Below are 72089 nucleotides of genomic sequence, written 5' to 3'. Positions count from 1 at the left end.
TTACATACGCCATGCAAAGTATGAACAGATTTTAACATTGTGATATAAAGACGTTACTTACAGACCATTATTTTACATTTGAAAGTTTCTTAATTAGGGCATTGGGACTCATTTAATTGAACTTCTAAACAATTTAATCACATATCACACTCCTTGTCGGGGATGCTCACTCCTCCATGGCACCTGATCCCACCTCTGATGTCTTGAAGGTTCGTGTTTGCTCTGCTCCTGTTTTGTATTGTTTTATGGGCTTTGATATTGAGTACTGTTCCTAATCTACACATCTTTCATTTTAACTAGTGCATGATTAACAGAAAATGCATTGCGTCACAAACGAATCTTATAAAATAAACATTAATATTCGTTTATCCCTTACGCTTCTCTTCGGCGTGAGAACTCCGACACTTATATTTATTTCTTCCTGAACTTTTCATTTCGAGCGACTGTGTTTCCCTCTCTCAAAAATGTAAACTCTTTTTGCTTCAATATTCAAGTGGTCAAGTTTAGTTGGACGCAAGAATGATTTTAAGACCATCATTAAGCAGTTAAACCAAATGAACAAAAAGTTTGAAGATATGGGTTTATTTTATTACATTAATCCAATCGAGATCGGGGGTTCAAGAGATTTAATGTATAACGGGAAATATTTCATTCCCATCCCATCAAAAGATGAGTTGAAGCTCTCCAGGGAAACTCTTGACTTGATATATCCGGTTACAGATTTTCTAGTTTCCGCTAACTTTATTATGTGATGTAGAGAAAAAAAGTCAGGGTAAAGAGTGGAATAGTCCGTAGGTCGGTTGCTATGGGTTTAACTTTTAGTGGAAGTCACGAGTGGTGCGTGCTGGAAGGTACAGTGAGGGGATTAAGTTTTAGTTGTTCAACAGGAAACACATGTTGAATTGTTCTAGTTATGTCTGATGATTCTCTTTTATATACTCAGTGATGTTCGAAAGTTCTACTTAATCAATTTGCTACCTATGTTTCCAAAGCAATATATTAACATTTGCTACATTGTCTAGAAGCCCAAAGGGAAAATTATTTGAACACCAATTTTGTTTATACTCACGCATAGAAATAGAAATATAAAAAAATATAAAAAGAGAAAAAAAATATATACACGTTTGCGAAAGTGGCGTCACAATGAGGCCACAGAGACATTAGAAAAATGCAATAACATAGGGCAGTGAGAAATTCAAATATTGAGGTTTTTTATGCTTTAAGACATGGAAAATGTAAATATAAGGAATGTTGTTAAGTTTTGTGTGAATTTTGGTGTGTGAATCACACAGACTTTGTTACGTAGGCATATTTTTCATGAAGCGCGCTATAAAAAACATTCCTTAAATAGATATTACACCTTTTGTGATGTATTATACGGATAAGTACGTGTTTGTTCTGCACCTGTTTTGTATTGTTTTAAAGACTTTTGAGCTTGAATACTGTTTGTTTTATCCATATATTTCATTACTTAATTTGGAATGGGCATCTTTCCAAACCTATCAAAATTTAATTGTTTAGCAAAATGTTCTGCCAAAACATTTTTATAGAAATCAATTTTTTTCGTGATCAAGGAATACTTGCCAATGTATCTGTATTGAGCTAAACTAAAATGTAACAAATTTCTTATAACCAACACACACACATAAACTAATGAAAAAATATATATTTTATAGTTTTACAGAATTTGTCAAATTATATTCTCGACGTGTGATATGCTGTATCTAGTATTAAAAACTTAAGGACATGACAAAATTAGAATCATATGCTTAAAAACCTTAATTTCATATCTTATACAATTTCAAAGTATATAAGTAGATGTAAACAAGACCTACCAGGACGAAAATCTCATCATCCTACTAAAGAAAATTTGCAAAGGATTCCAACTTCAGCATTTGCTCTTTACTTTGAATTTATATTTAAATTTATTATTATAGAAATACATGTGTAGCACAACAGTATGAAAACAAGTAAAACTAACCTTATTTAGGGTTAAACTTGAATAGCACTTAACCTTTATAATATAATACTTGCATATTTCACGTTTCCTTTTCATATTTTTTTTCATTTGGTTCTTCTCTTTATTAATGTTTTGCTTAAAAATGGGTTTATCTTAGTTTTTTCTGAACATTTCCTCACAAAATTTTCTTGTCCTTTTCGAGCTCTTCAGTCCTAGGGTTGGCCCCTTGGTGAGAGGTTGTTTCCTTTCCATTGGTTAGTTTCCGAGTCCCTCGCCAGGATTTATTTTTAGTTATATAATACTTGAGTAGACCTTACACTATATTTAGACATTCAAAACTTTCTAAATATCGCTATATATAGTGCCATCTTTTTAATTCCGTCCAACACAAACCATGGAAATCAAGCAACCAGATTTTCTTTCATTGCGGAATATCAAACGCTCACAATCAGTGTTTGTCAATGTGGCAGCTAGAAATAATGAAAACGAAACCAACTCTGTATCGCCAATGTTTCCTTTACATGACCGTAAAATACATAGCCCTGCATCACTATGTGAGTTAGGGCATTGTGAAAGAACCCATCCCTCTTTGGAACTGCTCCGAGAAAAAAGTGTGATTTACGAGGACAGCTCAGAACTATCGAGACAAAAAAAACTAAAGTTTTCATGTCGCCATTATACATTTCTTTTTCTGATTGCGCTTGGTATCCTTGTGACAAGTATCACCGTCTCTTACTTTTTTGCAACCCTGTATAAACCTTGTCATTCTGAGAGTCGGATTTCAGCCAGGAGAAACCCTGTGACAGAAAGTGCTGCCTCCGTAGTGTCTTCGAATCCGGGAAAACTGGAATTAGAAACAAAGCCAGTACCAGAGATAGAAATGGCTTTTGATTCAACATGCTCTAACGACGATAGTGAAATTTTGAAATGGCGACATGTTGAAAACGCCATAGGATTTATTGAGGGACTAGAATATGACAAGGGATATTTTATCCTTCCTCGGGCAGGTATGTACAAAATACATATGGCTCTAAGTATAGATGTCAGCTATATAACACTTAATAACTCGGACACTCTCGTGCTGTATATCTGCGTCTCAAGAAAAAGAGGTAAAGTTGATCCTATCAGGTGTGTTAAATCACGTGTGTCCCACAACTGGGCGGGACAAATTGTGATCGGGATCCCCAGGATGTTTTTCGACAAGAAGGAAATCTTGGTGACCACTATTACCTCGAACCGGAAGGATTTAAAAAACGTAAAACAAGTCATTAAATCTGACCCTACTGAGAGCCATCTTCATATTTATCACGTGTAAACGTCACGCGATCATCTCTAATTTTCTCTGAAAACCTGAACTCAGTTTTATTTGATATACTGAACAAGATTTGTTATTGTTTTTAATACTTATATTTTTATGTTTTTCTACAATGCTTTTTTGACCTTTTTTGGTCTTTTGGGTTGTTTATTTTTGTATTTATGTTATTTTTTTTTACTCGTTTTATGCACCTACATAATTTGTTGTGTTTAGATATTATGAATTTTGAAATATTTATTTCTAAATAAGTTTACATATTGGTTTTGTTTGAGTATTATTTGGCTGAATTTTTGTGTTCATAGTCATATCAGGGTATTTATTTATATTATACATTATGTATGCGATTATTTGTATTGTGGTTTTACATTACATGTCATATTTTTATTACACATGATTTGATTGGATTCAAACATTCAGTATTGCATGTGAATATTGTTAGGATTAAGATTTGAATACGGAATAGTAAAATAAATAGAATGAATTGCGCATTTCCCATTGACAATTACATGAATACATGTAGCAAGGCTTCTGGCTGGGATACTAATATACGAACATGTGGAGAAATGGATATATACATTTGATTCAAGCAAACTACAAATGAAATGTAAAGTTTTCAAATAATTTGAAATTTTTGGGGTTAAAAAAGTTGAATTTCTTCTTTTTTTAATAAGAGATATTTTTGTTTTAAATGTTTGGATTTTTTCTCTAAACGGGTAAAACCACCTATGTTGTAGAAATTAAATTTTCTCTTGTTTTCTAATAAATATTTAATGATTGTTTTTATTCCAAGTACTAGTTTTGCTTGCTTCCATGTGCAATAATTGACTTTTTATAAAAATCATTGATTGTCATCAATCCTAAAAGATCAAAGTACAGAAAAATTTTATTTCTGTAGTGGAACTGAAACAATTTTAATAAATGGGTTTTCCATAAAATTTCTTCTATTGTCACCAGTTTACCAAAGGTATCTACCAAAATAAGTGGGTTTCTGAACTTTGAATTACTCTTGAAACTTTGTATTTCTGCTTTTTATAAAAATATTCGTAAACATCAAAATTTCAGTTATTTTATTTTTTAACCAGTAGCAGCGACAGTTTTTTAAAGGAAATTTTTCCTGATAACCAGAATCTTTAAAATAATGTCTTTAAACATTTATATGTACCTATAATTAAAACGTGATTCCATAGAAATGAAGATGTTTGGAATGAGGAGTTTTTTTAGTCAAACATTTTTATATAGATTTGTTTTGTCTTTTTATTACATTTTAGTTTAAGTCTAACATTTTAAATAAAAGATAAAACTTTAAATAAAAAAAATCTAAAGCTTCCGTCCCTATTTCTTATATAACTTATTTTAAATCTGAATGTACTTGTAAGGTGCTTGAAACATGACCAGATATCATTTGAATCATATGTCTGTTGTAAGATGCGAAGCTATACATTATTTAAATGAAACTTTTTTCATTAGACACTTTTTTCTTTTAACCATGGTCGCCCGCGTGGCGCAGTGGTTAGAGGGTCTGCTCTAGAGTTGCGAAATAAGGAGTTGATCCTTCCGTTGCGGATTCAAACCCCACTGTCGGACGTAGAGACCGGTCCTTCGGATAAAACTATATAAGCTGAGGCCTCGTGTCGAAGTAGGTGTTGGCACGAAACATTCCCTCAATGTTCGATGACCCAGACTGCCGAGTATAGGATAAAATTTTGTAGCTCTCCACCGGCAAGTGGTGGCGTCTCTATATGAGTGAAAATTTCTAGAGAAGAATGTTAAACAATATACAATCAATCAATCTTTAAGCCATGTGATGTCTTCTTTTCATATTATTTTTTCGTGTTTTTATTTCAACAATATATTCTTTTCAATTTACAACTGGTAGCAATCTTTTAGCCATTAACCACCAGTTTAACTTATTTTTTTAGGTGTCTTCATATGGCAAAGAAAAAATTCACATTATTTTGTGATTTTTGTATATTTTTATATGGAGCATGTCTTTATTTCATGATAGGAGTTATTTATTACTAGTATAATTCTTTAATTAAATTAAGAAATTTATGGGGTTGTTAAAACCAAGTTTTCTAGGGACTAGTATGATTATTACGCAATTTGTTATTTTGATTTTGTTGCATATGCTAGAAGAAGTGGTACAAAAAACCATCTGTAGTACTTCTAGTGAAAGAACATTTTCCTTTCTCAACAAAAATTATTTACCTCAACAAATCAATATGAATCTAAGTTTATTTACATTCCAGGATGCAATCGATTTAATCTTAATTGTTTGAATGAATACTTAAAAATAAAATCAAGAAATAAAGACGCCATATTAAACATGTCTTCCTTGTTTTAATTTTCTATTCAATTTGATCATGCCAGATGTTAGAGTAATATATGCTATTTGATATTGACAAGTAAAAAAAAAATGACGATCTGTTTTATATGTCAATGTTCTACTGAAAATATACGATATAAGGGCAACCCAAAATCTAAATAATATGATGATTTAAAGACGCAGCTTTAACATTCTCCATTTACCAAGTTATGTATACGTAGGTTACACATGACATGAAGAAAAAGTTTGAGGATTCTATGGTATTGAAAATACTTTATTTCACTTACTATATTTACCAAACTAAATATATCCATGAAATGTGACCATCTAATTAAGTTAAAAATCATAAACAGCTATTAATTTTTACCACACAAAAGCTATTTTTGATGACAACATTGGTTTACCTTGAATTATTTATTGATATACGTTTATTGATCAGATGCAATCCATTTACTTTAAGCAGACTTTACGTGTGTCAACAAGTAGCAAAGTTTAATGATAGAAAGTGTCAAGCAATACGTTTTTAATTTCATTACTCAGTCTTTTTACGTAGAAAATATGTTCTTGGTTCTCAACAAAGTTGAAACTCTATAATTGGTGAAAACTGTATATTGTTAGACAACTATAACAACTATAGTTTAAACCCCATTCACTTTACCCACTGTAGAGGAAAATTGTTGTTCTATGTTAATTCCTCTGTGTCATACTTGCAGTTGTCATAATCTTAGATGTAGATTTACTGTTACTCAATCTCACGTCTTAGAGTAACACACCGTCATAATGTTATACGTAATATTTAAGCTTAAGTCCAAATATTCAGTCAATATTGAAAACAGAGAAAAATCTAAATCGGACGATCGATTAAAAGATAACTAATACTTCTTTCTATCTTTTAACATCAGTACATTGTATTTTGATGGAAATTAATGATCGCATTTCAGATTTAGATACTGTCATTATCTTAAGGGAACTTGTATAGACTTTTGAGCTTGAATACTCGTACATTGTATTTCATGTAAAACTTATTTTAATTTTTTGAACACAGCTTTTACTGAAATATTATTTCCTCTTCCATTAATATATCAACATATACGTTTTAAAACACAAACAAAACGACGGGATTATAAACTCTTACGCAACAGGTGTTGTTTTAGTCAAAATTCATGACACACGGCTCAATACTCTTAAAAAGATTCAAACTTTTTTGTTTCCCTGAACTTAAAATAGACAGACGACACATCTGTTTTGTCAAACATAAAAAATTAATTATAATCCATCCATATAGAAAGATATAGATCAGCAGAAAGACACATTTCTTTAATTTTATATTTATACTATTTTATTCATCCCTCGACGCTATATATTATAAACACCTTTTTTAAGGACAGGATAGATTTGTTTTCTGTGTTGTGTCCGTCTTTTCTATCTATGAGATCATTATTTATTGACATAGCCCAGAAGGTTTGATATTTTGTTTTGTGAGGGTGTCAAAGTAGCTTAAGACTAATGTACTTTCAAACATATTTTTAGGTTTTTGTTTGATAGTGATAAAACAGAATATCAAAATTAATTCAAGTACTAAAGTAGCATTGAGGCATTTCTAATACCATTTTATAATTTTATTTTCCAGCAATGAGTGTAAAATAAAGAATTATTTTTCCTTCCAAAATTCCTGTTGATAAATCTTTTAAATTTTTTGATTTAAAAGTAACATTAAACGTAAACTTTAAAACATTAAACGTAAAAGTAAACTTTTCTTAGTTATAAACAAAATATCTCATATTATGCCGTGATATGCTTTTTTCTAAATATATTTTCATCTTATCAGGTAGAGAAAAGTTATGTTTATTTTACATGCCAGTAATATATTTAAGTTCATTTTTTCAGAATTATATGTAATTTCTTTTATCTATTGAATTTGCTTTTTATCTTAAAATGTATTGAGTGTCTAAAAATTTCCAGGACCATAGTTGGCTTCAATATATCCGGTCCAGGGTTAAGTATACCTTATCTCTGTTTATATAAAAAAAAATCAAAAACACACATTTTGACTTACCGTATATACTCGCCTATAAGTCCTATAAGTCGGTTGTATTTTTTGACGTTTTTTGGTGGGATTTTCCATGTTTATATAAAAAAATATTTTAATGAATTACAAAAACACACATTTTGACTTAAAATTATTAAAATATAAATACAAATAAAATAGTCAACATATCCAGACATTTAATAATCGGAAATGCATATGAAATACATTTCATACCTCTCTAATCATATAAGTCAATAGACTTTCAAAATTGAACTAACTCTATATACGGTACGTATCAAATAAAATAGTCACGGAAATAAGGAACTGTCATATCCTCAATCATAAGTCAAGGACTTTCAATGATAACTCTCTAAATCTTATTGACGTGTATTATTCACGTAAGTATATAATTAAACATATCTACTTCAATTCAATTTTCCAAATATAATTCATCATCTTCATTTTAAGCCTTTAAGCGGAAAAAAATTAATTTAATCATGAGTAGGAAACTGAAAAGTGGGATATTTTGGACCGTGAAAAAGATTTTGAGAAGATAAATAGTTCGTTTGGAAGTTTTCTAGACTCTCTCAGCGTTAGAAAAGAAATCAATCACTGAATATAAAACAATCGTGCTAAGAACATTATTGGATCAGGTGCCCGAAATGTCACACTTCGTGCGTCCTATGTAGTAATCAGGCATATAGAGATAAATTAAGATTAAATTGTACGGATTATTAAGGTAGGTCGAGGGTTTGCTTTTGTCATCAATTTTGGTACACAATTTTGAGGATTAGAGGGGTTGTTTTGTGCACATTTGATTATGACGTCAGTTACGTCACAAAGGCAACGTCACGTTGTTTCCCGTTTAATTCTCTGCAAATGACTTCAAGTCTGTACCAATTTAAAAGTAGATTTAACACAAAGTGCATGCTTTTGTACGTAAACCTCGTACATGTTTTATAATTAAATTTCATTCTGAATTCTGGTGTGATTATATGTAATGTCTTAGGACTAAATACATACAATTATACCAAATGAAAGCAATAAATTAAATTTGAAGTGTAACTAAACTGCTAAACGTTAATCAGAATAAATCAGTGTAAAAGTTATGGCTTCCAGAAAGAAAGTTATCATGAATAAAAAAATTGCTTAGCGAGAAACTTGAGGGATTGTTTGTGCGCACATTATTTGAAACTCAGGAGAACTTGACTTCAAATCAAAGTCGGGGCGAAGATATGCGTATATTTTTCAGGATGGAAATTTATCATCATTACTAAAAACGAGTTCTATTTAATTACAAGTATTTTCCTGTTTTTTTTTTTAAATTATCATTATTAATATTGGTTGGTGGTTATGTATTTAAATCTCGTGCACTCGCCTTGTTTTGCTTGCTAATAAATTGTGAAATGCATTTAAAAATCAAATTTATTCAAACAACTGGATTTTTTAAAGACTTACAAAACACTGTTAACAGTTTAAAAGTATAATTTTTTCTATATATTTTTTATGACAAAAGCACAACATGTAAAAGCTAAATGCAAGTGTTTTACATTTTGCGTATTGAAATTTAATTCAGAAAATTCGAAATTAAAATTTAAAATTAGAGCCATATACTATAGCTTGCGACTAATATAGAAAGAACATAATTGCAGGTAACCCCCCCCCCCCGCCCCGCTCACTTATTTCCTCATTATAGGGATTTTTTTCCTACCGTTGTCAAATAAAGTGTGCCATCAAATTTTTGTTTTATGCCTGAAATCCTATTGACCATGCATTTCCTAAAAATACAGGTACTAATATTTTTTCACTCGCGGTGAATATTGTCGCTGCATTTTATTTAATGTCGCTGCACGAGGATTATTTATACCGTTCATTCTGACTTTGTGATCAGAATATGAATTTCACAATACTAGTGAAAATAAGTTGCTGGTCATCCTAATATGTCTCCGCAATAAATTAAATGATGAATAAAATCAAATTTTGTATCGATATCACCTTTTCATTCTGGCATATTCCATAGTTCAATATATTTATACTCGTACTGTAAACGTGACTACGTTCAACAAACGACGTTGTAGATATTAATAACGCCATAAACGCCAAATTTTAGCATTTTAAAAGAAAACTTTGAAATTATTTAGCAAAAAATCTAGCGAGAAGACATACTGATTTTTTTATATTAATGGTTTTGATTTTACCTCATCTTGACATTTTTAAATTCCAGAATAATTCGTCTACGTCTTTAAAAAGTTATCCAACCTTTTTAAAAGAAATTATTTTCACAAAATTGGCTTAAAAACGTCATTTTCCCATATATTCCAATGGTAAAAGCGTCAAAAAGGATTAAAAACTATACCGCGTTTACAGTACTATAACATTAAAACTACTTAGGCAAATTTGATAAAAATTGCAGATGATACGCTTTGAATTATAAGGAACATTTTATCAAATTTTCAGGATATGTTTTCTCGTAAGAATTTTAATGCAGTAAACCCGCGACCTACCTTAAGTGGCATGAAACATACAAGTAAAAGTACGACCATAAAATATCCTATATGTAGCACAAAATCAGTCAATGTAACGACCGAAGAATTTGCCAAAAACTTGCTTCCAAGTGGCATCGACTTATATGCCAGTAACTTGCCTTGGTTTTCATACTCAGATCATGCGCTTGCGTATGAAAAAAAATTGGGAGATATAGGCGCCATACCCAAGTGATGTTGTAAAACTGCTACATAAACAAGGGAAGAAGATGAAAATATGATGCATTTTTTATTATATATAGGAAAAAGATTCTAAAAATACTTCAAACACTTGGAAACTGTTATTGTTTTAAATTCAATTGTATATTTTAATCGACACACTGAGTCAATTTCATGCTTATTATTAGGCGATTATCTACACACTGAATTGTCCACTTATTATTTCCTTATTTCCGTTCATTATAGGAAGCATATGGTAGGTGTGACCGGTCGACAGGGGGTGCTCACTCCTCAATGGCACCTGATCCCACCTCTGATGTTTAAGAGAACTGATTTTTCCTCTCCTCCTTAAATGTTTTGTTTGATGGACTTCTGAGTTTTAATTTTTAGCTATCTTTATTTATATCATGATTGAAAATTTCGTTGTTTATTAGTCAATATTGTTACGAGGGCTCTTCAATAAATAATGTCCTGAACTGTATGACATACAATACAATTATCATATGACATTAAGTTTGATTTTCTCTCATTATTTAATCTTTAATGAATTTATAACAGTTTATGTAACCACAAGTCATCACATAGTTTCATCGTGAGAAGCTGGGAAACAAGGGCTATTCGAGACACTGCATTATAAATGAATTGTAAAGAAGAAGTAAACTAGAGTGAAAATAAAAGCTTCATTAAAGCTGCTGTAAAACTTGTTAAAAATCCCAAAGAAATATTCACTGAAATGTGTGACATTTACATAAACCAATGCCTGTTTTATAGACAAATGAGCAGATGGAATTCAATGATTAGAAAATTATAAAATGGGCATCAAATATGGGTACCGTCCTTGCCAACAAAAATTATTACAACTTAGGTACGGTTTGCCAAATTTCAACAAATAATATTTGATGATGTATGATTGACTTTAAAACACATAGCAAATTCAATAGACATCATTTCGGGGGTAGTTTACACTGTTTTCAAGAAACGTTTTAAGGTAAAAATGCTTAGTACTCAAAGGTCACCCTATATTCTGAAAAATGAGTGAAAACGACAGCGTGCACGAATGTTTTAACAATTATTTTAAAATATCTGTTATTGTAGTTATCCACGATTGTTTGATGTTCAGACAGATAATGGAACATGAATCTATTGCTTAAAAACCTCAAAACAAAATTTACCATAAGATGTACTTGATAAAAACAGCGAAGGTCTGACAATAGCAAAGAATTGCAAGAGCACAAAGACAGATTTATTTTCTTAAATATTAGTGTTATTGTTGTTCAAATTCGTATTCGGATGGACAGTTTAATTTCTGGAGGAGGCTACAAAGCAAATTTTTTGTAAAAAAAAAAATCGACACGTTAATTAGAGGAAAGACCCAGAATCAGGAATCCACTACATTGAATTTCTTCATTACAGCGTTCAAATCCGCACGCCCTGAAGAATGAAGGGGTTTTTGGGATAAACAGAAAGTTAATGTTTTTTCACATTAAGAATTTTCTCCAGATCTTTGACCTTTTGACTTGATTCTATTTCCAAACTTGAAAAAAAAAACACCTTTCAGAAGGAAGAAACAAGTCCAGAAAATCATTGGATCTGCCATTTTCCAGTATACTAAGGGTCATACCCAAAAGTGAGTTCTAAAAACAATACAAAATTGGATAAACAATGTTACGGACATGTGTTTTAATTAAAAGAGATTAATAAGTTAATTCAGGAAGATTCGATCATTGAAAAGCATCTTTTGCTTCTTTCCGAGCACCGAAGACATTATTTATTGAACAGCCCTGGTAAATATGTGGTTGTTAAGTTGGAGGCAACAATAAGAATTTTTCCCCTGACTTTAAAATGTGTTTAAATAAGTTTGCATCATAGAAATATAAAGCAGAACAATTAGTGTAGACGGTAATTTGCATAAATATTTTAGAAGGAGTCGATCTCTTAAAACTACATACACGTAGATATGTCAGAAAGTTTACCTCATTCAATATATTTTATCTGAAAGCAATTATTCTCAGATAAAGTTTATATAGAGATTTTTACTGAATGTTACATTTAACTGGTCAGTACACAGGGTGTGATATATCAACAAGGGGTGCTTATTCCTCCTAGTCCCCTTACGTCATTTCCGGAAATTCGTGTTTTATGCCATATGCATAGATTTTTATATTTTATGGATTACTAATTGTTATTTTTATTGTTTACAATCCTGATTCTAAAAACCAAATAACCATCTAACAAAAAGGGAAGGTGCTGCAGAAATGTCTAGATCTGTACTTTTTCTTTTGGGATAAGTACAAAAAAATCTTAATGCGAGAAGTCATCAAATAGGCAATAATTTTCTCAATTCTCTGCAAGTTGAAATAAAGGATAAAGTATTGCTATATCTTCAACACTTGAGTTTTCAACAAATATTTAATACATCTACATGGGTAAGGCATTTCGAAATTTATCGCAGAATATACATGCACTTGAATATGGAGATGCTTTATTAAAAAATAGGCTACTATATGAATATAACCTAAAGGGTGTGTGTTAATCATAACTGCGTAGCATTGGAAAGTCTCTTGTGTTACCTACGTTTTGATTGACCTTTCAAACGAGCTTCATAAAACGTAGGAAAGGTACCTGCATCGATCACAATGGATCAATATCGGCGATATTTTCGTATTTCTATTGGAAAATGAAATAAGACTCTACACCACGATATCTCGGGTGGAATTATTCTCAAAATATATAAATGGATGCTGTACAGAATATACATCAAACAAGAAGCATGACGGCACAGCAGGGCTGGCGGGGTACTCAACGACGTTCATCAGACAATACTGCTATCACCTCCAGTATCACACACCTATCATAGTGAACATGGATAAATATAACATAAATATACCATGTAAGTATATGACACTGATTATCTGTTACAAAATATAGTGTGCTTATATTACGAGTGTATATAGGTCAAATCAGTTACGGTCAATTATCCATGGCAAAATTTTAAAGGATTAATATCTGCGAGAAAAAAATACTTATTTAATAGAACTGATGAAACACTTATAAAATTTTAGATGTTAAAAATAATTTTGCAAATCAAAATACACTCCTTGAAAATAAGATTCTACGAATGAAACATGTGGAGACAACAGCGCATTGATGAAAAAGTTTTCTGTCCAATTTTTTCTTTGATACATCGATCAAAGGAAAAAAAAATTACAATCATTTCTTATCATTGAATTTTTGATTTTAAATTAATAAAATGAAACTTTCTTTCACTTTTCTATTAAATTTACGCATCAAAAACAGTGCGCACGAATTCATCACAACAACGTTAACGTTGCTGAAATTCAAAAGGGCTCAAACGAAGAAACGTTCTCAAATATTATCGTGTCATTACCAACATTCTCTGAAATAATTTATCAAAAAAACTTACCTGTTGTGTTATCCCAATGGGTATATTTTCCACGGTAAGTTATCTAAGTTCGTAAATGTCAGGGGAAGCTACTCAAATATTCTAACAATTCTAACGTTAGGTCACAGGAATTTTGGATTTCATTTGCACATCTTTTCAACTGAATTTCAAACCGAACATATAAATAAGTATCACAACCTGTCAATGCTGTAAAGCCTGAAAGAGTCTGCTTCCGACTGTTTAAGATAAAAAAGAATTCCGTCCTCATTCAGGCAGCGTCGTTTTTCTCGACCATTCGTTTCCCAAGATTGAACAGATTTGGCCTAACGGTTTTCCCCGCTTTTAGCATAAAAAAAAAAACCCATTTCTTCAGAATTCTGTTGTTCATACCAGATATCTCAAAGCCGAACATTTAACAAAAGTATGTCGATTTCTTTCCTTCTTTCCCAAAACTGTATTGTTGTTATGTAGACGATTTGATTTGTTTAGCAAAGGGGGATAATTCAAAACGAAACGAAAGTAGAAAATAAGTCAGGAACGTAACGGACAGGTTTCGAAATTCAGGAAAATATTTATTTATTTGATTAAAGGTATTTAATTATTCCTTCAAAAAGTAATCTGGAAGGGGGAATATACATGTAAAGACTGCCAAAGTAGTTATCATCATCAGTCATTACTAACTTGTTTCATGATAAAAAAAAATACTTGAAAAAAATTGTTGAGTTACTCATGAAAACTTTTGAAAGGGAAAACGTGCAAAAAAAACGCTGTTTGTTGACAAGCAACCATATCTCCCCCGAATAAACCTACCGCGATAATTGTATCCAACACTTTGATCTGTCAGAAAGTGTGTTGTTTCTCTGTACTCAAAGTTGTTGCACCTACTTCAAAGATGTAAACTTAATTTCTTTATCTTTTTGATTCTTCTGAAATAAAAGAATTAACATTACTATCGTCAATACCCCTTACTTATTCAGTAATATAACTTCATCACCGGCATGGAGTTTATATACTATAGTATCTCAGCTGATTCGATACACAGGAGCCTGCTCTACGTATGAACAATTTTTAAAACGAGGTAAACTATTGACCTGTCGGCAGGGGATGCTCACTCCTCCATGACACCTGATCCCATCTCTGTTGTTTGGGAGGTCCTTATTTGTTCTCCTCCTAAATTTCATTTTTGATACATTCCTTGATGGTATCAATACATTTAAATAAAGGCGGGTCATTTTAAGGAATTTCCTTGAAAGTGGAGCTCAAGACATTTTCTCTTCATACCTCCACCCCAGCCTAATTTTAACGATGATGGTATTAATAAATTAACGATTATAATATACTAGAACATAAAATATCAATTTACAGGAAAAACAACACCATGAATGTTTTTTTTTTACCTTTATAGGTTAATATTTCCATTTCCAATTATTTTCCCTATGATAAACACTACAAAAGTGAATCTTGTTAATTTCATTATAATACCTGTGGTATGTATATTTCTACTACTACTGAAAGGGCAATTGTCAACCTGCATGAATATCACTGCCGTAGAAATACACTAAAAAAAATAGATGTTTTGTTTAATTGTTTACTAAGTAATTTGATATGATATATCTTTTTAACAAACAAAATAAATAATGAATTATCTTCGGCTCGAAAGCAAGTCACTAGTGCAACGCTGTCCACTATCACCGAGGCCTCGCGGGAGACCGAGAACTCCACTTCCTGGTAAACAGCCACGTGGAGAAATTGACATTGCCACATGGATCTGGACGTACTCCATCATCTGATACAGACATCGTCCCTTAGTCATTACCACCTAACTTCTTACGCAACTCAACTTCTTCTGTTATTTTAACATCCATACAAATCGGCTTCCTGACCATGCTGACCAACTCCCGTTTCATCAACTGCAATATGGCGGCGGAAAAGTGACATAGTGCCTATATATGTTCGTGCTTCCGACAACCTAAATCTAGGTCACATATATAATTAAAGTTAACAAGATTACTTTGATTATAATTTAAAATTCTTTTGTTGTTTATCAGTCCAGTCCAAAAAAATTCGTAATATTACAAAAAACGTAAGATTAAAAAGCATAATATTACAAGTTATCGTAATATAAAACTTATATTACAATTTTTCGTAATGTAGTTTTTTAATATAGCAGATATAAGAGACTATATTACGAGTTTTCGTAATCAAAGACAAATTCAAGCATTGCAAGAAATTGAGTGGCGGGTATCAAAGTATGACGTTTACTACGAGATGTCACGGGCGATAACTTGTACGACTCTTACTGAGATTTGAATTCTGCATGTATTTCAAAAGAATTGCACGAACAGTTGAATTATGAGACGAGGGTGTGATTTTTAGGGTAGACTTCGGAAGAAAAGTAGGGAGTTCGGGTGATATAGACCAATGCGACATGCTTAAGCGAATATTGAAATTTACTGGAAAATTGGTCTTATCCTTGGGAAAATTCCTATAAAAGAATAAAAAAAAGAAATTGTCCACTCACCCATCGCTGGCGGTACTTTCTTCTTGAATTTCCATGCTTTCTGATAGTAATTGACCAAACTGACCGCGTGCTATCAGTAGCCGTGAAATCTGATATATTACTGACGTCATACTTTGCTACCCACCACTCAATTTCTTGCAATACTTGAATTTGTCTTGGATTACGAAAACTCGTAATATAGTCTCTTACAATCTGCTATATTACGTGTATTCGTAATTTAACTACATTACGAAAAATTGTAATATAAGTTTTAGATTACGATAACTTGTAATATTACGAATTTTCGTATTGGACTGGACTGTTTATTTTATAAATGTTGATATTTGACGACGGTAACTAAATAATCAATAAATTTGTTTCGTGTTTTTTGGGACTATTTTTTTATAGTAAAATTTGACGTCATGGGGCCTTGTGCATTTCAAATCTACTCAATTAGACGGTATTTTGATTTATTCTAAGATGGTTATTTCAAGTAAAAATGGAAATATAAGGAATCACTGTCTAGTTTTGAGAGTATGCCAGGGACATACCCTCAAGACTAGACAGTGATTCCTTAAATATGACTTGCCTATGTCACAATTACTCACGTCAAAAATGTATAAATCCGCTTATCACTACATTTAAAATAAGTATAATATTATATGTGTTTTTAGGGAAATATTGCCTTGATTTTTAACTTAATGATGGGAAATCAAACTATAAGTAATGAATTCAATAGCTTCCCAAGTTATACTGGTATAATCTTGGTTGGAGCACTTTATGCTTTAAAAACCGCTTCGCCTTAGCTATTCCTGAGTTGCAAAATTATACTACCTGTCTATAATTGTATTTCACTTTTTTGGAAAGCCAAATATACCGCCTCTCAATTGACGTAAAGATTTGGTAGATAACTCCTACGACTATTTCCATACTCTTTAGATGGTGATAAATGTTTATTTTAACTCAGATTTGCCTCCGCATTTCTCTTATTCAGAGCATTCATTTCCTGAGATGTTTGTAACATATAGAAATCTTTACATATCTAAAGCTGGAAACACTTAAAAAAGGAAACCTTTATTTAGAAGTGTAAACTTTGTGTTAATCTTATTTAATAGACATTTGTTTTAGATACCTATGCAAATCAAATAATGGACAAAGAACTGTCAGACGTTCTCTCGTTAAGAAATATCAAACGATCACAATCAGTGATCGTGTCAACAGCAAAGGATAAAGACAACAAAATGGTCAACCTTAAAAATCGGAAACATTCCGTCGGCAACTCATGTGAACTGGTATCGGACCATGATAAAAACCTTTCACCGTTTGAGCCATACCAAAAAGAACAAGCTTTCTTCGAGCATGAAGCAGATTACTTTGGAAAAAGAAAAGTGCAGATTTCTTGTCGCCAAACAATATCCCTATTTATTTTTGTCCTAGGCGTTCTGGGAACAAGTATTTTGATTTCATTCATTTGTTCGATAATGTTTAATAAATCTGATATCTCTGAGCGGAATATTTTCTCTAGTAATATCGGCAAGGCAAATTCTGCACCTCTGTTTTCTAAAGAACAGAACAAAACAGACAGAAATTTTACCTTTCTAGAGATAGATATGTCTTTTGATGAAAAGCGTTCAGATGATGACAGTGAAATTTTAAAATGGCGACATAATAGCAAAGTGTTGGAGGTAAAAGAGAGACTGAAGTACGAGAAAGGCAAGTTCACAATTTTGTTCCCAGGAACCTACGGAATACTCTTAAATCTTGGCATTGACGTTAGGTACATTACTCTAAGCCAATCGAACACCCTTGGGCTTTACATTTGTATATCGAGAGTCAGGAATAAAATCGATCCTATTCGCTGTGTAAAATCACGTGTGTCCTATAAATGGGCGGGCCAAATTGTGATCGAGATCCCAAAGATGTTTTTCCATGAGAAAGATGTGCTCGTAGCTACTCTCACCTCGGATAAAGATATAAAAGACGTGAAACAGGTAATCAGATCTGATTCAACCGAAAGCTTCCTGCAGATCTACCACGTGTAGGTTTGTTGTGTGGAATAGTGAAAATAAGCTCTGATGAAATAACAGAAGGGGAACACGGCCGTTCTCCGTTGACAGATGATGATGACGATGATGATGATGATGATGATGATGGTTAGCATTAACTTTAGGTTACATTTAAACGAATGTCAATTTTCATAAATAGGTTGTCGTGCATTGAAGCTTTCACTTGGCATTTTATTCTAAGAACACAATAAATACAGATGGAAGACATATGCTGTTATTATTGGTTGTGAATAATTTGTCTTCATATCTTAAAAATCAATTTTTGAAGTATTTACCATTGCTATTGTATATCATTATTGTACCAAAGAAACATTTCTTTAAGGACCTTAATAATTTTTGTGCTTTTCCGAAACACAATAAATCAATTTTGTCGTGGATATTTCACTGTATGTGACTTTTTTTGTTTTCTTAAACAAATGCTGTTAGTTACTACGTTTCTTATTTGATATCTTTTTTTCAATTATATATACAGTATCTATATACATTAGATCTTCTTAAATACCAAATACATGTATTATTAAAATGATTATTTTCTTTATCTTCACATTCTTTACAAAGACGTCATATTTCAGAATTATGATTCTTATTCATATCTTGGCAAATCATTTTATAGGTATTTGGTCGTTATATATATCATTAAAGCATTATTTTACTTAGATTAGCATAACTTTCATTCAGTATTTCTTTAAAAATTACGATTAGATAAAATGTCTGCAATTTTCCTCCGCTTTGCTTTGTTATTTTGTGATATATATAAATAAGATTGGACATTGCTTATGATGTAGAAAATCTTTTATTTTTATAACATAAAAACGATTTTTCTTAGCAAGAAAAAATGCACAAAATTGTCAGGTAAATTTGGTTAAGAATTATCAGCTATCTATATAGCTTGTCATCGAAAGATAAATAGGATTTATAATTTTGTCGCCTAGTTTGCGGGACTCTCCGATCAAATAGAATCAGGGATATTCAAATAAAGTATCAAACACTGTGGATGAATTCGAGAAAAAAAAAGATTTTGGCAATTTGCCATTTGATCTTTTTGATCTTTTATATTTCAGACTGAGATTGTGGATTTATATTTATGTATCTATCTAAGGGAATGTATTTTTGCTAATCCTTAATTATCAAGTGCTCTATTTTTATTCCATGCATTAACTGACAACACGTCGTGATGTAAGAACTATCTATCCCCTCCAGAATTTCTTCCTTATTTGATGTTAATCCAGCATCATTTTCCCTCGGACTAACCCGTGAGGGATTTATAGTGCTGTATGAGCAACCTTCATACTTTTATTTTATGTTTCTCTCAAGGGTATTTTCCAAATAAGGAATATTCAGTTTACATAATTCATTCATAGATTCATGGCGGATATGACCGGCCATTAGGGATGCTTTCTCAACCTAGGCACCTGGTTTTACCTCGGTAATTTCTGAGGGTCCGGTTTTTATGCCTTGATTACAGATTTGTATTTTTTTAAAATTTTATACTGTATGCTATACTTAATTTTTTTTAATATTTTCGATCAATTTATTGATGCTCATTTCTTTACTCCACCTTTGAAACCAAAATAGCAATACTCAGTTTTCGGTTATCAGGTATTTCATTTTCTTGTTTCTTATTTTTAAAACTTTTTCCCCAGTACCCCAGGAAGACCTTACGTTGTATTAATCATATAGGGAATGAAAATTCCCAGAGTAAAGTAAAAAGGGTTTTTTCTTGATTTACACACTGTTTCTCTCTCCACCCACGAGAAAAAGATTATGTTCCTATTCACCTTGATTCCTATTAATAAAAAAAATAGAGCTTTACTTATTGATAGCATAATTTTTGTCGTTCATCCTTGCACCGTGCAATCAAAAAAAAAAACAAAAAAAACAAACAAATCTTTCTAAATTAATATTAGAGGATAGTGTATTCATGCTTTACAAAAAGATGAACAAAGGGCCTTAATTGTTAAGAAAGATTAAAAAATGGTTTTATTTTTACTTTTCTGCAGTAAAAGATTTACTCCTAAATATTCTAATATCAAAAGATTTTTATTTTTTCGATCATCCTTGCAATATCTGGGGTCATAAGTTAACACGTTGGCGTTGGAGCTCTGGTAAATTTCATTCAATATTTGTGGGCTTACTGTACGACATCTTTCGGGAAAAAGCAAATTCTGTTTGTTTTCCTTATCTCTAAACTAATCATACTAAGCCATTTTATGAAAACAACTTGTAACACGTGAATCTGACGTGTCAACTGAATCTTTTCTCACGGTTTCTGTTATCATTATCTAAGTATTTATGATAGCTTAATTTTGATTGGTGCTTCTCAACGAGAGGAGCATGTCCTAAAATATCAAACGAACTTCTTTGCCAGGTATTCAACAGCAGAGTGTTGCCTCAGGACCTCTTGCGATGATTTGATTTTTTTCATGTGTTGCCAAAAATTTAATCTTACTTCATACAGAGGAATTGTAATTTTCACACAAATGTCCCCCAAAGGTCTTAAGAAGTGGAATTTATATCTTTCATTGAAAAATAATTAAATTTATTAATGAAAAGTGAATTAATCGAAATTCTATTTTATGGGTATTGTTATTCATGAATTATTCATATTTACAAATTCATGGCAAGAATTTGAAATGAAAAAATTGACATCTTCATAATGTTTGGTTCATTGCAAGAATAAGCTACAACTTTAATTTGTTTTTTAGTAATTTTTTTTCTCTTTTTTGAAATTATTCATATACCCTAACCCTCTATTGGGAGATAAAATAAGGAAAAGGATATTCTCTCCTTGGTTTAAAAAATACATACGGAAATTCGCCGTCCATTTCAAATTCCATAGATTGATTTGAAGGATTATATCAATATTTTTAAAGTATGTCTAAAGTGATAATATGTATATAAAACACGCTAGTCTAAGTTAAGATTAACTGCGCAAATTCGTAGCATATTTTTCTGCAAATACAAACTATTGTTGGCTCATATTTTCGCTAAATACTTTTCACTAATTGTAAGACCATCGTTATAGATTAACGATCATTTTACAATTTCAATACACAGGTTAGTGTGACCAGTCAACAGGGAATTTTTACTCCCCCATGACATCCAATCCCTTTCTACTTTTTGTTTTTATTTCTGCATTGCTAGAAAAATGATGAGGTCGATTACTATTCCAACAACCTTTTCACTTCAGTATACGACAATGAAACCTATCATGCATGAGAAAAAAAGTGATAGAATTTCTTTTTTTTTTTTTTTTCTTTCTTTTTTTTTTTTTTTTTTTTTTTTTTTGTTTTCATCATTTCAATAATAACAATATAAATCATAATATCAATAAAATTGAAAATTTCAGAGGTTTTATAAATCCATACCTAATTTTTTCCTCCTTCAGTTTCTGAATCAGATATAGATGTAACAAGTGTTTTCCAAAAAGACACGTTCATGTTTCCTACAAGATCGTCATTGATTTGACTTTTCGCCACCCACGCCTTTCTAGGGATAGAAACACGACGCTTGTGATAACGATCAGATAGTTGCGAAGCGCTGTCTTCATGAAATATCATTAAGTCAAATGCTGACTGACGTTTTTTTTTTTAAACTAATTGGCAGGCCATTATATATACACTGAATCATCGACATATTGTTCCGTTATTTCTTAATTATGACAAGGAGTACACGGCGATGTGACCGGTCTGCAAGAGATTTTTACTCCTCCATGACACCTGATCCCACCTCTGATGTTTTGGAGGTCCGTGTTGTTCTACTCCAATTTTGTGTTACTTAATGGACTTTGGAGCTTGAATACTGTTCGTTTTATCCATATTTTTTGTACATGAAAAATAGGATTATTCAATAAAAATTTCATGAAATATAAATGTTTTATCACAATTTTATGACCAAAACAAACCATATTATTTAAGTGAATTATTTGTGTTCTTTTCTTTTTGTTTTGTGCATGTAGACAAAAGCCAGGATCACATTAGGACCACAGACAGTAATCCAATTACATAATTATATTTAACATCCTTTCTGTTAATTTGTTATTTTAAAAAACCTAAAAAAAAAAAAAAATGAGAACATTTTAGTGGAAAAATTTTAATGCTGGAAATCAAAAATTATACATGTTTCTTTTGTGCATGGATCTTCTTGCTTTGTATTAGCGAATAAGATAACTTTTATCTTGTGTCATGATTTCATACATTGCATCAGTTGTGAATACTATTTCGGTAAATCAAGAGATACATCTATCGATTTTAACAGAAAAATACTCTATATGTTTTAAATAAAGAAGATGTACACTTAGAATGTTATCGACATTCACTTCAACCACTCTGTGCTTCCCGGATGTTATCGATGAAATTTTATTTATCCACAGAAAAGTGCCCGAAGTAAATACTTGACACGAGGACATGTTTTACTCACGTTTCTTGCTATAGGTCTCAATTTTTGTTCCCAATAATACACTATAATTGTCTTCATTTTATTCATTATGTTATGTAACAGGTGTTGCACTTTGTCAAATGAGTAAATAATTTAACACGTCAATCATAATTTTATTTTTGATTATAGAGAGAGAGAGAGAGAGAGAGAGAGAGTCATCAATATTAGGAGCTATAAGGATATTTAAAGAAAAAGTTGATGTAGCATAGAAACAAGACTGTGAAGTCTTAATTGAAAAGGACAGCCTTTTTTTTATACCAACTTGTTTTTAAGTACCAGGTATCTTGCAGAATTTAATCTTTTGTCTGAGAATGTGAAGGTAGCGAATAGTGATCAATCCCAAAATTCTTAAAATAACAAACATTAAAGAAACAGTTTACGTAAGAATTAATTTAACTTTTTACTAATCACTTTAGCGTCAAGATTATAATTGCAGTAAACAAAAGTGTCAAAATATGAATACGAGAAATCACAGTTAGTTTTGACAGCAATAAATTCAGTAAATCAAAATGAAAAAAATATTACTGCAGCATATAATTCTTTGTCACAAAATTCCTTTTATTTTCAAAACAAAGGTATTATCTAGTCTTTTATATCATCTCAGTTTACCCACTTGAAAATAAAAAGGTCATTACCCTTTTCCTGGACATTAAGAATAAAAAAAAAAATACTGTTCCAATCATGCGATCCCTACTTGTATTTCAAAAGATTTAATGTTTTTCTTTTTGCAAAAAAGATACAAACATTAATAAATATATTTACCAAATTGACAAAGATAATTCAACTAAAACGAATATTTGCTAATTCGAACTTTCTCCACTTTCCTTAATTTTTTAGGATATATTAGTTATATTCATATGCTTCCTATATTTAAATTATTCTCATTTTCACATATAGTAAAGATTTTACATAAAGGTACAAAATGATACAAAAACAAAAAGTTTTCATCGTTTACTAAGAGAAAAATTACTTTTTACGGATTTTTGTAACTCAAAATGAATTAAAAGCCAACATCCTTCTAATTTGTCTGAACAATCTTAATTTTTTGATATATTTTGAAACTTTAATTAGTCGCTTATTATTAATTTAACTTACATTTGAAAATTTCATCAAGTCTTTGATTGCATAAAAATTATAACTAAATTTAATGTTCTATGATAAGTTGGAGAGGCAGAAAAGAAGATATTTTCATACGACACCATTCCGCCAAAAATATAGTCCCTGCTAGTTTTTAAGCGCAGTTTAACATTTATTTAAGTTGTACAATTGTGAAGAGGATAGAAAAATATGATCTTTTAAATCTCTTAAGCCTAAATATATAAGACATATAAGCAAATATACTTTGAATATCTCATCTAGTCAGAAACGAGAGGAGAATCCTACCTTAAAGCAAATCAAACAACGATATATAGTAAATCTGAGTGTAACTATAGTAAATCAAAGTTTCCTCTTATTTCATAATAATATTTTTGATAGGGAATACACCTTGCGAGTAGGAGAAATAAATACCTCCTTGATTCACCAACGATCGGCTCAAATGTCTTTGGGTAGTGAGCATCCCATTTTGAAAAGATCAAACAGGATGTAAGCTAATCCTCTTGCACTAGAAATGTGGTAACCCTTAGACAAATAAATTAAAATGAAATATGGAGAAAAATAACATTAAACAATACAAATAAGAATCAAATCAAACACGGGCTTCAAAAACATCAGAGGTAGATCAGGTGCGATGGAGGAGTAAGTAGCCCCTTCCCACCAGTCATATACGCCGTGTGCTCCTTCATTTGATAGAAAAACGGGAAAATCTTGTGTGAAAATAATGCCCTAAAGAAGATTTTACATAAATTACATATTAAATGTGGCGTAAGATTTTATTACTTTTACAATTGATAAATTTTAGATATTAAAATGTAAAAGTCAGCATACGCTCTTCAATAAAACGTAGGTCGCTAATGCATTTTACGTCAGGCATTTTTAAATTAATTATATGACGATAAAGAACAGTATTCAAGTTCAAAAGTCCATCAGAAGTCTTTTTAACAATGAAAATACGGACCCATAAAACATCATAGGTGGTATAAGTTGCCATGAAGAAGTGAGCATTCCCTGCTTACCTGTCACACCTGCCTTGTGCTCCTTATTATATATAATTGGGAAATAAAGAGAAAAATACTCAACAAGTCAGTGCTTAGATAAAAATGTTTTAATTGTTGTTGAATTCGTTAAGTGCTGATTTTCAAGAGAAATGTTGATAGCCGTTAACTGCAAATTGTAATGGATTTTTGATTAAAAATTGATAAAACACAAAGCTTACTCTTGTTTTTCCGATTGAGATATACCACTTGCAGGTATATGACTTTTACACCACTTGCAGGAATTACACATATATTTTTAATGGGTTTTACTAAAAATTTACACAAATATCAAACAATGAGTTTGTGGTATGTTTTATTTTGTCAAAAGGATATGTTGCCACAACGTAACAGCATATTATCATATCAAAATTTTATCCTATCATTATTCAAAAACTGAAAGCAATTACGGAATTATTTGGGCCAAAAAGCACCATGTTTTTTTTAACTTTCCTCCTCGATAAAATCTTAAATTCACACACAAAGGGGACCAACTCTAATTATTTTATCGTGTTTTCTACTTCAATGTATCTCGTGTATCAGTGTTTTTCTCTCATCAAACAAAATTTTCTTTCAATGGATATTTTGTAAAACACAATTTTCTGTATTTCTGTTATATTATATGCAGACATTAAATCAAAATTTGAATAAAAATTTATGTGCAAATTTGATTTCTAAAAATTATCAAAACGTTTTCCAAATAGTAATAACTGTGAATAAGACGGTAAGACAGAGAAAAATGGGATTTTTAAAAATTTTTATTATGTATCTTTTATAACTATAAAAGATTTTATTTATAAACTGAACAAAATGGATTATCTATATGAGGAAATATCAAAAGTCCATGCAATTACAAAATAGGATCAGTGCAATCAAGAAAAAACATGAAATATTTGGCCCACGTATCACTCAAGACACTTCTCTAATGAACATTTTCCACCTACACACAGAGTTTATAGAAAACTGAATCTGGTTTTCACGTTATTTCTCGATCTTGAAATGAACACGAAAAATATATAATAAAACAGCGTTTTAGTTACAAATTTGAAAGTACACAATCTATAATTTCAACTTTCCTCCTCATAAATTTCCGAATTAACTTTAAAACTTTTCACACACAAAGGGGACCAACTCTAATGTTTATAGTGTTTTCGACATTAATGTATCTCGTGTTTCAGTGTTTTTCTCTCATAGTATATTTCGTCAAACAAAATTTTCTTTGAACAGATATTTTGTAAAAAAAAAAATTCTTATATTTCTGTAATATAACATGCAGGTATTTAATCAAAATTAGAGTAAAAATTTATGTACAAATTTAATTTCTGAAAATTAACAGAACGTTTTCCAAATAATTTTAACTGTGAGTAAGACGGCGACACAGAAAGAAAAGGAATTTTTATTTTCATTATGTAATTTTTTTAAAAATATATCCCCTAATGGTTATCTAACAACCAAGCTCTATGATTAACGTGACGACTTAAAATTTTCTTCCCTTACTTATGCAGCAATATACCTTCATCACCTGCACACTGAGTTAATGGTCCATTTTATACACTGAATTTACAACGGGTTTTCATGTTATTTCTCGATCTTGACAAGGAGCAAACGGCGGATATGACCGGTTGGCAAGTGATGTTCACTCCTCCATGGCACCTGATCCCACTTCCGAAGTTTTGGAGGTCCCTGTTTGTTCTCCTAATTTGTATTGTTTTTTTGACTCTTGAATACTGTTTGTTATCTCCATATGTTTCATATCTCAGTTGATTCGATATGCAAGAGATGTTCTACATATGAACAATTTCTAAAACGAGGTAAATTATTGACAAACAAGTTGATATACAAGAATATCAACAGTCACGTTTAATTCATCATTTTGTCAGTCCTATGGTCGAAACAATGACTTTGTCAACAAGCATATTTTTTAGCGGTGAGTTAAATGCTGATTGACGTTTTTCTTACTATATACATTGAATTGAAGACAGATTTTTCTGCTATTTCCCGATTATGACAAGGAGCACACGAAAAATTGAATTTACAACGTTAATGATAAAGCTTTGTGACCAACTTTTTCAAAATATCAGGTGATGCTAACTCTTTCAAAGCAAATTAACCTAATACCACCTCTGATGGTATGGTTAATATGTAGTATATATGGTTAATGAATTCTGAATAGAAATAGACTCTGCCTACAAACATGAAATTAGTTTCTTTCAAATTGAATTTAAAACTAATTAAAAAAGTGAAATGCCCTTAAATATCGGGAAGTTTCTTGTACAATTGTTCTAGACTACTTTTTTTATTTGAGCTTGTCTGTTGCTTGAAAACTTTTAATTTATAAATGTAAAATATACATATAGGCATTTTAAGTGCTATTTTTATACGTCAAAAATGAATTTACTTGAAAGGAAAGAATAGATAAAGAAACTTCATTGTTGCAAATATTTTAAACAAGGAGGACAAATCCAATGCACATGTCTTTAACATAAAAATTTATTATCTTCTTTTAACATCTGGCAAGTGCATTAACATCAAAGTAAAATATATCTAGGTATCACTTAAACATCTGTCAAGTGCCAGTCGTTGGGTTGTGTATTAATTCCTAACGTAAACTTAAGTAATCTATTGTATCGTGTACAGTCAAAGAATAGGGGGTTTAAAGGGGCATCCAAATATGCAGCTAGAATTAAATCATCAATAGTGTGGCATAATACCTTCGTATCAAACTCTTTGTCACTACATATTAGAACATTTAAATGAACAGTTGAGTATTTTTCCTCGTCGGATTGAATACCATAATCTCTGACCGCCTTGCCATTGACGATAACACTGTGAAAGATTTAGAGTGTTCCGCCGAGCCGCGCTATATCTATTCACGCCGCCAGCGAGATAAACAGAGCTCTAGAAGCTAGTCCTTTTTTATGTACATAAAAGGGTTCTAATTGAAAACTATGTAGAAAGTCTGTGGCGTTTCTGTCGGCGGCGTAAGACCACGGAATCCCCCGGCCTGTCTACCTGTTTACCTTCCTACCTGTGTGCCACTTACGATCAATACACTTCAGCCGAAAATCAATTCTGTGGAGTTTACTTTAAAACGGTAAAAAGTGACCTATCAGTTATTGTACTGACGGGCACCTGTTAGGGACCCGGTCAACAGACATGGAGAGGGGAGACAAGGCGCGGATCTAAAGGGTGGAGGTAAGTGAATCATTAATCGTCCCACCCCCCTTCCCCTTAACTTCTCTTTCACACGACAGCAGATCGATCTGAAAGTTTCAATTCAAACTTAATGGAATCTAAATAACATCTGTCAATAAACCAAGCGGCCAACAGTAAAGGGTATTCGATTATGAACTTGTACTTTATATGGACCTTTCAAGTGCGAATCGAAGGTATGGTCTTTTGGTTTTATTTCTAAATAAGATATTTCTAAACTGTATTTCAAGTTTTATTCGTCACCACAGATGATAAAGCAGATTTTATACGGATTCTACACACTATAGGTACATATAATTATCATAAGACATAAGTATTGACAATAAAAGATCTGTATTCAGTAAATGAAAGCGTATGATTTGAAAAAGAAAAGTATGGGATAGATGTAGCAGGTCGTGCTAGCTTTAGCACCGTATGATAACAATAGATGTAGCAAGTTTGCCTGATACAGATAAGTTAATTCAAAAATGTTAAATGTAAGATTAATTTTATTTCATCAAATATTTATTTTTAGTAATAAGCAGAAATTAGACTTGCCAATTCATTCTCAAAATTTGGGGATAAAAGTTGTTTTGCTGTTGTAGGGAATCTGAACTGTTCTAAACAATGAAATTTAAAAATTGTAGATTGGACAATACTTATTTAATTTATTTAATGAACATCCATCTGATTATTTGAATTTATTTTGATTAAAGCAAATTAAAGAATTAACAAAATAATAGTATAAACAGATAGAAAGTACATTTAAAATGAATTAGATGCAAAGAAGTTATATAATTATATACTTATACAGTGTACTACATTATACACTGCATGTGTTTTCTTTTATATATACAAAACATGTACAACTTTCAAAACCTTAAGTTATTCTTGTGATTTATATAAACTTTATGGTTCCTGGGTTCAGATTCGTTTAACTTTCCTGAGATATTATAAAATCTATAAAAGTGACATTATAAATTACGTATATACACTTTTTTTATTTACAATTCCAAATTTAATGCATTTGTTCAAACATGGTGTATTGTATGTAAAGAATTGTAAATGAGTGCATCTTTCATATCTTGCATGTTTTATTTACATGTTGTTAATTGTGGACACTGAATTTTCCTATAATTGCACTCCTTACGATTCGACAAATTAGTGCATACTAAACTTCAGATAAAAAAGTTTTGTACCCTGTTTTATAAAGCTGTGTCAGATATATTTATTTTAATCCTTGACTTAACACTTTTTAATTCTCTGAGGTTGATATTTACACATGGCCATTGAACTGACTTACAGGTCCTTGCTGTTTAATTTTTGCGAGATCGTGCCAGGAGAGATCTGAAATATTGGCCTGTAGAATGTTTTTCTATAAGCACGCCTGGGTCTCTATGTTTTCAAGGATGTTTGAATACCTTAAATTACGCATTGAAATTCATACTGAAATACCACTTCAATGTCGTTGGATATTTAAATACAGACGAGTGAAATTCAATTACCCGCGTAAGGATCTCTAAGTGAAGAGCAGTGGGGATTTAAATCACAGATAACGCTGTATTGAGAAGCGATAAATTTCTAGACTTTTCATTAATATGTATTTCAATTTCATGTCTCATACAATAATATTTCGACACTTAAATGTTCCATTTAAAATTAATGAACTATTTGACAGTATAAACAGTTTAAAGTAACTTTATTTTAAAGTGAAATTTAAGCAGCATTTGTATCTGTTTTACAAATAAATTAAAGAGACATGGACACAAGTTTTTTTTTTTTGAAAAAAATAGTTTTAATGTTTACAATTCCTAATTCGGGAAATCATTTGTGGCTTTACAAAACAGGGACGTAGTATCCGGGGGGCCAGGGGGGGGGGCCTGGCCCCCCCACTTTTTTCCCCAACATTACCTTTACTATAGTAAATGTTTATTGATAGGATGGTTGGCCCCCCACTTATAACCATAGTATAGTGATAGCAAGGATTGTAAGGAAAAAATTTGAAATGATGGTAAGTTGGCTTTGAAAAAGTTGGCCACTACCCCCCACCCCTACGAAATAGGATTTTCGAGTTTGGGCAAAGTAAAAAAAAATTTTCTCAGGTAGCCCCCCCCCCCACTTTCAAAAACGATGCTACGTGCCTGCAAAAGAGACACAGAACTTAAAATTATGAGGATGTTTACTCCTCCACGCACCTGATCCCACCTCCGATCTTTTGGAGGTCCGTGTTTGTTCTGTTTGTTCTGCTCCTATGTTGTATTGTTTTATAGACTTTTGATCTTGAATACAGTTCGTTATCTCCATATGTTTTAAAATGTAAACATGGCTCGTGACTTTTTTGTTTACATGTAGAAAACATATCATATTTTTAAGATCAGCAATTCACTTAAAAATGTCTAATCGTATTTAGAATTTACTTATTTCTTGACAAAATTTGCTTTAAATGCACATATATTAATAAATTTTACCTATGTAAACAAATTCATGGCACGAGCCTTCTTTATATAACAAAAGATTTGGAGCTCTGAATATGTCTTGTATCTCAACAACTAAAATTCAATTTTTTGATTATCATTAAAAATACCTTAGTTAAGTACTTGAAAACATAAAAAATGGAAAAAATAAATTTGAATTTTTTTAGCTGAAACTGTGTACGTCATGCCCCTTTAAAAGCAAGCAAAGAGAATTACATGCACTCAACCACTCTGCAATAGGTAAATGCGGAATCTGGCTTTAAATTATTTCAAACTACAGGGCCATATTCTTTATTTTTATAATTATTATTTATTATTTATTTTTCATTAAAGACTAAAATTTCTTGAAGTAAAATATTTGTACATAACAAAACACTAGTATATACACAAAAGATTTGAAGTAAGTTTTGTACACGTCCGTATTTGTCTGCAATACTTACTTGTTATTTCACTTAATGGAGAAAGGCTTAGGGTTCCTTGCAATAAATGTCATTTATTGGAAACTAGAAACACATATATAAATAATGTAGCGTTTTCATCTAGAAATTTAGCTGTCAGTTTCTCTCTGAATTCCAGATGCCTGTATTATAAATTCATGAGAACTTGAGTACATAATACCTTTATCTGTTACAAAAATCCTCTAAATAATTTGAAATTCCAAACCTTAATACTTCAAAATCATAGATATTTGTCATTTGCTATACAGATGTGTAAATGATAAAAGGTTTTAGATAATGTCCTTTTGTATGCCTTTTTGGAAATCGTATTAAATACCTGTTTTACCTTCGATTCCGTACCGACTGTCAGTTGATAACATCTTTCTTCCATACTTTCAGATGACGACGTAGACGATGGCGACGAGTGACGAGGAGATAGAGGAGGTGATAGATGACGCCTCCGTTGTCTCCGGAGACGACCCGACTTTGTTTGAAGAAGTCGATATCGAAGTTGCTTTTGAAGGGGACGTAGAAAACAGCGAAGATGAAAGCGCAGTGAGGACTAAGAAGAAAAAATTGACGTCACACACTCTAGCCGTGGATCGAAATGTTGATCAGAGTGAAGAAGAAGATAATATAGAAACCGAGAAAGATTCCCGACGTAACTCACGTAGAAAAGGGTCGGGTAAGAACGGAGACACGGATTTAACCGACGGTCAACAACAGGTAAGAAGATGACCATGTGTACAAGATAACCTTTCATCTTGTTCTGCTCAATGATAACTGATGGAGAGTAAAGAAAATACAGTATGACATATTTTAAGAATAAGTTTGGTTTCAAAACCCATGACTTGCATGTCTCTTGCAATGTTTCAAATGACTACCCACCAAACCAAGCCCTGATTAACTTCAATCTTATCTTGCAGACTATTTCATTATCTAACAAATATCATACTGCTTTGTCATTTACTTATTCAATCTATAATATTAATTAGATTTTAAATCCAATTAAAGTTCAAGATCTCACGTCCTTGAAATATAAAAGGTTGAGAAAAATTGTGCTTACAAATGCCAGCTGTCCAAAAGTGACAGGGCCATGCTATAAATTAAGCATTTCTTTAAAGTTGAGACAGTCGATAGAAAACCAGGAGAAGCGGAATTAAAATGATACATCTTCCTGTTCTTTTACAGAGCAACAAAGAAAGTGAAGAAGTTTCTTCCAATTTGGTGAATGAGGATAAATTAGAGAAACCTGCTGAAAACAAAGTTCGCATCATCATAGAGCAGTGCGAGACGCCAGCGAAGGAAGATGATGACGAAGGCAAGACAAATGACTTACCCAGAGAGGAAAAAGCTAAAGTTGAACAGCCGAAAGTGAAATGGCATCAGAGATATGCCCAGCAGAAAAGGAGAAAGTGGATATGGCCTCGAAAAAAGAGAGAAGACAACGAAGAGGAAGAAGAGGGGTGTGTGGATGATAGGGAAGACGGAGGAGTAAATCAGGCGGGGGTGAAGAGAGAGGACGAGGAGGCAAAGGTAGAGGAAATTAGAGGAGTAAGACAGGCCAAGAAAGAGGAGGCAGAGGAAGAAGAAGAGGAAGACACAGAGATGACTCAGGAGGAGAAAGAGGTGAGATCTCGTCAAGGTGTGTTACAGAGTATTCGTAGCAGAAGCAGAGTAAAAAGAATGGGAGTGATAATGAGGTGTTGTGTTAACTCATTTAGTATATATACAAAATACTAGTACACAAAAATCCAAATGTCAAAATGAAATGTGAATGCTAGATATTGTCCATACATAAAAACAAACCTGGTCAATATGAGTATAGTTAATAATGAAGTTCAACTAGTTATTACCATAAGTATCAATTGTGATTAGCAGAAACCTATCCTAATAATAGTTTTTTTCTTTGTTTTTACAATGCCCTGACAATTCCATTTATTTTCAAAGGACATGTATAATGCTGTCAGGAATGGCGAATACCTCCTCTTCCAAGATCTGCTGGACAAGAAGAACGCCGATATTAACATGCTCTGGGTGAGAGGCCTATTTCACAAGTTTTTCTCTCTAAATCACACGAATCGCAAAGTTCGTTCAAATGTTTTTCTTTCTGTTATTGAGTTTTTCCAACAACTGCTATTATTCGAATTTGCTGTTTCAGTACAGAGAAAATTTGCTGATGGTAGCGATGCGCGCGCAGCAGATAGAAATGGTAGAATTCTTAATTGACAATGGCATTGACTACAACTACGAGACAACACTTTGGGTAAGTTGTTTCAACAACAGACTGAATCTTTTCAAACATAAGAGCGGCCTAGTCCCCTAAATACTTGATCACTTTTTTTACTCGGGAATTTTAGTGTAAATTTTATTTATGTCATTATTGTTATAGTGTTATACTAATTCTCATCATATTTATAGGATTTGAAAGATCGAGAGAAGACGGGTAAACGCTTCTTTCAGTACAAACTGTCGTGTCGACAAATGGCTTATGAACTGGATCTTCTGAACGTAGTTGAAATGATTGACGTTAAAAACAACCAAATTCACAAGTACTACAAAGTAACGCATCGTTTACCACGCATGCGCCGTCCTCCTGCTCCCACGCCGCCATGTTTGATGTACAGTGACGAGGATGAGGAGGATGAGGCGGAACTTTTGGCGGGAGGAGATAGCGATCTGTTATCGAGTACTTCCCAGCTGGCGGAAACTAGCGAATCCAAAACAGAGCAAGGTCAATCAAAAACGGAGGTCAATGAAGACAAAAGTGCAGAGAGGAGGGGTGAACTTACGGAAGAGCGAGTTGCTGAATTGGAAATCACGGATGACGTATACGAGATGACCTCCCCTTGTCCTAACAGTGTGGTATTCAACAAATACGAATTAGTCGAGGAAAGACCTGGCCTTCTCCGACGCGGAACGAAGTCATCAATTGGACTACAACAATACAATGACATCAAATACAGACGTCGTGCTTATTCGAAAAGTGCGCACGCCACAAGTGTTGTTGATACAGTAGGGAGTTATGCTTGGGAAAGCAGACGTTGGCGACCACTCAAAAGTGCTTCTGTTGATAAACAGTCGGAGCAGAGCATTCCTTTCGTTGCCCGGATGTCTTCTTGTCAAGCACACGCGAAATCACAGACTTCACATTCGACTTCACAACCCTCACGAAAACAGAGATATTCTCGGCCTAGGCCTCTATCCTCGCCAGCCTCGTTTTCCGTAGAAATTCAAAACATCTTGGGACAGAGTCGTTTGCTTCGGACAGAACCAGCTCTACCGTATATCAAACCTCCAAACCGAAGCTCGCGATCACAGTCTGCTAAAGCAATAACTCCATGGTGTCACAGTAATTCAGCTGCTGTTTTTGAACGATTATCAAACACCAAAATACATAATAAGATACAAAATCCCAGATTTTCTGTTAACAGACAAATAAGTTTACGGACGAATCGCTAAATGTATAAATGCATTATCTAAAAATGTGTACCCTTGAAATCTTGATTTTGAGGGATGAATGATTACTTTTGTATACTTCTGCCTTTTCTGTTGTGATTTTGTATGTATGGCGATATCATTCAAAGTGATTAATACGCTATGTAAAATATTATAATTTTTCACGGTGCTACTTAAGCTATTAATCCAGAGCTATATTTGATTAATATTATGCACATGTTTTGTAGAACAATAAAAGTACTTATTATTAAAAAAAACATTAAGTGTTCACAAAACCAGATTGAATATACCTAATTTTTTTTTTAATTTTAATGATGTATGCTGTAAAACTCATCGATTCATGTTCATGCAGAGTTGTCATAATTTAACCCTGTCATATTTTGGACATTTTTTAACTGAGCAATCCAGTTGTTGAAGACTTTTCTTTTGTTAGATGATGAACATTTCAACGATAATTATTAAAACCTACAAATACTCGTATCTTCGCAAAATCCTTACGCTAAGACAAAGATGTAAGGAGTCAACAGTTGATGTTAAAAAAGACTTATTCTTGTGCCGAACATCTGATATATGATGTATGATATGTCTCATATAGATTTAAAGCCTTAACAGAGAAAACTCTTCTTATATGTTCAATACCGTCTGTTGAAACATAAAAGCAAAATCTCCTTTTGTATATTACTGAAGATACTTCATAAAAACAAATTATTCTTTAAAAAAAATTATACAAAAAACAAAAAAATGCTTGAATTGATACATGTTTATAGTTTTGGACTTACTTTGTTTGAAAATTATGTTTATAATAAATAATTCAAAATTCTAAATATGTGGTCAAATCTACTCTCTAGTTAGTAGTTCTTGGAACAGAACATAATATGATCATATGAACAACCAACTTCTTTACCCGATGAACAGTAAAAAGTATCATTATAACTGTAAAATAGCTTAACTGAAATTAGAAGAGAAATTCTCAAAATGATATGAAAAGTAAATGAGTACGATTTCTGTACAGTATGCCTATCTTCTTTTATTAAGTGTTCGAATCCCACTGTGGGACATGGAGACAGGTCCTAGGGATGAGACCGAGGCACCGTGTTGCCGTAGGTGCCGGCACGAAATAAGTCCCTCACTGCCCAATGTCCATAAGTAGTGATATTATGCAAGGACTTTAAGGAAATATTTGGAAATAACTAATAATATTCAAGCTCAGAAGTCCATTAGAACAATTCAAATCAAGAGAAATGCAAACTCACGGCCATTTAAACATCAGAGGTGGGATCAGGTGCCATGGAAGAGTGAGCATCCCTTGCTGACCGGTCACATCTGTTTGCTCTTTGTGGGGAAAACGGGAAATCCATCGAAAAATCATTGAGTAAATAATGACTAAACAATTAGTATGAAAAAACGTCAGCCAGTATTTGACTTGGTTGTGATATTTACCATAGAGCTAACGAATTGATGACTTTAATTTTAATGGTTGATATTCTTGTTCATCAACTTGTTTATTAATAACTTTCCTTGTTTTAGAAATTGTTCATACACAGAACATTTTTTGGGTATCGAATCAACTATAAGATACATGTAGGCCTATATCAACCTGTAAGCACATGAAAAGCGTTTATTGCTGCATAAGTGAGAGAAGTTGGCAATTGAGAATTTATCACGTTTATCAGAAAGCTTTGCTGATAAATCATAATCAACTTAATAATCAACTTTTTCCATTATAATATTTAAATGTGAAATAGATGTCTGAGACTTTGTATTATATTTTATTTTACACACATGAATTTCTACAAGTAAACGAAATGGATGGCTGTATTTACAATAAATACTGATACACTTTAACACAGGCGTTTTCTTCTTCTACCAGCCACAGGTTGTCGTGCGTGTCCACAGAAATTCCGTGTGGAAGTGATATCCCATCATCCTCTGTTAGGATGTAAGACAGGAAGTTCCCGTCCTGGCTGATCAGGTGTACAGCGTTATTGGCGTTGTCTGCAATAAGTATGTGACCCAGACTGTCAGTGGCTACACCATGCGGTTGAAATCCCTCTTTTAATGTCCCAGTTGCATTCCCGTCATACCTGAACCTTAAATATCCAGACTTGTTCAAGACAACCACGTTATTATTCATTAAGTTCAAATCAGAAATACAAATGTCTTCGTTCACATTTTCACAAATAAACCTTGGATGAATAAAAAGTCTCTCCCCGGTCTTATCTGTCTCGAATTCCTGGATCTTCGTCCCAGTTTTGCTGTACTTGACCATTCTCGCGGCATTAAACAAGCCCATACAGACCAAGAAATCACCTGATCTTATACAACACAGTCCTCTAGGACCATACTCAGCATTTATAAGTTTTGTTTTCTCTTTATTGAGTGACACTCTATAGATAACTTTATCGCTACCGTCAGAATAAATCAAACTTCCGTCCTGCATTACCCCCAGACCCCATGGTTTACTGTCAGTACAGATGCTATCCAGCTCTGTCCCTGACCTGTCTATCAGTAGTATCCCAGGACCATCACCACTGATGAACGCTGATCTGTCTCCACGGCAAGTCACGTACAATAAGTTTTCTTTTTCAGTTTTCGCTTCGCTAATTTTTACTGAAAAACCCAAAATACTTTTGATGGATAGCGTTTTGTTTGCAGAGGAAGTCTGCTGTGTATCGTCACATTTTCTTAAATGACTGTCAAGTCTGCCATGATCCGTGGTCAATTTCCCAAACTGCTGCTCATTTTGAGATTTGTTAAATTGACCGGCTGTGAACGAAGGCAAAACAATGTCTAACTTCTCTGGAATTTTTAATTTATTAAAAATATTTGGATTTTCTTTTCGGTACAAAATAAGGTCCACGGGATTGTTTGACTCCATGAGACTTTCCAATTTTTCTATCAAATCATCTATGTTTTCCTCAAATTTCTTAACTTCCATTTTCTGCAGAGAAATGACCTCTGATTGTTTTCTCTCATCTTCTTCAGAATCATTAAAACTTTTTTCTATGATGGCATTGATATGGCTTATAAAATTCTCAGCTTGTGTTTTCATGCTTTTTCTCACAATTTTATGGCTCGTTCCTATTTCATTTTCTTCTTTCTTAAAATCAAGTAGTCTATGGGTAAATTCAGATTTCCACATCGTTTTCATTTTAGACAATTTTTCTGCGGTACCATTCTTTTGTTTGTCATAAAGTTCTTGTATCTTCCCGATAGCGTGTTTGTTATGTACTTCCTGAATGCACGATATACACACTGGGACTTGGCAATCTTCACAGCAAGCCTCGTACGTTTTAGTTGGGTGTATGTCACACATTTTGATCTGATTGGCTGGATGAAGTCTCTCAGACAGACGAACGATGGTGTGTCCGGAGGGAACTTTGCTTTTAAGATAAGACTCTACATCGAGGACAGAGTTCATCTCCACACGGAACACAGTGGAAGACAGCGGGCTCGTCCTCGCAGTATTGACATCGAATGATGTCCTGGGCTTGGAGATTTGTCATTTTTAACTGAAATATTATGCATGTATTGCTTATAATTAACATTACTAATTCTTTCCACAGGTCAAATTAATAATCATTTTTTTTTATTAGAGAAAACCACCAAATGTTTGAGATGTTTTACATTTTAAATTTTGAACTTAGCCGATTCTTTATTTTCGAAATTTATTAGAAATCTAAAATTTAAAAGTTCTACATATATATACTCTTAACATTTCTTTTAAAAATTAAAAAAAGGGAATGAAATAAAAAGCAAACAATCTCAAAAGTCCAATTTAATTAAAAGAACAAAAATTCAGACCTAAGCAAACAGGGACCCGATCCCTTAATGAATAGTGACTAAATTAGAAAATTCTCCAAACATTACAAAAACTGATCTTTGAAACATCAAATTTTGGATGAGTTGATATATATATATTAATATATAAATAAATCAGTACTAAAAGACGAACTCAATTTCTTAAATCTTTCAATTCAACCCTCACTCTGCAAATGTAAAGTTAGCAATAATAATAAAACTGCAAATAAAAAAAACATTAAAATCTTTGATACAGAATTAGTTGTTTTTTTTTTATCGAAATTTGAAGTTTATGGTAAATAGAAAGAGATATACAAAAAACAGACAAAACTTTAACATAAAAAAAAACTTTCATTTAATATGCCCTCTTAATTTGTTTTATTCTTATTCTTGATATCACATGTATATTAATCTACAATGTACATGAAATTCATCTACTTATCAATTTATTAACAAAAACGCTTAATTTAATGATTGTAAGTGTTGTTTGACACAATAACGTTCTACATGAACAACATATCATATATTTATAAGTATTAAGTATACCTGTATGTCCTATCAGAACTTATACATATCTTTTTTTAAGTGGTAAACACATGTACGTACATGAAAGCTCTATAAGTTGTCTGTCTCTTGAAGGTGCTAAACTTCATTACACTACCACTTATAAATCAAATAGTTAAAAACTTTTTACATGTAGCAAGGAAATAAATTTCAATACTAGAAAATGTAACTTAATTTTGAATTATTTATGAAGTTGTCGATTTGGGAGTGCTTACTACTCCATGGTACCTTATCCCATATTTGTTGTATAAGGTCTATATGTTTAACTTAGCTCTTCTCCATTTGTATTGTTTTAATGGTCTTTTGAGATAGATTACCACTTGTTATCTTTATTTTTCATTATACAGACAATGAAAATTCACACAATTTTTAACGCACAACATTTTCATACAAATAACAGAATGATATAACAATCAATTTACATTGTCTTTACAAGAAAACGTAAACTCACCTTGCAGACTTAAACCAAGATTGACATAGAGTAGTTGTACTGGGGATGTAGTAGGCGGATGTACGTGCAACTAGCGGTGGTCCATGTGCAGCGATTACCTAATTTTTTCTGATTAAATTGATTTATCACAAGGATAAGAAAAATTGATAAGTAATTAAGTAGGTTGACAAAGATGTTTGTATTTAGATAACGAACGTTAATAGTATTCAAGATCAAAAGTCCAATAAACAAAACAAAATGGGAGTAGAGCAAACATGAACCTCCAAAGCATCAGAAATGGGATCAAGTGTCATGGAGGAGTGGGCATTCTCTGCTGACCGGTCACACCCGCCGTGTGCTTCTTGTCATGACCAGGAAATATCGGAAAAACTAACTCAGTGTGTTTATAAGGCCCTACATTATATACGAAAAACGTCAGTCAGCATTTGACTCAATGATAAATTGGATTTGCTTTCAATGTCATTGAATCGACCAAAGAACTTGAAGTGATTACTTTACATAAGACTGCTGATATCCTTGCTTCATTGACTTGTTTGTCAATAACTACCTCGTTTATAAATAAAAATTATACGTAGAACGTAGCTCTTGCATGTCGAATCAACTGATAATTATAAATCCTGTATGTAGGTGACAAAGGTACTAGACGGGTTTATTGCTGCATAAAAAATGGAAGTTGGTGGTAGAAAATTAAAAGTAATCTCGTTTGTCATAATGCGTGGTTATCTAAGAAATAAGGTCCGCGTTTAAGTGAATGTTGCAGAATATCCTAAAATATCGAGAAATATTGTTTGAAAGATAAAAGCCGAGGCTTTTCTACTTACAGCTGTAATAACGCTGTTCCATTTAGCACAAGGGTGTAACTTTGTTTGTTTACCTGTGAATAGAGTGCAAACGATTTGAGCTTTCGCTGCATTAAAATCAGCATTTTATTAATGATAAATCTCTTTGTAACTTATATAAATTATTTTTTTGAATATACGATAACAAAATCAGATTCCTATTTTACCGCTTTATTACTAAAATCACGGAGTTAAAATCTGGCATGGGGAGGTCCGGGGAACAGCACTGCTTAGCTTTAGAAACCCACATTCATCAGCTACTTTTTGCAATATACAGTGTTTAAATTGCAAAGATGACACATCTGTGTGCTCTAAATAAGTATTTCATTCTTAAGTCAAATGTACATTTCAACTGTACATGTTTCATACATGTTTCTGATCTGATAATGTTTTAATGACGTTCGTGTTTTATTGAAGAATAGTGTTCGCGCCATATCTTTGATCTCGGTAATAATCGCAGTAGAATAGATGATCATAATTTTAAAAAAAATAATAACCAGATGTGTCAGACTATGTGGCATCCTTTATTTCAAGCCCAATGTTATATACCGTATCGACATATAGGAATGGAAATGGCAAAAAAATCGTTTATATATAATTCTACCACGGTTATTGAAATCTTCAAAGGAAGCCGCGGGACATTATTCTCCAATAGACCACGAACGTCATCAAAAAATTATCAGATCAGAAACACGTATCAAATCTGAACAATTCAAATGCATGTTTGGCTGTAGAATGAAATACTTGATTAGACCGCATCGATGTGTCGTCTTTTGCAGTATAAACACTGTAAATTGCATCAAGTTGCTGATGAATGTCGGTTTTTATAGCTAAGCGGGGCTATTCCACGGACCTCCCTACACATTAAACAACGTGATTTTAGCAGTAAAACAAGAACATGATTTTGTTTTTGTATATTCATTTTAACTGATCAATACATATTAGGAACAAATTTGTAATTAAACAAGACTGTTTTTAATGCAAGGAAAGCTCAAATATCTGCATTCCATATAAAGGTTAGTCAACAAAATTTCTCTCTGGTGTTAAATAGAACAGCGTAATCGAGACATGGTGACCTAATTCGTTTCTCTATAGAGGAAACAATCGGCCGTATTTATCGTCCTAGGTAGAATAGAAATAAAGTCCTTGTTGTCGTGAATGATGCAGAATAACCTCCTCGGTCTCGAAATGTTGTTTGAAATATAAAAGCCTCGGCTTCTATATTTCAAACAACATTTTTCGACCTCGGAGGTTATTCTGCAACATTCGCGAAAACGCGGACTTTATTTCTTAAATATATCGAGTTGAAGTCTACTGAAAGTGTTTTCCTTTCACATAGGCGATTCCTTAAGCAATTCAATGTGAAATTAATGGTTAAAGAATATTTATGTCTAAATTCTTAAAATTCATAGATTCATGAAATCTTTGGCCCGTGTTTGAAAAATTTTACAACTCGTCTAAGATTGAATGTTGACAGACCACTTTTATTCTTGGGTCGTCATTTTTCCAATAGTTTTTTTATCTCTCAACAAATTACTTTTTAATTCGTTCAAGAAGGGCTCAAAGCAAGTGAGGCAAGATTAAAGGAGAGATATAGGTACTTTGTCATATATTTTGTTACATTGTTTTTTGAGCTTAATTTCATTTTTCTTTCCTTAAAAAACATTTTCTGTAGTATTTGAAAACAATAATTGAAATACAGACATAAATGTTCCAAAATATGATAAAACCTGATAAAACTTGACACAGACATTGATGAGTTCTACCATCCACAGATTGTCGAAAGCGTCCACAGTGATATCCCATCATCCTCTGTCAGGGTGTAAGACAGTAAGTCCCCGTCCTGGCTGATCAGGCGTTCGGCGTAATTGTCTCTGTCTACTGTTTTTATCACAAGATATTTTGTATAGTATATGTAGTGATGTATAAATATGAATAACATATCGAAAACGAAGGCCAAAAGTTATGACAGATACTGGTACAGTTTGGCACAGGCTTTGTATTGTTCTACCATCCACAGGTTTTCAGCCGTGTCCACAGATATTCTGTGTGGAAGTGATATCCCATCATTCTCTGTCAGGATGTAAGACAGGAAGTCCCCATCCTGGCTGATAAGGTGTACAGCGTTATTGGCGTTGTCTGCTATAAGGATTTGACCAAGACTGTCGGTAGCTAAGCCAAGCGGTTTAAATTCCTTTTCTGATGTCTTAAGTTGCATATTACCGTAATATTTGAACAGAAGCTCTCCTGATCTGTTCAGAACGACAACTTTCGAGTTCTTGGTCTCAATATCAGAAATACAGATATCGCCATTCACATTCTCACACACAAAGTATGGATTTACAAAAAGTCGCTTCCCATTCTGGTCCTCTAGGAACACTTGAACTATTTCCCCAATGCTACTGTACTTGACCACTCTGCCTGACAGTGAATATTTATAATCACCCATACAGACCAGGATATCGCCTGATCTAGAACAACACAGTCCTCTTGGATAATACATAGTATTTATCAATTTTGCTTTCTTTTTATCGATCGACATTCTGTAGATAGCCTTATTATCAAAATCAGAGTAAATCAGACTTTTATCCTGCATCACAGCCAGACCAAATGGTGGTTTTTCAGTGCTTATGCTATCCAGTTCTATTCCTGAACTGTCTATTATTAGTATTTTTGACTCTAGACCACTGATGTATGCTGATTGGTCATCACGACATCTCACGTGCAATAGCTTCTCTCTTTTAGTTTTTAATTCATTTGTCTTTATCGAACGCTCCAATACTTTTTTGAAAGTTGGCAGTTTAAGCTCTGAGGTATCGTCCAATGATTTTATGTGGCAAATGTGACCTGAGATGAATTTACCAAATTGATGTTCATTTTCGGATTTGTTGAATTTGCCGGCTGTAAACAAAGGCTTGGTAATGTTTACTTTTTCTGGAAAAGTTAATTCCCTAAAAGTGTGCGGATTGTCTTTAAGGTACAACAGAAATTCGGCAGGATGGTTTGTCTTAGTAAGCGCTTCGAATTTCCCTATCAATTGATCCAAGCTTTGATCAAATCTCTCGTTTTCTTCTTTATGCTGAAATACTTCCTCAGATTTCCTTTTCTCGTCTTCTTCCGATCATGCAAAGCTTCTTTCAAAATGGATATGATGTGATTTATAAAATCCTGACCTTGCTTTCTCATTTTCTCTCTTATACTTTCCTGACAAGTCTTAACTTCCTTTTCTCCCTCATCGAGATCTTTTACTCTCTGAATGATCTCCGACTTCAGTTGTGTCTTTATCTTAGACAATTCCTCAGCAATTTCGGCCTTTTGTTTCTCGTAAAGATCTTGTATTTTCCCGATAGCGTGTTCGCCGTGTATTTCCTGAATGCACACAATACACACCGGGACTTGGCAATCTTTACAAGCCTCGTACGATTTTGATGAGTGGACGTCACACATTTTGACCCGACTCTTTGCTTGAAATTTCTTGGAGAGGCGGAAAATCTTGTGTCCAGAGGGAACTTTACTTTTAAGATGTAAGACTTTACATCCAGTACAAAGGTCATCTCCGCAAGGAGCACAATGAAGGACAGCCGGCTCCTCCTCACAGTATCTACATCGAACTATATCCTGGGCTTGTGGACTTGCCATTTCTAACTGAAATATCACGAATTTCTATTATGAATACATGTATAATGATTTGTTTGTGTAAAACTTACGATTCAAGTTTCTAAAAGTTTTCAAGAAATCAAAATTGTCAACATTTTGTTTTTCAAAATTCCAAACACATTCTGAGAAAATTGAATCTGACTTTAAATAAAGCAAAAAAACAAAAAACAAAAAACAATCAGGATTTTAAGACTGATTTGTAATTCAACCTTTGACCTTTTCGAGCTATTGATTAGAATGAAACATTCGAGATCAAAAGTCCATACAACAATACGAGATAGGAGCAAAGAAGACACTGACATCAAAAACATATCAGAGGTGGGATCAGGTGCCATAGAGAAGTAACCACCTCTGTTGACTGGTCAAACCCGCTTTGTGAACCTTGTCATGATCGGGAAATAACGGGGGGAAGCTGTCGTCAATTCAGTGTAAAAATAATTGACCAACAATTAGTATTGAAAAGGTCAGTCAGAATTTTACTCAATTATAAAATGTATTTGCTGATAAAGTCATTGTATCAAACTTATGAAGTGATGACTTTCAACGAAATTGCTGAAATTCTTGGTTCATCAACTTGTTTCTCAATATTGTACCTCGTTTAAGAAATTGTTCTTACGTAGAGCATATATCCAATCCTCGTCGAAGAAGGACAACTCATTATTTTATACTTTACTTTAAAACATCTTTTAATAAATCTTGACATTGATTTTTTTCATGGAACAATTTTTATTGTACACCTCTCAATGTAATTTAAAATTTGTTTTTAGTTTTTATGAACGGAATTGATAAAAGGTTGATATATTATACAAAACAGAAAAAAAAGAGTCACTTGTTGTGACCTTTATTTTGACATTTAGATATATCGACGAGGTATTGTTAATTAACCATAGGGTATTTCTATTCTTATGTAGAAACGATATATCAAAGTCAGCCTGAGATAAAAGATACCACAGAGTATGACACATCTGTTTCATATTAATTTGGATATCTTACTTGAAACAGACTTTAATGGTAATCCCTGGCCATGCAACAACCAAGCTATATAATAATGTTCATGTATAGCACAAAAATTTTTAATTGTTACAAAAAGCACAGTACAAAATTTATATCTCTCTGTTTAAAAAATATAATGAAAAGCATGCTCTTACACGTAATTTTTTTTCTAAAGCGAGGTAAATTATTGACAAACAAGTAAATGAAACAAGAATACCGGCAGTTTCGTTTGAAGTCATTTATATGATAATTATATTTTTTAATATGAGACTTTATCTTTAAAACAAGGTAAATCTCTTCTATTTTCGAAGAAACGCAGTAGTTTATCACTTAGATTAAAGGACGTTTATTCTTTTTATCTGTAAAGAATTCACGAGTATGCCTGTACAGACCTAACTCTGAGTTAGTAATACCCAGGAGGATAAGTTATCTTTTCTGTGTCAGTTAGATTAATATATATGAATTATTTGTATGTCTATAACATTTACAGCGATAAACACAAAATGCGTTTTTCCTTAGAAAAGCAGTTTGTACACATGCACTGCACATTCATGTCTTCTTTTTTTTTTTAAAGAAAACTTAGATTTATACGGTATATATTTTACCTATGTTGCATTTCGTATTACTAGTAATTATGGAAGGAATGAATGTTTACCACAAAAAATGAATAAAAGTTACTTTTTTACATTTGAAATCAAATATATTCGACTTAATAACTCTCTTTGAAGAATATACATGAGTGTGTTGCATAGTTATAACACATCCAAGTAGAATTGTTACCTTCTTCAAAAATCTTCAAGATTTTCCTGTGGTGAGTGCTGTATGTGCTTCTTAGCACTTACAATGCAATATTAGGTCGACTAAAGATTATATAATATATGTAAACATTTGCAGACTTGAACTTCTTTACAAGTGGGGGCGTCACCATATACTGATACATATTATTGAATTATGACTTTAAATACACTCGTTCAGGACGAAAGTATACGTATCAATCATCTGTAAGCATCAAATCAGTCATTTTAAAAAAATTAAATAATACCATTAGTAGGGTTAGGGTTAGAATCAAATAATCAGGGAATCAAGAAAAACATTTTTAAAAAACACGTCTATATATGCACACAACATACAACATTGCATTTATACAATATAAAGTAACTCAATATTACGTTTTTAATTTACTGAAAAGCAAACTTACTTCGTAACCTTTTTCAGAAACTGAGAAGAAGGACTCGCTGAGAAGTTGATGGGGCTGCTGCGCGCGCAGCTTCAATATATATTAGTCGAGATAACCTCATTTGTTCTCATATAATCGTATGTTTATATAAGCATCAGATTAAAAAGAATTTTGAAGTTTTGCAGGAAAAACATAAATACTGTCGAAAGGCCAGAGATTAGTAAAGATATATGCATGTATGCATATATATTATATTAATTAATTGGTGGTTATATTAATGGCAATAAATTATGTTCATGCATATCACAAAAATTTTAAGTTGTTACAAAAAGCACATTAGGCTTACTGTGTATGTTTAAAAAATATAATGAAAAGCATTCTTATAGCATTACAGAAACTTTATATAAGTTCACTGTAAAAAATGTGTTTAGATGATAGACACTTTCCTAAGCACATTCTTGTAACACTTTTTTTATTGCATTGAAATTCTAAACACGTTGAATTTCATCATGTGTAACGGAAAGTGTTTAGAGCCTAAATACTTAGATGTTTAGACTCTAAACACTTTACAAAACAGGTTATGAAACATGTTTACAAATTAAACGCTTGGATGTTTTCATTGTCTTCCTGCAAGATAACTGAAAATATAACGATTAATTATTTACATTTTAAATTTTATTCAAAGGATTTATTATGAACAATTCTAAATTAGATATACATATATATTTTTTGTTACACGCTGGTTTTAATTAGCTTAGCAAGAAGTCTTTCCTCGTGTCTGTATCAAGTTCCAGAAATTCTTTCACTGAGCAACACATGCACAATTTGTTTTCATCCGTGAACATCAGTAAGTAGTCCACTTCCATACAATAAGAAATATTTGGGTTGTTTAAAGTTATAACGAACAGCAGACTTAACAAAATTCAGTTTCCTCTAGAAAGTAAGAAGTGTTGAAAAATGTCAGAACGACGGCATGTCAGTGTGGACTTGGAGATGGCAGCAGTTCCTCTAATACGTGTATATTTGCTTTTAAGTTCTATGTGGACCATATCCTGCAAGAAAGATATTCAAATTGTATCAAATTATGCTCCTCACTGGCTGGAGTTGCATGGATTTTTTTATATATTAGATCATGATTCCTTTCGGTTATATTTTGCATTCGTGAAATCTAGAAAGGAGTACATTATAGAATGTCATTAATAATATCTATATCGGTATCAGTACTGCATGTATAGTGGTTAAATGAGGTTCAATAGATAGTTTTCAGTAGACCCAAATTAAAAAGAGTTATTTCCCTTCGGCCGCCATCTTGTGGGTCAACATGTTCATATTCCTTCATAATTCAACCAACTTTAACTTTTTATACTGGCTATTGTGGGCTGGGAAGCATTGTTTTTCTGACAATTATATATTTTTAGAGCCTCCTTTATTTCATAATGTTTACTCTATAACGATTTTTCCCACAATGTTTCTGCTACACCCTCTTATATTTTGTAGGACAAAGAGGGAAAATTACCTGGTTGACCCCCAAGATGGCGGCCAACGGGAAATAACTCTTGTTAATATGGGTCTACTGAAAACTATCTATAAAAGTAGCACAAGAATGGCTATCAAACATTTGAATAAATGCATACAACTTCAGCCAGTGAGGAGTATATTTATACCCCCCGCTTGAAAAGCGGGAGGGTATATAGTGATCGGGATTTTCGTCCGTCCGTCTGTCTGTTTAAATCTGATAAAATTTAAATTTCTTTCTTACAGGATCGACAGATCAAACTTAACAGCAAAATAAAACACGTATATGTATCAGAAGAGCTGCTGTCATCTCCAAGTCCACAATGTCATGCCATCGTTCTTACTATTTTTCAGCACTTCTTACTTTTTAGAGGAAACTGAATTTGGTGAAGTCTGCTGTTTGTTATAGTTTTGAACAACCCAAAAACATTCTTAAAGTATGGAAGTGGATTACTTACTGACGGTCACGATTGAAAACAAATTATGCGTGTGTTGCTCAGTGAAAGAATTGCTGGAAGTTAAACTTGATACAGACATGAGGAATAACTGCTTGCTAAGCTGATAAAAATTAAAACCTGCGTGTAAAAATATATGTATTTAAACATATATGTATATTTAATTTAAAGCAATATGAGCTGCATTTTTGAGAATTTTATTTTGCTGGTAAAATGTGTTGTTATGATTAGTTTGTACATAATTTAAATCCTTATGATCAATAAGACCAAAATAAAGTGTAAAAAATTTTCATCAGAACTATTTCTGTACGATCGAATATACAGTGTTATATAAGATATCATTATTGTACAGGACGACAATGATGCAAATTTGCTTCAATCGAAGCTTATACAAGTTCTTCCATCGCACATATGAACAACAGAAGTTCATAAATGTTCTATTTTTCTGTCATTGAAACAGTTAATTACAAATTTGAAAACCATTTTTCGATGTCAAATATGCAGCTCATATTGCTTTAAAATTCTTTATAATAAATCCATGTTTGAATGTTCATTGAATAAAATTTAAAAATAATGTGAACAATTGTTATATTTTCAGTTTTCTTGCTGGAAGACAATGAAAACATTCAAGTGTTTAATTTGTAAACATGTATCATAACATGTTTTGTAAAGTGTTTAAAGTCTAAACATGTAAGTGTTTAGGTTCTAAACACTTTCAATTACACGTAATGAAATTCAATGTGTTTAGAATTTCAATGCATGAAAAAGTGTGACAAGAATGTGCTTAGGAAAGTGTCTATCATCTAAACACATTTTTTACAGTATATACATTTTTTACAGTAGATGTAGCCATTTTGAAGGAATGCAAAAATCCAGAGAAATCTTCAGTTACCAACTTACTAAATAGTATAATATCTTGATGATATATGTGACTAAGTCAAAGATGTACGTGTTGTAGATCGTATGATCGTGTGTACATTTTTGTGATATTTATTATAATGAAATGATGTGCATTCCTTTTCGTAACTATTTGTTACTTATTCATATTCTTGGTGTTTGATTACATTTTTTCTGTTAAATATGACCTTTATAAATTAAAAGTACATTTTTTTATAAACATTTTCAATCAGAAAGTAACCCCAAACAGTCATTTTAATTAAATCCCGTGTAAGTGCAAAAATGTCAAGAATATAAGCATCGGTAAATAGCCTATCACTCATTAGTTAGAGGCGAAAGGTATATATTTTAATCACTTTTTGTAATCATTTGGGTATGTTCTTCATCATATTAAATATTTTAAAAACATTGTGACAAAGACTTCTGAAAAATACAAATGTAAGTAGGAAAATTGACTAAAATAATAGACTTCATTTGCTTATATATTTTTTTTACTGTGGACTTATCTTTTATGTCAATGTGAATGAAAAAGAAATTATTCTTAATAAATATTGCTTAATTTTGTTCAGTTGATAAAGTTTATAAACGACGATGTTTTAAGATGTATTTTTGTGATTTTTCATATTTTCTTCTGGACAAGTACTCCTAAAAATAACTGAAAATGTGCAGTCACTGTATGTAATAACCATACCAAGTTTCACAGGCTGTACTTAATTTAAAAACAAGGAAACATATCATGAGCTTTTAACTGATTGATAAGCAAGTACTAATTTTTCATTTTGAAAAGTTTGAAAATCTTGTGACAAAGACTTTTCCGACATAGCTATAGGTTCTACTTTAAGTTATTTTAATATGCGCCATATATTTAAATTTTTCTTATTTTTACACATGATAAAGAAGTGCATATAGAGATACAAAATGATATATAAACAAAAAAGTTTTGACCTTTCAGTAAGAGAGTAAAAACACTTTCTACGGATTTTTGGCTCATATCTGTACTTATAGAGTTGAAGCTTTTAAAAGCTGGCATATTTGTTTGTTGCGTAAAAATTATAACTAATTTCATTAATTGTTCTATAATAATTTTGAGAGGCTGAAAAGAAGATATTTTCATACGCTGTCATTCCACCAAAAATATAGTTCGTGCTAGTTTTCGAACACAATTGACCATTTCTATTTAAAGTTGTACAATTGTGATGAGGAAAGAAAGAAATGGTCTTTTAAATCTCTTTCACCTAAACATATAAGACATATAAGTAAATATACTGTCGTAATGGTCGACGAATTACCTGACAAATCCCTCCAGATTAGGTCAATAAGACAGGCTATGTCTAGCAGACGTCTGGCAAGATGGAGGTCAGGGAGATCAATGTTAGTCGAGATAGGTCGTACACGGATGAGTCGGGCTGTGGTACCACACTCCTCCCCTCCTTGTAGAGCCAAGGGTCCATTGGCGAATTTTATCAATCAGTAATTATATTTGAAAAATCCACCCCCAATATTGTACAAAATCATCTAAATGTAAACTTGTGCAAAAGTACAAAAAATATACATGCAAATACAACCCAATTATGACTACTTTTCAACAAAGTACCGGTGAGAGACATAATCCCTTCACATATACATGTTGTAAGAAAAATGTAGAGTAATCATGAAAAATATACAATGCGTTCATACACTTGCATAACAAAAATTACTTTTTCTGAAGTAATCAAAATATACATATATAGAAAATACACTATATAATCGATAAACATGATGAGAGAAAAAAAAATTATAATCTGTAGAACTGCCTGGCATTGTTGTTACATGTCTCCAGGATAAATGAAACTGGTGTGTTGCGGATAGAAGCAACCTGTGCAGCAAGAGATGCTAGGTTCCAGGGGTGGTTCATCTTGCATCCAGGAGCTGGTAATAAATATGGAGCATCTGTCTCCAACAACAAGCGCTCAACTGGGATCCTGGCCACCAGATCTGGATCCTGCGCTGATCTCATTGTGACGCCAAATTTCACTGCAGGCAATTCCATCTCCCACTGGCGTAGCTCCTCCACCGAACCTGTGAAGCAATGTTGATGGAAAGCATGGTGTGTCATGTCCATCATACGGATCATGGCCAAGGTGCGTTTGGCTGCCTCACCGGATCCATCATCCCTGCAGTGTAGAATTACAGGCTTACTGACATCTCTTGCCAAGTTAAGGGCACCTGCTAAAAAGTCCTGTTGGGCCTGCAGCAAACGCTCCCTACATGTCTCTGGCCTCACACAGGGGTTACATCTGCAGTTGGTGGTGAGATTAATGCCAACCTCCCTAATGGCTACACAGCACTCAGTCTATGCGAAAGTCACCGGACCGTCGGTTTTTACCGGTAAAATTTAGGTCGGGTCGGTAAAAAAAATCAGTTTACAGGACCGAATGTCTGGTAAAAAATAAGGCCAAATAAATCTAAATTAAGAGGTAAACATGGTCCAATTCCCCACAAATGTCCTTAATTTGACCAATTTAGCAGTAATACCTGATTAATTTTTATATATTACAACCCTGTCATGATCGTTTTTATTCTAATTCGAATTTCCTCTGTCAAGGGTTAGAGATCTTTAGATAGCTCATACGTAGATTTGGTTGGGAAAATATTTAGATAGCTCATACGTAGATTTAGTTGGGAATTTTTTTTCAAATGATCATCAAACTTGAGTAACCATAATGAGTTGTTTCAGGAAAAATAAATATGCATTGAAAGTGCATATTAAATTTAAGAATTTTTTTTGATACAGTGTATGTTGTACAAGTCAAATATGAAGGAAAAAAATACATGCAATTGTATAGATACCTTTAACAAAGGAAAATTATAAATAGTTAACATGTCCATTTCACTCTGAATTCATTTAACAATAAGGTTAGATTTCACAGTGAGAATTAACCCCATCCCACCATCCTCTCAATCTCGGTATCATAATGATGTATGGATTTAAAGGAAAAAAAGTCGGTCTGGTAAAAAATTGCTTGGTCTGGTAAAAATTTTATTTTTACCAGACATTTTGTCTGGTAACAATTTTCAACTTTCGCGTAGACTGAGCACTGGTGTGTTACTAAGTCCATGAGCCTGTCAAGGTACTGCTCTGCCAGGTCAGCAACATGTGGGTGGATACCAAAGGAGACAGATATGTTTATGGCATCCAATATGTGAGCCTGCCGAAATTCCCATTGATGGGGAAAGACATAGTTACTTGATAATGGATTATCTAGTTGGACTGATACTTGGTCGATATTGTTAGGTGGTACACATGTTGTCCTCCGTATCCGGATACGCGAGCCTTGGTGCCCTTCAGGTGGGTCGGATATCAACTTTATAGGAAATTTCCTGCCCTTGAGAAACAGCACTCCCTTCTTAATGTGGATGATCCCGTGGTTGGCTTCCAGAAAGTCTAGTCCCAGGATCATGTCATCATCCATTGATACCGCACAGCAGTCCCAAGTTACATGAAGATCACCAATATTGAGAGAAACGTTCTTGAGCAATGTACCATGCACTATTTCGGCACCTAGCCCCTTTAGCTTTATGAACTCAGATGTAGCTATCTGGCTGTCTGGCACAATTTTATCATTGACAAGGGTTATCATAGCAGCTGTGTCAACAATTGCATTAATAGGCTTTTCTACTATGGTGACATTTAGTTTGATGCTTTTTCCTAAAGTCCTCTGAATAGTAACAAAGTTATCTCCTAGGCCACTCTTATCAGGGGTCAAGTGTGGGCCTAACGGCTTGACCCTTTTCTGTTTAAATCACCCTTCATTGGGATTCTCGCTTCTTCTGATGTATTGTTGTCTCTTTTGTTTGGAGACGAGAAGTGCTGGCCCCTGGCTGGTGATCGACTAGGACTTCGAGATCTCTCTAAGAAACGCACTTTCAATAGTGGTGAACTACTCTGATTTCTGCCAAAGGATTGCTGAATTGTTGTGGTTAATTTCTCAACTAAAGTTGTAAGGTGTAAGATGGTCTTATCCAGAGAATTGTTGTCTTCCTTAGAGAGCTTAGTATCAGCCCTACAATGAGAAGGTTCACTTGCCGGGGATCCCTCCCTGCTCGAGAATGAAACTCCTCTGGTCCCGTATAAAGCACGATGGTTCGCAATGGCTGTTTTCACATACTTGACTGCTTTCTGGAGTGTTGTTGGTTCCCTATCCATTGCTTTCATAGCAGCTTCTTTATCTCCACAGCCACGTAGGAAGGTTTCTATCGCTATTTCCTCAATCATGTTCCCTTCACAGCTCTCATAACCATCTAATGCTAAGAAGTAGACACGCTGAGAAAATTCTTCCACATTTTCATTTTCCAGTTGCCTAGTAAAGGGGAGCTGGCGACGAGCTAGAATAGGAACTTCCTTTCTGCTGTATCTCTGTTTTAATTGCTGTTTCAGCTCTTTATAGTCACCGTTCTTGTTCACTTTCCTGGCATATTCCAGAGCCACATCCCCTAAACAATCTAGAAGACGGAATGCCTTCTTATGGGAGGACCATCCACGGTGAGCTGCAACCCTTTCAAATTGGTAAATAAAGGATTCCCAATTTGGGCTTTCGGTGCCTTTAAATACGGGCATCTTTTGAACTTGTGGACTCTTGCTTCTGGATCTGCTCCTTGATGTATGAGTCCATTTTGACATGGTATCATCTGAGGAGGAACTGGACGATGGCGATCTATTTCTTTTACTCTTTTTGGTCTTCCTGCCCCTGCTTTGTTCCTTAGGAGTCAGAGACCCCATCACATTGGGTTTATCTTGGGAAGTAATAGGAGCCGAAGCGGACGTTGATATGTATTTTTCATTACTCTTCTTTTCACCATTTCCTTTCTTCTTGGATGGGAAGTGATCCTGTTCAAACTTAGAGCTCAGCTGAATTGGTGTTAGATCTTGGAAATCAGCACTCTCTAACTTTTCATTCAGGGGTGTGCTTGTTTTTTGTTTGGCCCCTTTGAAAGGATCTGAAATGTATCCTGAAGGGGGAATGACAGATGTCAATTTGTCTATAATTAGCTTCTGTTCCTTCCCTGTTTCTGACGACTTGGCTGGGGTTTGAACTGTCAGCTGTAAGAGTAAGTGACTTGTCGTGGCTTTTCTCTATATCAAATTGATTGGTCAGTACAGGTGGCGTGTTGTACAATTGGCCCATGGAATCAACATCCGACTTCAGGACAACTTGCGACCGTAAGGAGTTGACTTCATCACGAAGCATTTGAATGCTTTTGTTCATCTCCAGTAAGGTGAGATGCAGTTGCGCAGCACTTGTATCCTCTGCTTTGTGTACTGGCTGGTTTGCTGAAGTCTCTGGCTGAGCCTTCTGGATGGTAACAACACCTGCCTCACTCCATTCTGTCCATTGAGAGAGTGCAATCTGGGTCACATCAGCCACATCATTAAAGTCAAACTCTTCTTTTGTTTCCCTAAGCTGTAGAATTCTTTTAGCTTTAGCTTGTCCGATACCCTCCAATGATTTCAGGTCTGTCTCTGAGGCATTGTACAGATTAATTGGTTTACTAGCAGCCATTATCAGTTATGAATATTTTATTTTCAAAATGTTTACAAAATAGGAAATAGAATGATAGATTAGAGCAAAAGCAGAGCCAGTGGCCCCAATACCTACACAGTGTATGGGGCTATATTGTCAAAATGTAGGAAATACAATCTCAGTGATAACATAGACATAAATCGAAGGGACTGCCGACTGGTGACGTCATCCCTATATTTCTATTGGAGAGATCTTATTGCGATCGCAGCGCCATCACCGGGATGCATAGAAAACTTCCGGTTTGCAATGTACAATGGTGGGGAAACATAGTTGTATAGTAGGTTGTTTCAATTACCAGGGAAGAACGAAGGGTGCGAATGAAGTGGTTAGCTATTTCAGCTTCCCAAAAGCAACAGACCCCCACTCGGACTTATGGAGATCTAGGCTAATAGCCTCTGTAAATAGGGCTGATGCGTCTTTCAATGCAGATACTATGCATATTTGCTCTGCACATTTCGAAGAAAGATGTTTGTTGTTTCACGGTACATTTGTTTGTATACTATGTTAAACTTATCTGAGAGTAGTTAATACTGAAATTATCTATAAATATTTCTTCTACAATTTTTGAAATATGAAAGAACACAGTGTTGACAGTCATTTCTATCTTATCACCGGTGGCGAATCGGTGTAACGATATGAAAGGAAGGGATATCAACCTGGACTTATTAGACTTTACCTGCAATGTTATTATAACAAATCACACAACTCTTGCAGGTCCAGCAAAATACCCCAATAAAGGTATATAGCTTGATAAAGCTTTATAGCTTTATCAAGGTATTTAAAATACCTTGATCAAGGTATTTTATGTAATGAAAATTACTGAAAGTCGCGTTCTGAGTTGTTGTCAGTAAATTCACCCATGCATGTAAGGTACTCAAACACATACAAATCATTATAAAAACGTGTCGTGTGAGGAGACGTTATTTTATGCCTTCTTTTTGATACCAGACTGTTTTTCATAGACCAATAGACACACTGTCAAAAACTCAAAACTCGACTTTCAGTATTTAATTTTTAAAGAATTTTTTGAATTTTCATCACATAAAATACCTTGATCGAGGTATTTTAAATACCTTGAAAAAGCTATATAGCTTCATCAAGCTATATACCTTTACCAGGGTATTGTGCTGGACCTGTCTTGTCTTATCTACTTCTTCAACAGGGGAAGTTTATTTATATTTAGATTGTTGCAAGAATTTTACCATCACATGACTTTTTTAACAGGGAAAGGATATAAGCTTGTTCCTGGAAGTTTACCAACCCTAAACATGCCCAAAAAATCAATAGAGACTCCTTGCCCACCACCAAGGAAAGCTCCAGTTAGTATATATACATGTATAATATAAATTGCTTGCTTGTTTCAACTGAATTCTATTACACGCACATGTTTTAATGAAACAGGTTTCACTGACTAGTTTCTTATGAATGTTCTTCAAAGAATAATTTCAGTAAGTTAAATGTGCATTTGTATGATCATAGATATTTTCTTGAAATTTAGACTCAGCGTCAATTACCAGTTGTACCAGAGAGAGTCGTATACTACAATTTGGAAGAAGTTTGTAGTGATGCTAAGAAATGTGAAGACTGGATTGTGTTAAAATACAATCAGTCACTTCTTGTCCTTGGGCAATATGACCATTCAGTGGGACAGATTTGCAAAAGAGTGGTCATCAGTGATGACTTTTCAGTCAGCGTGTTTTTTGGAGGTGTGTGTTACTAAAAATAATGTTTTCATTTGTATTCTCGATTTTGACTCACAATTTGTCCATCTTCTGATCTTCAGTATATATATAGTAGTAGAGTCATGCTAATAAATAAGATTATTCAGTAAATGAGATAATTTGATATTGAGTGAACATTCCAAGGTAAAGTATAGTCAGTTTTAAGTTACTGACCCTGGGGTTATGCAGGGTATAAAAGCAGGATCAATTTTTCCTAGTGCATGTATGAAGAAAACTTCACTTTCAAGCAATGCTATTCCTAATGATATCTTGGCAACCCAAGATTAATTTAAGAATGATTTAATTTAAACCTAGCTGATTCCTTGAAGCTAGAAGGGGGTGGGTGGGGCATGAATTGAGATAAAAATGTGAAAAGAGAAAATAATATTGATGTTAAATTTTTTTCTCAAGAACAGTTACAGCCGAGATTACTTGGGTGAGCACATTGGCCCATGGGCCTCTTGTTTTGTTTTTTCTTTCTTTTTTTTCATTTCTGCTGGTCAGGGTGATGCTGGATCATCAACAGAAATAATTTTTAAATCATTGTCAAAATAGTATTTGACTGTCAAACTGTTTTTAAAAATTCTCAGTTTGCAGTTTCAAACTATATTATTTTGGATGATTTAATTTACATCAGAGTGCAGGTTCACTAGTATTCATGTCGCAAAAGATGCTGGAACATCAATATCAGTAAGTTGATAAAGGTATTGGTCATACATTTTTTTCTTTTTATACTTGTGGAATTTTCAAATTTCTCAAAATGCCAATTAATGATTACTCTGCATCTTCCTGGGGGCCTTTTGACTTGACATATAATCATATTCTCAGTGTAGAAAATTTATGTTAAATGAAAAACTGATTGCTATTTAAGTTCTAATTAACTTTTCGTGAAAAGAGAAAATTAATATTGATGTGAATTTTTTTATCAAGAAGAGTTACAGCCGAGATTACTTAGGTGAGCACATTGGCCCATGGGCCTCTTATTTTGTTTTTTCTTTCTTTTTTTTTTTACATTTCTGCTGGTCAGGGTGATGCTGGATCATCAACAGAAGCAATTTTTAAATCATTCTCAAAATAGTATTTGACTGTCAAACTGTTTTTTAAAATTTTCAGTTTGCAGTTTCAAAATTTATTATTTTGGATGATTTAATTTACATCAGAGTGCAGGTTCACTAGTATTCACGTGGCAAAAGATGCTGGAACATCAATATCAGTAAGTTGATAAAGGTATTGGTCATACAATTTTTCTTTTTATACTTGAGGAATTTTCAAATTTCTCAAAATGCCAATTAATGATTACTCTGCATTTTCCCTAAGCCTTTTGACTTGACATATAATCATATTCTCAGTGTAGAAAATTTATGTTAAATGAAAAACTTTGATTTTTACTATAAGAGTGCTAATTTACTTTTCTACTTGTCAGACTAATGCTGGACCATCAACAGTTAACCTACATATATTTCATTCTCACATAATTTATCTGTCAAAGTAAAGCTGTAGTATTGACTTGGAAGGTTCATGATGAACATTGAAAGGCTAAAGCATGATCAATAGACACAAAGCAGGTGCTTTCTGTCTATCAATATATAATCTTTCTATCAGTAATATTCTATTATAAATGGTTAAGCATAAGAGAAATTATGCTTCTTGGTTTTACTAGATTATTGACTGTGCCCTAGAGCATGTCCAATGAACTAAATAAAAGTTTTCTAGAAACACACAATGTCATGTATTTTATAAATAACATATTTCTCTCTTTAAATTCCTTTTATTTATCAGAGGTATGTGTCCGAGGCTTGGCCAGTTCGGTGGAGAAAGTGTCATTGGCATCTTATCTTAAAAAAGTCGATGACCTTGTAAAATGCCCTGGTCTTTCTGAATTTCCCGAGGAGAAGCTGAGGAGCTCAGAAGGGTATAGATTTGTTTCAACCACCATTAGAGACGGTAAGCCAATTACCACTGCCATTTTACGGGCTCATAGCTGCTCAGGCGCAACAAAGCTCGGCCTCTGTGATAATTGCAAAAACTTGCTTAAGGATCTTAAAGAGAGACAAACATGTGATAGTAGACAATTGCATCCCAATACTCCCTTGGCCTTACTGTCACAAAGTAATCTTATTGAAGAAGTAAAAGCTGCAAGGGAGGGGAACAAAAAATTACAAAAAGTCTTAAAGTCTTTAAAACAGGATGACACTGCAGTGGTGGCAGATGATGTAGGTGAAGGACTTTTTGCATCTTTAGAGTCAAAAACGCCAGGCAACAGTCTAATGGATCTGTTTTGGAAAGAACAAAAAAAAGCCTTCTCAAAAAGTCCTAAAGGTACATGTATATATACATTTTTATAACCCCTGCTTGAAAAGTGGGAGGGTATATAGTGATCAGGGTGTCTATCCGTCCATCTGTCTGTTATGCTTTAGGAGAACCCATCTCTTATCTGCAACTCCTCCTGAGCCACTAAATGAAATTTAATTAAATGAAACTTTCACTGATTCTTTGTTACATAATGCCTATGTGACCTAATATTTCACTTTTTGATCTGAGACTTATTTTGGGTGCTTTCAGTACAAATTTTAAGTTATTTTTTTTTTAACCCAAACTGACCTTGTTATGTTATTTTATGCATGGAAAAGGACATACCATAGTCTTAAGTCTTTTGCATTCTTTGAACTCACTATAGATGAAACTAAAGCATAACTTCATGAACATACATGTAACTTGTGCATATTTCCATGTTGAGAAGATAAAAGAAAAATTCAAAGCAAGAAATTATTTTCATATAGCAGGGTCTTGTAGGAGAAAGGTGGATTTTTTCATAAAAGAGGCTGTTTAAAAATTATTTCCAAAAGTTTATCTTGCCAATTATGTACGTAATCCATCTATTTAATGTTTTATCAGGAATGAGGTGGCATCCCATGATTATAAGGTTTGCCATCTATCTGCAGTACCAAAGTTCAAGGGCATATGAAGCTCTTAAGGAAACTGGCATTTTGCGCCTCCCAAATAAATCCACACTGCGAGACTACACAAACTTTATTCAACCCAAGTCTGGTTTTCAGACACAAGCATTTGAGGTATAGAATATTTAAATGAAAATATTATCCAGAATTTTAATAAATGAAGTAGCACTAAAATACAATATTTGCAAGAAATTTATAAGAGAAAACTTTGTAAAATGCCTTCTTGGAAAAAAAAAAAGGAAAAATAAGAATAAAAACAGCATTATTTTCAAGGAGTTGAAAAAGATTGCAGAAAACTTACCCCCAGAGAAGAGATATGTAGCACTCTTACATGATGAGATGAAAATAAAAGAAGATCTTGTCTTTGATAGACGAAGTGACCAGGTCATAGGCTTTACAAACCCAGATTCATGGAAATTTGATGAGGTTCACTTCAATATGTAAATTCACATACAACTCGCTCAAACCAATTTTTTAGTTACAATTGTATCAGTCTATTTAAATGTGTGTCTTGTACAGAAACTGTGCAAAACATTTAAGCATAATGTTAATCTGTAAATAATATGACCTTGACATACTGAACATGATATACTTGGTATGCTTCTGACCATTTGATATTTCACGTATCAAGATTTTTAATTACCAATTACATGTACTTCATGGTTTATTGAAGGATGAAATCAACAGAATTGCCTCACATGTCCTTGTGTTCATGGTGGTGGGCATTAATTCCCACATCAAGATGTCCATTGGTCACTTCCCAACTAAAACTGCAACAGCAGATGTCCTTTATCCTCTTTTATGGAGAGCTGTTGCTTATCTAGAGACATCTGGACTAAAGGTCTGGTATATCTCTTCTTAATGTGAACTTGCATAAAAGTAACATTGGTTTATGTACTTGTATTTCTAAAATAGCATCTATGACATAGGTGATTTCATCCACCAGTGACAAAGCGTCACCAAATCAACGTCTGTACAGACTACATAGAGTAGGGAATGAGGCTGTGGTCTACAAAGCCGATAACCAATTCTCAGCAGAGAGCCGAAACGTGTATTTCATTTCTGATGCCCCACACTTAATAAAAACTATCAGAAATAACATCAACAAGTCAAAGCCTGGGGGAACAAAGTATCTTTGGGTTTGTGGATCTACCAATATGTCACAATATGTATCTTGTTCACAATAAATTCCAATCATTGATCAAAATGAAAACAAAAAAATCATGTTCAAAATAGGATGCCGTTCAATCCTACATATGTCTGTTAGTCATATTGTTAACTAAGATAAAACTGGAATACTGTTAATTATTCCAGAACAACAACAAAAACATCTTATGGACTCATGTGGAACAAATTTATAGAGATGATACTCAAGGGCATCTGTACAGGACTAAATTGGGGTATGACCATGTATACTTGACCCCTTCTTCTACTATGAGTGTGCGACTTGCAGCCCAGGTGAGAAAATTGGGTTTAAAAAACTGTTCTTAACCGTTTAACTTTCATTTAATAATATGTTGAATGGTTTGATTTGCGTTAATAAGAGTTGAGTAATGATAAATTTAGGTTTTGAGTGACTCTGTTTCAAGAGTCATGGCAGGATACTATGGACCAGTGATGTCTGAAACTGCAAAATTCTTCTCCCTGGTCGACAGATTCTTTGACTGCCTGAATGGCCGTTCACTGCAAGAGTCTGTCCGTGTTCGGAAACCGGATCTGGCTCCTTACAAAGTACAAAATGATCAAAGATTTCAGGTATCACTTCACTTGCTATGTAGGTCACTTTTAATCTATAGTTGACTTATTCAATAACTTAAACATTAATTTTGTTATTCAGTTCCTGCAAAGAGAATTCCTTGGATATCTGGAGCAGTGGATGACGGCAGTAAAAAACAGACAAGGATTTTCGAAATCTGAACAAAACAAAATGTTCCTCTCATATCAAACATATGAGGGGATTGTTATGACAGGTGAAGCACATGAAGTTCAGAACTAGTATGATTTATGTCTATGTCATTACATAACTTTTCACAATCAATTTAGCAAAACTTACCTTTTTCATGCATAATGAATGAAAAATGGTATTTCCAAGTCAAATACCCTTGTTCTCAAATTTGTATTCATGAAAAAAAGAAGAAATTCAAGAACTAAAAATGTCAGAATTTTAAATCATGAAAAATATATCATGAATATGCTTTGGAATTTACAGTCAATGCTTTCATAGAGGCAACTAAGTACCTGTTAGGCCAAGGACTACCATACGTGTTAAGCCACGACTTCTGCCAGGATCCACTTGAAGAGCATTTTGGGAGGCACCGTGGCCTTGGATCACGGCACGACAACCCTACTGCTCATCAGTTCAGGTTCGAGTAAAATATGTACAATTAACTTCATTCTATTCACTACAAGAGGACCATGGGGCATTGTGCTTACCTGAGTCACATTGGCCCTATTATTCTTTCATCATCAGATTTTAAAAAGATTGAGAAATATAGTTAATCAAATAATTTCTTTATACTTCTAATTATATTTAAAAAACCAAGCATCAATCATTATTACCAATTATTAATAATTTCAGTTATCAAGAAAACCAACTGCGATTGCAGAGAGATCTTGCATTTACTGTTAATCCGAAGGGAAATACAGCTGGCAGAAATGGGGAGAAGAGACCAACAGTTGTATCCAACAGCCCATTGAAACGCATTAAAAGGCACTAAATATAAAAAAAAAATATTAAAGAAATATTGTTGTCTAGATTCCTTTTACTTTCTTTCATAGAGAAACACATATAACATACAGCCCTCTAATGTAACAATCATTCAAATAATTATATCATTTTTGGTGTATCAAATGTTACAAAGAATTATATCTCTCAGGATGGTTATCTAATCAATAGACTTACGAAGTGACTTCTGTTTTCTGGCTGTTTTTGTCTTAACAAGATACTTTTCCATGGTTTGCCTACATTTAGCATGACACCTTACCTTATGGAACAAAGACAGAACAAAAAGCATCAATTTCTCTTATGAAGAAGAGTCTGTGTCAGTGTGGTATGTGCATTTGTAAAATACGCTGACAACAGTTTCATTCTGACAGACAGAATCAGTGAACTGTTGAAGTGAAGGAACAGATAAAACTGTTGCTGCATTACATAAATTTCTAAAGATAAATTCCAACAACATTACAAAATCTATAAATGCAGAGATTGGCTGCACTAAACCACCTCTTGATTTCACAGAAATCAGTTTTGAATTTCCATCTTTATCTTTCAGTTTCTCAATTAATGTAATAATTGAAGGTATTGCACCAAACTTTTTTTGACAACGAAAGAGTACAAACCCTGCAACATAAGAAATAATATCTCTTTCATTTGATGTCAAACCTTCTGCAGCATCACTACTGGAACTTTGGGGTTCTGATGTTCCATCTTTCAACATCTCCTCAGCTGCTTGGAGACAAACCAGGGCAGAAAGTTGCATATTGTCAAACAAAACATCCACACTTGCCTTAAGTGCAGGGAGCATTGAATGAAACTTATGCCATGCTTTTTCTTTAACAGCTGACGAAAAAATACCACTTCCAGCAGGTACTGGTAGAATATCGTTCAGCTGTTCCAGCTTTGATGTTAGTTCGTCTACTGCAAAACATAGTAACAATATCCAGTTTATCTTGGACTTTCAGTAAGGCGTGGTATTCTCAACGTTACATAATTAGCTTCTGAAATTTACACAGCTTTCTTTCTCTGTTGAAATATACATGTACATGGGATAGAAATTCTGGCAATTGTCAATTAGTGTATTTAATAACCAATAACATTGTCTCATTTGGCAAAGAGGTGGAGCTTAAGTCATCTCATTGTTGTCAACAACAATTTCAAGCTCCTAATGTTATTAATTCCTAAACCAATGAGAATCTATTCACCATTTGACACTAATTACATAGCATTGAGAATATGACACACCTTCATGAAAGTTCAAGCTTACCTGAGAATGGTTCTATATACACGTATAAGAAATAAATGTAACACAATACAAATGTATATGTAGTACATGCACATGTATATTAATAACATAATCATGATAGTAGTGTGTATGTATAGTAATAAGAACTATAAATTTACCTTGTGTGCTTGAAACAGCGGTCCGCATACTGGTTGGCAAAATTTCGTCGCTTTTAATAGCATCTAAAACTCGCGTAATCATTTCTATAGTAACGACTTTACCCGGACTTACACTTCTATTAAGGGTAGTTGGCATAGCCCCAGAGTCATCACTGTCCTCACCCATAATCTCCTCAATATCCTGTAAATGTTCCAATATTGTGAGATTTATAAAAGGTTTTTTTAAATAAAAAGAATCCCCTTAAAAATATATGGCAAGATTTTGAATATCATTGCTAAGATTTTAAATACATGTACAAGTATTAGCATTTCAATTATTTTAATTAATTTTATTAAAAGTCCATGTTGTTGTACAAAAAAAATGTACTACAAATGGCTGTATTCTACATGTATTACACAAGAATATTTTCAGAAGCTGAAGAGAAAAAAATACTTAGCCAATATCAGTGCAATAAATAGTGATGAGCCAGCATCGATGAAATGTTGGAAAACGACCAGCGACCAGCCAACTTTTCTGTTTGTTAATTAATTCATCCAAAATAATATATCACAATTGCAAACTGAATCTTATAATAGTAGCAGTTTGACAATTGAATAATATTTTGAGAATGAATTATTATTTCTTGTCTTGATCTTCAAAACTAAAAGGCTAAAGTAGAAATACTCAAACTTTGTTTGGAGAAAAAATAATTCAACAAGTCCAACAAAATTAAAAGCATTTCAATTATTTAGTCCATGCACTACAAATGCAAGTATTCTATTATACAAGAATATTTTCAGAAGCTTAAGCATGTTAAGAATAAGAGGAAAAAAATACTTAGCCAATATCAGCATGATCAGTGCAATAAATAGTGATGAGCCAGCATCGATGAAATGTTGGACAACGACCAGCGACCAGCCAACTTCTTTGTTAATCATTCATCCAAAATAATATTTCTTGTCTAGATCTTCAAAACTAAAGTGAAAACACTAATGATTCGTTTAGAGAAAAACAAATATTAAAACAAGTCAATAGACTAAGCAGTGTGTCAGTATGATATGTGCATTTCAGTGCAATCTTTCCATTAAAATGGCTATAATTATATAGCTTTATTAAGCTAATTTAAAAAAACTTTATTAAGCTATGTATATGCATTTTTTTTAATGTTTTTTTTTGTTAGAATAGTCCCCTATTGCAGCTTTTGGGGTAAGTTTTCTGAATAGCTTTATAAAGCTACAAATGCCATTTGAAACTGGACCTGTACATTACCTGACCTGCGACTACGAGTTCCTCAGATGAGTTCATTGATTATCATTCAGTGTGTTCAAAATGTTTTTTTCTATTTTTACCAGTTTATTTCTAAGACCCCATTTAAAAAATTAGATTCTATAGACCTCTTTTAACTTATAAACTAGCGTTTAAAGTCCAAACTATTTCGTCACTGGTCCGTAGGGTATTATCATTTTAAGGATGGAAGGTTCACATTTACACTACTGCAGAAGAATTTCTGCTGTGCACACATTATAAATGTAGTACAAGTGATTGCTAAAGTTACGAACTGAATCGTAATATAAAATTCAAAAATGCAAAGGTCAAATTACCTGAAACAACTCCTCAAAATTATCTATATCTTGCTCGGAAGACATGGTGAACAATAATAAGACGTCATAAACCGGAAGTCTTCTATGCATCCCGGTGAGGGCGCTGCGAACAGAAGAAGATATTTTCCCGCCACAGAGAGTCAGCAGTCCCTTCGATTTATGTCTATGGTGATAATCACTCTATTTTTCTAATTGAATTTGAAATAATTAAGAAAATACTCAAGAAATAATATTAATTTGAAAAGCAATGAAAATTATATGGCACGAAATGCGCGCCGTATATACCAAAAGCGAGGGAAAGTAGGTCACGTGACTTTTGTTTTCCTAAAATTTGGGTGCAATTTATCGTAAAATATGAAAATTAATCAACTTTACTGTAACAAATTAATGTTTTGACAACAATTAATCCTTAAAAATAGGGTTATAATAAGTAAAAACTTGTATTTATTCGTTACAAATCACGTTGTGAAACATCAACATTAGCAAACACGTGGTTCGTGAGATGCTCGGTGATTTCACAAAAAAATATATGTTGTTGCAAGTTGGTATCCAAGAAAAGCGTAATTTCGCAGATTCCACAGCTACCGGCGACGCCAATGTCGTAATGGTCGACGAATTACCTGACAAATCCCTCCAGATTAGGTCAATAAGACAGGCTATGTCTAGCAGACGTCTGGCAAGATGGAGGTCAGGGAGATCAATGTTAGTCGAGATAGGTCGTACACGGATGAGTCGGGCTGTGGTACCACAATACATTGAATATTTCATTTAGGGCGAATTTGTTGCACGTAAACTGGTTCAGGTTTTGGTTTAAGGTTTAAAACTAGTTTTTCAAACTGGTTTAAATTTCAATCCGGTTTACCTCGGTAAAACAAATGAACAGTTTATACAAGATGGCATCAAAAGATGCAGAACAACATACATGTATTAACCATATTACACACCCAAATAAATTTGTTAAAATCTGTTTCTTAATATTAGAATCCAAGATATTATAAAGTATTTATATCCTTTGATTGTCTTACTTATAGCCTAGTTAAAATGCAGTATTTATATTTTTAATGCCTAAAAGATTTTAAAAAATGAATAATTTCGACATTTAAAAACATGGAAAGATATAAAATATAAGGCTTCAGGAAATAGATAAATGCCGCATATTTGAAATAATGGTGTTTGTTCAATGATAATGAACAGAATATGTTAAATTATCACTCGTGTATAAATAATTACTCTTTAGATTTCCAATATTTAAGCTTTCTTTACAGTATGTTCTATAATTAACCATACATATTGAATTTTGTCCAAATTATTCAAAACTTATTTTTGAAAAGGAAAATTTTAACATATTCTGTTCATTATTATTGAACAAACACCATTATTTTAAATATGCGGCATTTATCTATTTTCTGAAGCCTTATATTTAGTACATCAAATATCAGAATGTGGCATTTTAGTCAGAAGAGTTGTTTGTCCCCGAAAATACTATTATTTATAACTTTTTTCTTTATTAAAATAGTCACCAACTTTCATCATCGCCATATTGGAATACTTCCCGCTCTTTCGTAAACCGAATAAACCACCATCGGAGGTGGTTTGGTTGGTTTAACGAACTAGTTTCAGTTACAGCCAAAACAAATGAAAAACCGGTTCTGGGTTCAAACTAGTTTAAAACCAGTTTGTGGAACTAATGAACGGTTTACAAAACTGGTTCAAAACTAAACCCAGTTTTTAAGAAACAAATTCGCCCTTAGTCAGACACCAGAGAAGAATCCTACTTTAAATCTCATTCATGTGTCAGTTGGTCAGTCTATCCGTCCGTCATGAAAACTATTTACAAGCGCGGGGAACCGACGAGCAAAAAAAAAATTAAATTGGTGTGGCCTATTAAATAATTTACCAAATCATTATAAATTAAAAGTTGCCAATCTTAGGGGTAAAATAATTTTGCCTTAACTCATTTTTTTTTTTCGAAAAGGGAGTCACTGTTTCACCTTAATTCGAGGATATTTTTTGTAAAGAAGGACACCCCTTCGTAAATGACTTCTTTCTAAATTTAGATCCGCCTCAAAACTGTGTTACACTCTAATTTTAGCCTTAGCTAAAAAATCTTAAAATAGTTGACCAATCAACGTTATTTAAGCACATTTATTTTTGGAGATTGAAATAGTCGTGATATAAATTGTTTCCCTCTGTGTTTCATTGTATTTTCGATTCCTAACATCTAAGATAGAGATTTATTGGAAATATTTCGTATAACGAGGTATGTATCTGCACTTTTTGTATTTGCTTTCTAAATTGGTCTTAAATTGATAGAGAACTAGATTAACTTCGAAAACAACCGAAGGGGATTCGTGGAAACACGTCATTATTTCGGATATTATCGTACGTATCGACATTTACCGAGCGCCTTGAAATTTCCCATAATTCCTCAATTGCGCTATCCCCCTCTAGGAAGCAATTGAGGTGTGGTCGAATGTTTAATGACTCAGTGCTTCGAATGGTAGACTCGCTATAGAAAAACGTTAGATATTTGTAAATAAGGTAAGAATATAAACGATTTTAATGAAATAATCAAGTTACGAACGCAAACTCAGGGGTTTATTGTGTATTTATGATTAGAAGTCATGAGGAATGGCTTATATCCCTATAAGGCATTCACATGCAATTTTTAAAATACAAGTACTATTTGTTTGTGTGTTACTAATTTTAATGTATGAAATGTAGATTAGATTAAGTTTGGCGATTGTTTTCTGCTTGCAATGTGGAAATTGGTGCTGAAATTACAGCCGAATATCAGTTTTGTTTGTTTGTGGGGGAGAAATGGCGAAATGTTCCGCCATTGCAATATGCAAAGTAGTCGTCGGTCATGAAAAGGGGGAACTTGTGAACCACATAATCAGATTGTCTTGGAATGCCGGTCTTGATGAATCCAACTTTCCTAAGAAGTATCCATTCCTTGTAAAGTCATAATTTAGTTGTATCAGGGTTGAAAGTGTTGGTATACAAAACATTTTGTCGAATATCCAGACTTCCTGTTTATAAATTTGACCTTCCAAGATTGATAAAGCATTCACTTGTCTTTTGATTTTGGTTCATGGTAAGAACTGATATTAAGGCATCATCTGACAAGCTTTCTGTAATTTTGAGATTCAGAGATAATTAGATCTATGACTAAGGTAAACAAGTACACAAACCAGTGTTACAGGACTGTTTACATATGTATAAAGACAGTATTGGTATAGTTTCTATCCCTTCCTTTCTTTGCTTTTGTTAGTTCTTTATGTCTACTTGATATTTAAAATGTGAAATCTAGTTATTGAAAATATGCAGAGTTTACTCGAATCTGCCATGTTTGTGTTATCTGACCATGCTCAAAACTTATCTGTTTAATTTTCTTCCCAGAACAAAATAAAAATTTTATATAAAAACATATAACAAAATTTATCACAGAGATTGTCCATTAACATTTGTTTAATTTTTGAGGCATTAATATTCTCCTAACCTTATTTTCTGCAGCAGTAAGAATACACCTTAATCATGTTAAGAATCTCCCACCCCACTGTTTACTTACAGAATCTGCTGAAGTATGGCAGCCATAAGGAAGAAGCTGGTAATCGTGGGTGACGGGGCCTGTGGTAAAACCTGTCTCCTGATTGTCTTCAGTAAGGACCAGTTCCCTGAAGTCTACGTCCCCACTGTGTTTGAGAACTACGTCGCTGACATTGAAGTCGATGGAAAGCAGGTAAGACACGGGGACGTCCCCTTTGACACACAGCTTCCACAGATGCCTCATGGGTGGATCCAGGGAGGTGGGGTTTTGTCGCAGCAATGTTCCAAACCTTGGTAATTTATTCTTCAAATGAAGTATATGTATACATATACAAGAATATTTGACAGAGTGACCAGGGTTTCAGACTTATTCATTTTAATGTAGATTTTCTTAGTTACTTCTATATATCTTTCACTATTTTGTTTTAAATGGATTAAACCTAATCGGGAATGTGGTTCGACTTGACAACTTGTTTCTTAAGATCCTATTTTCCTCCCCCATTATCGGGGTACGGCCGCGAATCTGTCGCTTTAGAAGACCAGGGGCACCATTTGAGGGTGAGTCTCTATTTCTCGGCATGGTCTGTAGAATCTGTTGTTATTTCTTGGAGGGACCCTGCACTCCTAACTTCGCTTGTCTCTGTCCTAACTGTGGGTCACTTTTAGTCTAACTCTCGCTTAGTCTTGCATGTTCCACTTAGTCTGTTGTTTTCTGTTTCCAGACTCAAATAATCATTGGAAGACTGAACAACCAGTGTTAAGTGGAACATGTTCATTGTTTTATATAAAAAGCATGATTATATTTTTTTTCTGCATCTGTTATATTTAGTTTTTCACACACCCCTAATCTGTTCTGCAATCTACTTTTTATTTGTATATGTGATAATGAAGACCTAATCTGTATAAATTCTTACGTTGAACTTGAAACAAAATAAAAAAGAATGATGCTACTAAAAATGTCGCATCCATCATGAGGTCATTATTTTGAGCGCAGCATTTATTATCCATGCATTAATTTATACAATGTCTTTGTCTGCAGAATAAACAGCACTTATGTGAACAATATACTAGGACTCAGGGCTCCACATTTCACATTTACTTTTTACTGCTTGTTCATAAGGACAAGTCACCATAGAAATTACTTTTAAGAACACAATTCTTACTAGAACTCAGTTTTTCATTAATCAAGGTCTTTTAAAATTAAGTATTGGATTATTCAAGTTAAGGTAGACTGCATGTGATATATAATATATGGGTTTGTTTTAGGTTTTTTTGTCAAAGTTGATAGATATCGAAAATTTTCCTACAAAATTGAATCATAATGTTATATCACACACACAAATTTAAACAATTGTGAGACAGAAAATTAACCCAGAAATGGGTTAAAACTTGATTTGCCCTGTGACGTTCATCAGATATCATTCTTTATAGCCAAATCATACAACTATTGATTTTCGAAATTGAAAGTAATGTGACTGTTTTTCCTCATCAAGTTAACAACCAATTTCCCAACTTTCATCAAAATAGAGGGGATCTAAATTTGCTATGAATCTTAATTTTTTTTTTTTAGAAAATTCTTTCATAAAGTCTTAGAAAGATCACTTGTTCAATCAGATTAGAACCCAGCAATTTAATATTCTCTGGCCTGTGTTAATTTTTCCCACTTACTTGTATTACTGGTCAAATGTTTATGTGACCCCCTTTAGCTTCTAAAAAGACAGTGTGTTGATAATAAAAAAAAGATTCTGAACAGTCTGGAGAAGGGGGGAGGGGTCCATCATACTGAAAAATGATGGGTAGTCATGACAGACTTCAATGAACATTACCCCTGACTATTGAATAATGCATGGATCATGTGTAAAGTTTTCTTACTTTTTATAAGGAAGTCAATTTTGACAAGAGTGATACAACTTTACTATCAACTAGTGCTAATTGTAACGGGGACCGTTACAGATGTTCCCCAAACGCTCCCCAACTCTCTTTTTGTGCCATATTACCAGCAAGCTTCATTAAATAAGACAAACTCTATGTATTTGAGACTTTAACAACATTTAACCGGAAGTGTACGAAGTTCATTCAAATCTTAACATTGCATGCGTGCATGCGAATGCCTGTGCGTAATGAACATATCATTTTGTCTACACAATCCATATATTTTAAATTTTTTAATATGCTAAAAATTAAAGTATTTAATCCAAAAGTAATAAAAAATACGCTCATTCAAGTGTATTTTTGAATTTGTTCATTTCACGTGCACGCACGTGCATACATGAGCACGGTGACCATACCTTCTTGTAGAAGTCCATTACATCTTTCTATGTTCAAAATCCCACCCCATATGGTTGAAAACCAAGGGCGTTATACCTGTTAAAAGTTTCAGCCAATTAGATTGCAGCGCACGTACACGCACGTGTATCCATGTGCATAGTGACCATACCTTTATTGTAGTAGTCCATTATACCTGTCTATGTTCCAAATCCCATCCTGTTTGGTTGGAAACCAAGGGAGTTATAGCTGTTTAAATTTTCAGCCAATCAGATTGCAGCACACGTACATGCACGTGTATCCATGTGCATGGTGACTATACCTTCTTGTAGTAGTTCATTATATCTATCTATGTTTCAAATCCCATCCTCTTTGGTTGAAAACCAAATGAGTTATAGCTATTTAAAGTTTAAGCCAATCAGATTGCAGCGCACGTGCATGCACGCGTTTTCATGATAATTGCTATATATCATATTGTACGATATGCTAATGCATGGCGATGTTCAAAATTTCAAAGCATTTCGTCAAAAAACAAAAAAGATATTGAGATTTTTGTTTCAGCCAATCAGCGTGCAGCGCACGTGCATGCGCGTGAGATTTTGCTATTTTGACCATGACGTATTGTCTATGCTACTAATGTGTCTTTATATTATGAGTTCTAAAGCATTTCATCTAAAATTTAAAAAGTTACATCCATATCAATTTAATCGGTCATTTATCATGTTGCACGTGCGCGCTCTTGCAAGCACGTGCGCGCAAAATGACCTTCGTTCCGCAAATCTACATTACATGTCTACTGACCCTAAAAACATTTCACCTTAGTCTGATGTGTAGTTTACAAGATCACTCGCGGACAAAATTTTCCCAGGAAGAAAAATAAGAATAACTAGAAACGATCTCGTTGCGAGCAACGAGAGGTCTTCCGTCCGCTTTAGGAAAAGAAACCCACGGAAAATCAAGCTGAAAAGAGATTCAAAATTTGGTAACAAGGAGGATTGAACCCATGTCGCCAAAGTGAATGCGCTTTTTAAAAAACTACTTTGTTATCCCCAACGCGCTAACCATTAAGCTATTGGGAGTACTGCTCTAAATATACTTGTGTATACTTTTGCAACAGTTCACCTGTCTAAGAATTATAAAAAGCATTCATAATTTCGCGCCAAACGCCACGAGTAAATATTCGCGCCTTTTCTTTGGACTGATCTATTAGATAGGTATGATAGAATCAATTAAATTTTAAAAATAAAACATTCTTAGCGCCTTTATTTCATTTTGACGTTAAGAAAGTATATGTAACACATTATACACATTACATATCGTATCTAGCCCAGTTACACTAAAGCAGTGAAATGGAAATTAAGTTTTAAGATTGACACTCAATTGCAACGTACTACTGTTACGTGTCGGATCTGAGCGGTCAGTAGGTCCGTGCTCGGATTACCGAGTTTTACTAGGGATATGATTGCATGCAAATTTATACAGATAATAATATGACACCTGCCTAGCTGGTGTCTTTAAATCAATGACCTAAGTGCTTTCTATAATTATATATCT

The 72089-nt window shown here is 33.2% G+C and overlaps 6 protein-coding genes across 6 annotated transcripts in view; 3 read left to right on the top strand and 3 right to left on the bottom strand.

Moving 5' to 3' along the window:
- Window positions 1–27410: 27410 nt before the first annotated feature.
- LOC134239992 (uncharacterized) lies at window positions 27411–34710 on the top strand. The gene is made up of 6 exons (XM_062722117.1): window positions 27411–28065; window positions 31373–31699; window positions 32165–32602; window positions 32924–33010; window positions 33135–33239; window positions 33395–34710. The coding sequence occupies exons 2-6, from the start codon at window positions 31388–31390 to the stop codon at window positions 34433–34435; spliced, it is 1983 nt and encodes a 660-aa protein (XP_062578101.1). The 5' UTR covers window positions 27411–28065; window positions 31373–31387; the 3' UTR covers window positions 34436–34710.
- Window positions 34711–36152: 1442 nt separating this feature from the next.
- On the bottom strand, window positions 36153–39331 carry LOC134239994 (E3 ubiquitin-protein ligase TRIM71-like). The gene is made up of 2 exons (XM_062722119.1): window positions 39249–39331; window positions 36153–37944 (listed from the first exon to the last, which is right to left on the bottom strand). Exon 2 carries the CDS (start codon window positions 37851–37853, stop codon window positions 36252–36254), a length of 1602 nt encoding a protein of 533 aa, XP_062578103.1. The 5' UTR covers window positions 37854–37944; window positions 39249–39331; the 3' UTR covers window positions 36153–36251.
- Window positions 39332–41550: 2219 nt separating this feature from the next.
- Window positions 41551–45983, bottom strand: LOC134239991 (tripartite motif-containing protein 29-like). The gene is made up of 2 exons (XM_062722116.1): window positions 45936–45983; window positions 41551–43732 (listed from the first exon to the last, which is right to left on the bottom strand). The coding sequence occupies exon 2, from the start codon at window positions 43724–43726 to the stop codon at window positions 43121–43123; it is 606 nt and encodes a 201-aa protein (XP_062578100.1). The 5' UTR covers window positions 43727–43732; window positions 45936–45983; the 3' UTR covers window positions 41551–43120.
- LOC134239996 (tripartite motif-containing protein 2-like) lies at window positions 42051–42629 on the bottom strand. The gene has a single exon (XM_062722120.1). The coding sequence runs from the start codon at window positions 42627–42629 to the stop codon at window positions 42051–42053; it is 579 nt and encodes a 192-aa protein (XP_062578104.1).
- Window positions 45984–60613: 14630 nt separating the features above from the next.
- Window positions 60614–61776, top strand: LOC134239993 (uncharacterized). Its single transcript, XM_062722118.1, has 4 exons — window positions 60614–60775; window positions 60858–60990; window positions 61230–61383; window positions 61599–61776. The coding sequence occupies exons 1-4, from the start codon at window positions 60614–60616 to the stop codon at window positions 61735–61737; spliced, it is 588 nt and encodes a 195-aa protein (XP_062578102.1). The 3' UTR covers window positions 61738–61776.
- A 5347-nt stretch (window positions 61777–67123) lies between these two features.
- Window positions 67124–72089, top strand: part of LOC134239989 (ras-like GTP-binding protein RHO) — a 16177-nt gene continuing 11211 nt past the window's right edge. Inside the window, exons 1-2 of the mRNA XM_062722115.1 lie at window positions 67124–67262; window positions 68295–68463. Coding sequence (XP_062578099.1) covers window positions 68308–68463 — 156 coding nt within the window. The 5' untranslated portion in view covers window positions 67124–67262; window positions 68295–68307. The remainder of the gene's footprint in view (window positions 67263–68294; window positions 68464–72089) is intronic.

The sequence above is a fragment of the Saccostrea cucullata genome, unplaced genomic scaffold (assembly GCF_032062105.1).
Source record: "Saccostrea cucullata isolate Sc308-1 unplaced genomic scaffold, CSIRO_AGI_Scuc_v1 ctg1578, whole genome shotgun sequence".
NCBI lineage: Eukaryota > Metazoa > Mollusca > Bivalvia > Ostreida > Ostreidae > Saccostrea > Saccostrea cuccullata.
This window is presented reverse-complemented; position numbering and strand designations above follow the sequence as displayed.

Bases quoted from the DNA above. Each gene is read 5' to 3' on its own strand.
- LOC134239991 (XM_062722116.1), bottom strand. From the start codon at position 43,726: ATGGCAAGTCCACAAGCCCAGGATATAGTTCGATGTAGATACTGTGAG.
- LOC134239993 (XM_062722118.1), top strand. From the start codon at position 60,614: ATGGCAGGATACTATGGACCAGTGATGTCTGAAACTGCAAAATTCTTC. The intron at 60,776-60,857 runs GTATCACTTCAC...TTTGTTATTCAG, and splicing joins AAAATGATCAAAGATTTCAG to TTCCTGCAAAGAGAATTCCT. The intron at 60,991-61,229 runs GTGAAGCACATG...TGGAATTTACAG, and splicing joins TGAGGGGATTGTTATGACAG to TCAATGCTTTCATAGAGGCA.
- LOC134239996 (XM_062722120.1), bottom strand. From the start codon at position 42,629: ATGTCGATCGATAAAAAGAAAGCAAAATTGATAAATACTATGTATTAT.
- LOC134239992 (XM_062722117.1), top strand. From the start codon at position 31,388: ATGGCGACGAGTGACGAGGAGATAGAGGAGGTGATAGATGACGCCTCC. The intron at 31,700-32,164 runs GTAAGAAGATGA...GTTCTTTTACAG, and splicing joins TAACCGACGGTCAACAACAG to AGCAACAAAGAAAGTGAAGA. The intron at 33,240-33,394 runs GTAAGTTGTTTC...TCATATTTATAG, and splicing joins ACTACGAGACAACACTTTGG to GATTTGAAAGATCGAGAGAA.
- LOC134239994 (XM_062722119.1), bottom strand. From the start codon at position 37,853: ATGAACTCTGTCCTCGATGTAGAGTCTTATCTTAAAAGCAAAGTTCCC.